Below are 72,089 nucleotides of genomic sequence, written 5' to 3' on the forward strand. Positions count from 1 at the left end.
GGGGTGACAGGTTACATCCCTTCAGCCTCCTTAGGAAATATAGGCGCTGCTGGGCCTTCTTCACCAGAGAGGAGGTATTGAGGGACCAGGAGAGGTCTTCCGTGATGTGGACTCCGAGGAACTTAAAGCTGTCCACCCTTTCCACCACAGCCCCATTGATGTGGATGGGGGTGTGACTAATTTATAAAGAACTATTAAATATTTACCTGTTTGTTGCTGAATGGCCTCATCACTCATTCCTGGAAACCCCCCACCCGCACCCAAACCCACGCGCTCCTGCAGATTAAAATTCAGCCCAACCTTTTGGACCGCTGACCTTTTGTCAAATGTGTATTTAAAAAAATATATAATTTATAACGTTGCTGTACAAGTGACAAGCACAATTCATGCCCAGGTTGGGAGATCAGCCTGCGGGAGGTACATTGGAGTAGGCCATTGACTTTCTCAGGTCTGAGTTATATGGAACCACACTATCATGGGGTAACTTCTTTGAGTAAGCTTCTTCAGTAATAGTCGGAGGACATCCTAGTTCAACTCATATTCATAATATAGCACGAGTCAAATTATGTTATGAGTCTGAAACATTGATCCTTGATTCTTTTGGGTTTTCTTTTTCTAAGTAAGGGCCTCTTTTTTCCCCTGAAGCAGTAGAATGTAACACTGCTGCAAAGACCACTTTGGCATTCTCCCATAACAGGATTGGCAAGATATCAGGTACCTGAGGCAATTCTGGGGAGGCTTGTAACTGGCATCCAATTTAGAGCAGGGAATTTGGGTCTTCAAGTAGAGAGACATTGTTGAGTTTCCAGGAATGAGTGATGAGGCCATTCAGCAACAAACAGGTAAACATTTAATAGTTCTTTATAAATTAGTTTGGCCTAACCCAGCCAACCTCAGGATTAGCTGCAGTGATAGTTGTATTTTGAATTGGAACTGGTTACTTTGTTTAAGTAAAGTACATTAAAAATAATAATTCCAATGGGATCCAATGGCAGAAATAAATTCCAAGCTGTATATTAGGGCTTTGGGCCAAGGCATAAACCTTTGCTATACACTAACCCTGCTGTTCCTGATGGCTAAACCCTTTCAGTCTGTACTGTAAATATATTTGCCTCTAGGATTGAACCAACAAAGGTGGCACAGAGTTTAATGGGGTGTTATCAGCTCGTTGGAAAGCTTTCAGGGAGGTCCAGTTCATTACAGTCAGGAAACAATCTGCTTCACAATTCATTTGCTGTGTCATTAAGCAGCCACGGGAGAAGGTTTGAGCTTGCTAGAGCTGTATTTTCTGCTGTGTAAACTTCTACAATGTGCCTTTCAGGTTTTATTTTGTTTTTAACATTAGGCCTAAGTTTGCCCCTTTTATTTTCTGGAAATCTGCAACTCTCTCCCTCAGAAAGCTGTTGAGGCTAAGTCAACTGAAAATTTTGAAACTGAGATTGATGATATTTTTGTTTGGCAAGGCTATTAAGGGTTATGGAACAAAGGCGGGTAGATGGAATTAAGATACAGATCAACCATAATCCAATTGAATGGCGGAACACGCTAAAGGGGCTGTTTATCAGTTACAAAAAATATTGGAGGTGGGAAGAAAGGCTGTTTGACTGGGCGGGATGGTTAGTCATGTGATGAAAACCTCCAGGAATACAGCCAAACAGAGTTGGCAATTCTAGGCTCTGAATCCTAGTAGGACTTTCATCCCATTAGTGGGATGCTGGATTTGAACCCAGAACCCAGATGTAAAAGGGTGGTGTCTAACACACTATGCCATCCAGTTCCCTCTTACTTTGCTTTATGTGGTTTGTAGACAGATCGTAAATATTCTTCCTGCTCAAAGCAGTCATTAAAATTTCTCTGTGCACTGTTTTAACATAGTCATTAGCAGGTTAATAATTGTGTTAATACAGCACACAGATATTACAACCATTAACCAATGAACTACCAAATCAAACCCCACTGTGCGTCGCATGTCAAAACGTTCTCCTGCAGTCGCGTGTAGGACATCCCCACAATGTACCTGCCCCCACACAGCCCGGACCACAGAACACAGCGAGTGGGAGCAGCGAAGAGAATACTGAAGCAGAAATGTTACAAGGATTTGGAACCTAGGGCTCCCAGCTCCAATTGACCGTATTCCTGGAATTTTCAGCATATGAGCTCCCGGCTCCAACCACCCCGTCCGCTCAGGCTGACTTTCTTCCCATCTCCAATATTGTGGCCAGATCGGGGTGGGAGAGGAGTGGTTAAGTTCCCCCCCCCCACCCCCCGCTCCCATTTAATTCCCCCCCACCAGCCTGGTTTCCGCCAGGCGGAGGGAGTTAAAATCGGGCGGCGGGGGGGAGGGGGGGTGGGCAGCATTGCCTGTCAGCACCCACTGTCAAAGCTCACTTATAAATAATGACCAGTTGGGGCATCAGAGGGCAACGTATCTGTGGGCTGGCATTCCAGCGCGGAGTCAACGCTTTGAGGAGAGGCAGAGAAACATTAACAATAGCAAGAAAAAAAACCACACACACTCTACTTAATAGAGGTGCTCAAAATTATGAAGGGTTTTAATAGAGTAGATAGGGAGAAACTGTTGCCACGGGCAGGAGGGTTGGTAACTAGAGGACACAGATTTAAGATAATTGCCAAAAGATCCAGAGGAGAGGTGAGAATTTTTTTTATGCAGCAAGTTTTTGTGATCTGGAATGCACTGGCTGAAAGGACACTGGAAGCAGATTCGATAGTAACTTTCAAAGGGGAGTGGATAAATAATTGAAGGGGGTAAATTTGCAGGGCTTTGGAGAAAGAGCGGGGAGTCGGACTAATTGGAAAATTCTTTCAAAGAGCCAGCACAGGCCCGATGGGCCGAATGGCCTCCCTCTGTGCTGTTTGATTCTATTATGAGTCATTGAATATATTCAAGGCAGAGATTGACAGACATTTGAACTACAAGGGAGTCAAGGGGTATGAGGAGAGCGCGGGAAAGTAGTTGAGGCCAAGATTGGATCAGCTATGATCTTATTGAATGGCAGAGCAGGCTCGAGAGGCTGATTGGCCTACTCCTGCTCCTGCTCCTGTTTCTTATGTCTTATGTTTCTTATGATTCACTCAGGATTGCAATAATTCAGCAGAATTCACCTCTCTCTGCTAAAGGAGGATTGCTGCAGTGTTCCGGATTGTCTGTAATGAGAAGCCTTTTGTGATCCGTCGTGTGACATCAGTGGAAGACTGTTTCAGCAGGAAACGGGTAGGCAGGTCAGAGCTGGTGTCCTTTGTTTCACTCACAGGAGAACAGCATAAGGGGCCGAGGGGCAGGATTTAAAGTGACAGGAGCTCATTTGTTGGCATCACTCGCGATGCTTTTAAATAAAAAAAACCTATGACGAAGCCTCGCAGCATTTCATATAACCTGTGCCAGAACATTCCACACAGTCTAGAAGCAACAAAGAGGTGTATTGTTTGATGCAAATGATGTTGCTGGGGTATTTTTGTTGTTGCAGGAGTTTAATATCTGAGCATTCCTGAGATCTTTTATCCTCTTTTTACAGATGTTTGGCTGTCAGATTCAGCTGAGCTTATTACTATGGGGCTGGGACTGAGATAGATAGGGTGGATTTTCTTTGAACCCTTACCTTTGATGAGGTGCGGGGCCCCCAATGGGTGCTGATCGGAAGATCCCAGGTGCGCTGCCCGTAATTTTCCGAGCTGTCCTTTTTGTTTTTATTCAGTCTCGGGATGTAGGCGTTGCTGGCAAGGCCGACATTTCCCCCCCCCACCCCCCAAGTGCAACTGAATGGCTCGCTCGGCCACAGCAGGGGGCATTTAAAAGTCAACCATGCTGGTGTGGACTGGATTCATATATAGGCCAGGCGGTATAGGGTAAGGACGGCAGCTTTCCTTCCCTGAAGGACATTAGTGAACCAGTTGGGTTTTTCTGACAATCCGACAGCTTCACGGCCACTTTTACTGATACCAGCTATTTATTTCCAGCTTTTTAAAATCTAATCCAAATTCTCAAACTGTCACGTTCTCTGGTTTATTAGCCTAGGCCTCTGGATTACTCATTCAGTAACATAACCACTACCCATACCCATACCTATCTTAAAGTGAGCAAGGAATACATAAATCGACCCTAGTAGCTAAGATTTCTTTGAGTTCTGATGAAGGGTTTACACCTCCGACACTAACCTGGTTTATATCTTTACAGATGGTGTACTTCCAGCATTTCTGTTTTTACTTCTAATGCATTTTATTTGCTCTCCTGAAAGTGCCAAAAGCCCTTCAGAATTTTAATCTTGGCAAGTGTATTAATGCCAAGTAATGTAATAGTAATAGGCCGAGTCCCAAAGACTATGTGAACTCTGAACCCACGAGGTTGGGCAATACTCCAAGTACCTCTTGTTAGGGGAGAAATTTACCTCCCACTTGGCTGACAGAACACGTGAACAGACCGTCTGGTGGGGGGGGGGGGAGGGGTTGGCGGGGGCGGGGGAGGGTGCAGGTGGGGGAGGAGCGGGAAGTTCTAGTCCATTTTAATGGCTGGGTCTCATTTACATGCAGCCACCTGGAGCGGGCTTCCGCGATGGCCGCTGTTCTTGCTAATTCGTTAAAGTGGCTCCCGGGTCCTCGCTGAGCGACCCGATTTGCATATATTCATGGGGCGTCTGCCCAAGCTCGGGTCGGGTGGACACCTCAGTTGCTAAGGGGGGACGGAAATAGAGAGGCAAGGACATGAACTTCCGTTCACTCTGGACAGAAGGTAAAATCCCCCGGCTCACGTGATTACACTTTTTTTCTTTAATGAGATGCCTGTATGATGTTATTTTATGCTCTTTTCACATTTCACAATCTTGCAACCTTTACGAGCCCAACAACCATTTCTGGGCCAGCATGGCTGAAATGAAGGAAACCGCATCGCTCTCAAAAACGCCCGTTATCAGGTTGATCAAGTTCGACGTATACCACCCCACCCCGTCACTACAGGAAGGCACAGTCAGTGCAAAAGTGAAGACCGTAAATATGTTTTTCTCGCAACACCTTTACGATTTACTGTCACAACCCACAATGCAATCGTGACATAAACAACCACAATTGATCGTATCTCATGAACATGAAAGCAAACTCAGGTTTGAATTTCACACGATTCAAAGTAAGACTTCAAAGTATGCCTTTTATTCCATTTATTACTTACAAATATAACAAAACATCAACAATTCAAAGGGAATGCTTACGGTAATTTAACTGAACAGTAGCGACTGACAGTCTTGCATCAGCAATTGGCCGATGTACTGTCAGTCCTTAAGAGAAAGGATGCGTTCTATTGGAGATGTGTAGTATTTGTTTTTTAACCTCCTCTTGCAGCCAATCTTCCCTCCCTTACTTCTCCTCCCCTCCTGAAGGCATTGATTCCTCGTTGGGATAAAGAAAGGAAGAACTTGCATTTATATAATGCCTTTTATGGCCTCAGGACATCCCAAAGCCCTTTACAACCAATGAAGCAATTTTGAAGTGTAGTCACTGGTGCAATGTAGGAAAGATTATGGAAGGTTTTTCTAGTGTAAATATCGAATGATTGTTTCCACTGGTTGGTGAATCAGTAGACTCAGAACTATTATTAGAAGTATGGCAGTGTGGTGGCAGAGGGGGGTGGGTGGTGAAGAGAGGTAAAAGAAATGTTTTCACACAGAAGGTTATTAGAACATGGCATGCTCTACCACAAGAGACTATGGGTGCAGAAGCTATAACATCAATCAAAAGGAATTTGAGAAGTATTTGTTACTTTTTTGATGAAGTAACAGGGAGGATCGATGAAGGGAATGCAATGGATGTTGTCTACATGAATTTTAGGAAGGCATTTGACAAAGTACCATATAGAGGGCTGGTTAACAAAATTGAGGCTCATGGAATAGGTGAGTCAGTGGCAGCTTGGATAACGAATTGGCTTAAAGACAGAAAACAGCGAGTTGTGGTAAATGGCTGTTTTTCAGACTGGAGGATGGTAGACAGTGTTGTTCCCCAAGGGTTAGTGCTGGGGCCACTGCTTTTTTGATATATATATATAAATGGCCTGGATATTGGAATACAAAGTAGAATTTCTAAATTTGCCGATGACGCCAAACTTGGGGGTGTGGCAAACAGTGAGGATGATACCAATCGACTGCAACAGGACATAGAAAGGCTAACAGAATGGGCAGACAAGTGGCAGATGGAATTTAATACAGCGAAGTGTGAGGTGATGCATTTTGGCAGAAGGAACAGGGAGGGGCACTATACACTTAATGGCACAGTTTTAAAGAGTGTGCAGGGACAGAGGGACCTGGGAGTTAATGTGCATAGGTCCCTGAAGGTGGCAGGACATATTGAGAGAGTGGTTAGCAAAGCATATGGGATCTTGGGTTTCATAAATAGAGGTATTGAGTACAAATGTAGAGAAGTTATGCTGAATCTTTATAAAGCGCTGGTTTACCACAACTGGAGTATCGCATCCAGTTCTGGTCACCACACTTTAGGAAGGATGTGAAGGCCCTTGAGAGGGTGCAGAGCAGATTTATCAGAATGGTTCCGGGGATGGGGGATCTTAACTAAAAGGACAGGCTGGCGAAACTGGATTTGTTTTCATTAGAGCAAAGGAGGTTGAGGGGTGCTTTGATAGAGGTGTACAAGATTATGATGGATTTGGATAGGTTAGAGGGGGAAAGGCTGTTCCCAATAGTTGATGGTATAAGGACTAGGGGACACAGATTTAAGGTTTGGGCAAGAGATTCAGGGGGGATGTGAGGAAAAGCTTTTGATGCAGTGAGTGGTGAGGACCTGGAATGTAGTGTATGTACCCGTCTACCCTTAAGGAAATTATTGTATGTAACCGTTCACCTTTAAGGGAACTACTTTAAGTGTGGCACTACTTGTTGGTTTCTGTATACTGTAATACCGACAGTGACCACACCAGTATATAAGTGTTGTGACAGGATAACTGGGGCAGATTCGCCCGGACCTTCGAATAGTAAAGACCTGTTTGTTGTTATTTCTGAAGTCTGTGTATTTATTAACTGCACAACCCACAGACTTTACAGTGGCGACGAGTCCGATCGTACCCTGCGGCAAGATTACCAAAGCAAGAAGAGCGTCGAAGAGAGGCAACCGCCCTCGTCGTGCTGCTGGAAGAAAACACGAGGCTGCAGCAGGAGAAAGGTGGAAGACTTTAGCAACAAAAGCTTCCGTCTGCAACAGGCACTGACTACCCTTCTACCACGGTACAGAGTGAGCCGATCAGCAGGGAACAAGGCGGCCGAAGAGACTGTGAGTAGGGGAAGGTGTAGAGAATATCCGGAGGATAAGGGCAGAGCACTCGACCTCGGTCGAGGGGGAGCTGAGCCGGTCAAAAGTCGGGTCCAACGGCGTCGGGTGACAGCCGGACCGCGATCGGCGGGAAAAATCCGGGCATCGACCGCAGCCATGAAGCGCTGAGCCTGTGAGTAGGTGCGGGAAGAGAAACCCAGCCGCAGCCGGGGAGGGAAACACCGGTCTGCGAGAGGGCTGGGGAGGCGAACGGGAACCGTGCGGGTGAGAGCCGGGTGCGGAGAGAGAGACTGCGAGGAGCCAGTCCAGCGGCTGAGCTGTTCTCCACCAACGGGGTACTCAGAGCCGGCAAAACCGAACGTGCGGGAGTGGGAGAGAGACACAGCCGAAAACAGGGTGAGAGACTGCGCGAGAGCCAGTCCAGCGGCTGAACTGTCCTCCGTTAACGGGGTGTACCCAGCGCCGGTAGAGCCGTGCGGGCGGGAGGAGAAGACAGAGCCGAGTAGGGGGAGCTGTGCGAGAGCCAGCCCAGCGGCTGAACCTGCCCGCTGCGGGGAAAGCGTACCCCTTCCACCAGGAAGAAACGCGGGAAGCCGCCATTAGGCGGAGGAGCCGACAGAAGCGGGAAACCGCCATTGAAGTGGGCGGGGAGAGAAAGGAAGAGCGGGAAACTGCCAAATTCGCGGGAAAAGCCGCCATCTTAGAAAAAAAAATACATAAGAATTTAAAGAAATATTTGTGTTGTACCCAAAGAAAGGAAGATGCCTAAGCGTGGGGACAGCAACGATTTTAACTCCGAAATAGAAGACTGGCCCACGTACGTGGAACGTATTGAGATACATTGTAAGGCTAACAAAATAGCTAAGGAGGAAAAAGCTGTAACCTTGCTTAACATGATGGGTGCGAAAACATTCGGGTTGTTGAAACATCTTCTCTCTCCAGCTAAACCGGCGGATCAGACTTTCGAGGATATAGTAGCGGTGCTGAAGGATCACTTGAACCCCACACCGTTGAAGCTGGCTGAACGATTCAGATTCTATGCGAGAACGCACAAGAAAGACGAAAGCAACGCGGAATACTTGGTCGAACTGCGGAGGCTAGCGAAACACTGCCAGTTCGGAGGGAATCTGACAGAGGCACTGCGAGACAAGTTCGTATGTGGATTGTCCAAAGAAGGGACGCAAAAGCGACTACTGGAAGAGAACAACCTCACACTTGACAGGGCTGTCCTTATAGCCGCATCATACGAAGCCGCAGCAAAAGGAATGGCGGTAATGCAGCGGAAGGCGGTGGCACTAGGGGTGGACCACATCACCTCGAGGACTACGAAATGCTATCGTTGTGGGAAGACAACACACGACCAGAAGCGTTGCTGGGGTAAAAACCAAGAATGCCGGAAATGTGGCAAGATCGGGCACATAGCTAAAGTGTGCCGGTCAGGAACGACGTACAACAATAACGAGTCCTCACAAAAATGGTACAGAAAGGTACAAGAGGCGACTAGGAAGAGTCTGAAGGAACAGAAGTCGGACTCACACTCCAAATGCAAAGGACTGGACAGTCTGAGAATCCACAACGTGAGCAATGAAGCTGACCGACAAACTATCTGGATAACGCTACAGATTGCAAAGGTCCAAGTAAAAATGGAAGTGGACACCGGATCGGCGTTGACGGTCATGAATAAGCATGACTATAAGAAATTTTTCAAGCATATTCCACTACGGGATACGGAACTAGTACTACAGACATACACGGGGCACAAAGTATTCCCCATCGGAATGATAGAAGTCAAGGTGAGATACAAGGATAAAGATCATCACCGGTTGGACCTGTATGTATTGCCTGAGGGAGGACCACCACTCCTGGGACGGGAGTGGATCCGAAAAATAAAATTGGACTGGCAGTCCCTAAACACCATGACGGTGGATTCCGAAAAAGAGGATGTCAAACCTGAACGGTTGTCCAGAATATTGGACGAAGCTAAGGAGGTATTCCAGCAAGGACTGGGAACGCTGCGAGGTATTAAAGCAAAGGTTAAGATTGCAGAAAATGCAAGCCCAAAGTTTTTAAGGCCAGATCAGTTCCTTACGCAATACGACCAGCTGTGGAGGCAGAACTGGAAGAACTTGAACGATCAGGGGTTCTGTCAAAAGTGGACTGGAGTGAGTGGGCCACGCCCATTGTTCCCGTCATGAAGTCCTCACCGAGTAATAAGCCTGGGGGACCGGGGAAGGTCCGTATCTGCGGAGATTTCAAGATTACTGTGAATCCGGTGCTTCACACGGTACAATACCCGCTTCCGCGGATTGAAGATATCTTTGCTTCGTTGGCTGGAGGGAAACATTTCACGAAAATAGATCTGGCTCAAGCATATCTACAGATGGAGGTCGAGGAAGAGTCACGCCAGTACCTCACCATCAACACTCACAGAGGCTTGTATCGCTACAATAGACTGGTCTTTGGGGTAGCTTCGGCGCCAGCAATTTGGCAGAGGGCCATGGAACAGGTGTTACAAGGAATTCCAAGCACGCAGTGCTACTTAGATGACATTTTAATCACGGGAAAAGATGAGGAAGAACACCTCACGAATTTGAAACTGGTACTCACCAGGTTGAAGGAGTATGGCCTTCGGGTTAATCGCAAGAAGTGTGAGTTCTTCCAAAAACGGATCTCATACTGCGGTCATGTCATTGACCGAGAGGGACTGCATAAGTCACCCGAAAAGATAGAAGCGGTTGTGAAGGCCCCCGCCCCAGGAAACGTATCACAGTTAAGATCATTCTTGGGGTTGATTAATTACTATCACAAGTTTCTGCCAAATTTATCCACGGTACTGCATCCGCTGAATGACCTGTTGCGGAAAGAAACACCATGGAAGTGGAGTGAGGAATGCAAAAAGGCTTTTCGCAGAAGCAAGGAGTTGATTACCTCTGAAGAAGTGTTGGCTCATTTCAACCCAGCATTACCCCTTCGTCTAGCTTGCGATGCTTCCCCGTACGGAATTGGGGCAGTACTCTCACATAGGCTACCAAATGGCTCGGAAAGGCCAGTGGCTTTCGCGTCCCGATCATTGACACCCGCGGAGCGAAATTACGCCCACATAGATAGGGAGGCCCTCAGTCTTGTGTGGGGCGTGAAGAAATTCAACCATTACCTACAATGTAAAAAGTTCACATTGCTGACAGACCACCAGCCGTTGGTGTCCATATTCAACCCAAATAAGGCCGTTTCCACCATGACAGCACAAAGGTTACAAAGGTGGTCCGTGTTACTTGGGGCACACCAATACGAAATTGAGTACAAAAGGTCTAAACAGCATGGAAATGCTGATGGGTTGTCACGCTTGCCATTGCCGATGGTAGAAGAAGTGAGTATAGTGGACCCAGTAGAGTTGTTCCACTCATCCATAGTGGAGTGTCTACCGATAACAAACTCAATGATTGAGAATGAGACAAGGAATGACCCGACTCTTTCACGAGTCTATGATGTAACGGTGGAGGGATGGCCAGCACAGAGCGAACCAACACTGCAAGCATTTGCACAGAGGAAAGAACAACTGTCAGTGTGTCGAGGAACCCTGATGTGTGGATCTAGAGTGGTGATTCCACCCAAACTCCAAAAGAAGGTGCTAAAGGAGCTGCACGAAGGACATCTGGGGGGAGTAAAGATGAAAAATCTAGCAAGAGCGTTTGTGTGGTGGCCAGGCATTGATAGAGACATAGAGGAGATCACGAAGAACTGCCTAGGATGTCAGAGGGTTCAGAATGCGCCACCACAGGCTCCTCTGCACCCATGGGAGTGGCCCTCATCTCCCTGGCAAAGAGTACACATCGACTTTGCTGGTCCATTTATGGACTCGATGTTCCTAATAGCGGTAGATGCCCACTCCAAGTGGCCTGAAGTAATTAAGATGACCACCACCACGACGGAAAAAACCATCACGGTGTTAAGGACTATGTTTGCTCGGAATGGCCTGCCAGAACAGATCTGTTCTGACAATGGACCGCAATTTGTATCTGAGGAATTTAAGAAATTCTTAAAGAGCAATGGGGTTAAACATTACACGTCAGCCCCATACCATCCCGCCTCCAATGGATTGGCTGAAAGGTTTGTCCAGACCTTCAAGAAGGCCGTAAAGGCCATGAGTAATGAAGACATAAGTTTACAGCATAAGGTGGATAGTTTTTTGTTGGCATACCGAAATGCAACCCATGCGGTCACAAATCAAACTCCCGCGATGATGTTTTGTAATAGACGCCTACGATGTCGGCTGGATTTACTCAAACCAAACGTCAGAAGGGACGTAGAGAACCGGCAATTCCAGGGCATGAACGAAAGGGCCACTAGATCCTTCCAGACCGGTCAACGAGTTTTGGCCCGGGACTATCGTACTGAGAAATGGCAGCCTGGAACGATTGGAAAAAGGCTAGGCCCGTTGATGTACACTGTGGACATTGGAGACGATATAATAAGGCGCCATGTTGACCAGATCATAGGGTCCGCCACAAATGGGCCCCCGACTTCACCACCTTACCCAGATAAGGTTGAGACTGAGTTACCCAGAACACCTACGTCCGATCTGGTAGTTCTGGAGTCAGAGGAACCTGACACTGTGCTTCGAGCCGATTCAACTTTACCAGAAACACCTACTAGCCCGCTTGGAATGACGACACCACTGCGGCGTTACCTGGACAGAATCCGGAAACCTCCCGAAAGACTGAATCTATGAACTGTCTTAAATAAATCTGTATATATATATGTGATAATGTATGTCCACTATGGACTCAGTATGTTGAAAGCTAAAAAGGGAGGATTGTAGTGTATGTACCCGTCTACCCTTAAGGAAATTATTGTATGTAACCGTTCACCTTTAAGGGAACTACTTTAAGTGTGGCACTACTTGTTGGCTTCTGTATACTGTAATACCGACAGTGACCACACCAGTATATAAGTGTTGTGACAGGATAACTGGGGCAGATTCGCCCGGACCTTCGAATAGTAAAGACCTGTTTGTTGTTATTTCTGAAGTCTGTGTATTTATTGACTGCACAACCCACAGACTTTACATGGAACTCGCTGCCGACGGAAGTGATGGAAGTGGAGGCACTCAATGTTTTCAAGGGGAGACTGGATAGGCACTTGAGGGAAATAAACTTGCAGGGCTACGGGGATAGAGCGGGGGAATGGGACTGACTGGATTGCTCTGCAGAGAGCCGGCACAGACTCGATGGGCCGAATGGCCTCCTTCTGTGCCGTTATGACTCTATGGGGGATAATTTGGTTGTTTGCGCCACCCGTTAGCGCCTAAAGAGGCTGACAAGTGGGGCGCTAACCAACTAGCGCTCGGGCGCAGCGAACCCTGTGCCTCTCCCCATATTGAGTGGACATTTAGCGCCGGCGCTAAACCGTAGCGCCCGCTCACCAGCACATGCAGATCATGATGCCATTTCAGTGTGCAATGCCTTTGGGGCGCCCCGGACTGGAAATTCAGTGGCGCCCCCCTCCGTTCCGCCTGGCACTAATAAGGACAGCTTACCTGGAACGTTTCCCAGTCGCTGTTGGGCTGGGGGGGCGTTCTTTAAAGGGGACTGTTATTATGGTATAAAAGCGGTAGCCATTTTTGGACCACAACTTCTTAGAGAGATACAGAGAGTTGCTCAGCTGCACACAGAGAGCCCTTTCTACACTGAGCCAGCGCTGGCAGAAGAACTTCAGCCTTCTGACCATCACCTTGCTGCTGGTGAGCATCTCAAATGGGATAACTTTCTGTGCGCACTTAATATGGGGGCTGCATTGGATGGGAACGTCCTGCTGCTGAATCATCTTGACAGGGCACAGAGACGCAGGGATAGAGGGCAGGCATGGCCAGACGGAGGAGGGCCAACAGATGTCGCCACACGAGACCTTACGCTGCCAGGGTTTTCCGACAGCAATTTTTATATATGAACATGTCGGAGGAGCAGTGTATCAGAAGGCTGCGCTTTAGTAGGGAGGTGGTGACTGAGCTGTGCCACCTGCTTCAGCCAGATCTGCAGCCTCAGCTAAGGTGCAGGACATCTCTGTCGGTGGCTGTGAAGATCACTGTTGCCCTTAACTTCTATGCAAGCGGCTCCTTTCAGGCCGCAATTGGGGACATAGCCAACATCTCGCAGTTCGCGGTGCATTGCTGCATCCGTCAAGTGACTGATGCCCTCTTTAGAAGGAGGTGGCAGTACATCTCCTTCCCAATGACCCCGGACAAGCAGCGGGAGCGCGCAGAGGGCTTCGCAAGAATAGCGGACTTCCCCATGGTGCAGGGCACCATTGATTGCACGCATGTGGCTTTGCGGGCGCCTGTAGAAAATGCGGAGGAGTTCTGCAACCGCAAGGGGTTCCATTCCTTGAATGTACAGCTGGTCTGTGACCACCGACAGCTGATCCTCGCTATGAATGCCCAGTTTCCAGGCAGCAGCCACGACGCCTTCATCCTGTGCCAGACTTCTGTGGCAGACGATTTTGAGGCCCCGGCTCACCCAGGAGGCTGGCTTCTCGGGGACAAGGGCTATCCTCTGTGCCCGTAGCTGATGACCCCGCTCCGTTCGCCCAGCACCCCTGCTGAAGAACGCTACAATGCGAGCCATCAAGCGACCAGGAACATTATTGAGCACACAATCGGCGTGCTGAAGCAACGGTTCCACTGTCTGGACCATTCCGGAGGAGCCCTTCAGTACTCACCTGAGCGAGTCTCCCACTTCGTGGTTGTGTGTTGCATGCTGCATAACCTCGCAATCCTGAGGACCCAGCCAATGCCACCAGACATTGAAGCACCAGCAGAGGAGGAGGAGGAGGAGGAGGAGGAGGACCAAGATGGGAGGGAGGCACAAACTGGAAGGGCCGTCCATCAGAGGCTTATCAGAAGTCGCTTCTAGGCCCCTCTCAGGGAATGCTTGCTGCCATTCCAAGAACAGGAATGGAACCGTTCTGATACCCCAAAGCCTGTGAAGGGCAAAATGTATGTAAAGAGCAGACATGGCCATTGTAAATAAAGAAAGTTGTTTATTTTACAAAATGTGCTTCCTTCCCGCATGACAAAGCAATGGCAACAAAAAGCAAAACAAACAGACTGCCACATAAGTGGCTCGCACACCCAGGAGACTGTCCAAAACATAACTAACATTCAGACCAGCATCCTCGGCCTTGAATTCTACAAATAACAGGTATCAGCAGCACCTTTTACTTTTTCCCCCTCGATGGTGATCTGCTTCGCTTGCGAGATTGGCCCCTTCCCTCCCTGCAGCTCCTCTGTAATGGGACCCCAGTGGCTGCAGCAAGGCTGGGGGAGGCCTGCTGACTGTCCGAAGACAGCCTGGACGAGCTCTGGGCCTGGAGGGCCCAGCTGCTGACTGCTCCAACTCTGCATGGGTGGAAGCAGTCTGTCCTACAGGTGGTGGCAGCTGCAGTGGAGACGTGCCAGTGGTGGCATCAGGAATGCTGTCATCCTGAGAGCGGACAGCAGCTCCCTGGTTGGCCGACACACTGGCACTCTGACGGGGCAGCACCGCAGCATGCGCACCAATCGGCTGGTCCACAGATTGCTGGCCTGCTGTGGTGCTGCAAGGGCCCCGGGTAATCCTGCACGATCCAGCGAGGGTGGCAGCAGTCAGTGCTCGCGTGGCCTCAATCTGCGTCTGCATGAGACCAGCGAGTGATTGCGTGGCAGCACTCAGCACTTGCGTGGCAGGTGCCAGTGCTTCGGTGAAGCCCTGGACAGTCCTTTCCAGTGCTGTCCTGAAGTCCTGCGCACTCATTGCCAGTGCTGTCCCGAAGTCCTGCGCACTCCTTGCCTGTGTTGCGCCGAAGTCTTGGACACTCCTTGCCAGTGTCTCAATGGATTCAGGCATCCTTGCCACTGCAGCCATGAGCTCAGTGTGCCTCAGCCCAGCCTGGGCGCTCATTTCTGTGAGGGCACACACCTCTTCTGCGCTCTGTGCAGCAGCACTCGCGGCCCGACTCGCCCTCCGGGAGATGGCCCCCGAGCTTCCCTACCCCCCTCGCATTGCTGCAGGCCGCTGGTTCCTGGAGCTGGATCCTCCTCAGAGCATTCCCCCCCACTCCCCTCCAGGGAAGTAGTCTCCCCAGTCTGCAGATGGGCTGGCTCGCCTGAGGGTGGTACGGATGGTCCGGCTTCCTACTGCTCGTCGCCTCCCAAGTCAGTCGCAGTGGCAGCTTGAGGGCCCGGCTCCCGAGCTGATGATGCAGCATCTGAAAGCAGGGAGGTTGAGGAGTGGCTTTAGCGAAAGGACAGGGTGGCAGCAAGGGATGCATGAGTGCTGCAAAGCTCTGACTTGGGTCCAGAGTGAAAAAGCATGCTGGTGGGGGGAACAAGTGGAAGGAGAGAGTTCAAAAAGGTGATGACCTTACCATCGCTGTGCACAATGGGGTCGGCAGCGCCAGAGGCGACGGGACCACTCATTCGGCTTGCAACGATCTGGTGGACTCGCTCCTCCAGGTCTGTAAGGGTCTGCAGGTGAGGCGGGCCTCCTCCGGTGCGAAGCTGCTGCCTGCGGTTCCTCGCCAGCTTGGCCTGCAAGAGAAAGGGCGGGGTGTGATGAAACATGCTGCCCTGAGCTGACATCACATGCCTCCCATGGTAGAATAGCCCTTACATTATGCTGCCCTGAGCTGACATCACATGCCTCCCATGGTAGAATAGCCCTTACTTTATGCACTGAGCTGAATGTGCATGTGTGTTTCCAGAAAGGGCCATGGGTGCTGGATGACAGCTGGCCATTGGGGCTCTGCGCACCCTCTGGCCATAAAGTAAGGTGCAAATGGAGGGATGAAGATAAATCTGAAAAAGGCACTCACCCTAACGACCCGAGTGAGGTCGTTGAACTTCTTCCTGCATTGCACAGGAGTCCTGGGCACCATGCTGCTGGAGGTGACTCTTTGGGAAACCTCCCTCCAAGCTCTGCGGTATTCGGTCTGATTAGGCCTCCTGCCATTCTCCGGGTACAGCACAGATCGCCGGCGCGCCACCGCGCCAACCAGAGCATCCAATGCCCCCTCGCTGAAGCGCTGCGCTCTCTCCCTGACCCTCTCCATGTCCTTGAAGTTTTGGCCGCCACAGGTAGGTCACTGTCGATTTTGAGGCCTACAAGGTGCAGAGTGTGGCTGCAGATGAGAATCGATCCGCCCCTTTAAAAGCTGACCGGCACCAGCGTGTCTAGGTCAAATCGATTATTGACAGCACCTGCGCTGCGCCCGCCCGCGGAGAAATTGCGTTGCGCCGCCGGGTTAGCACCTTAAGACTACCGTGCAGCGCCTGATTTAGCGCCGCGATCACCTTCAGGGGCGCTGCAACCCAATATCGCTCGAGGTGGCGAGAACCTGCGCCTGGCGCTAAACTTTGCGCCCTGCCAATACTAACGCCCCAAGCGGGGCGATACCAAATTTTTCCCCCTATGACTCTAAGAATATAAAAGGATACAGGGAAAGGAGATTAGAGTAAACGGCTCCATTTGAAGAGTTAGGCATGATCGGCCAAATGGCCTCCTTCTTTCATGCAATTGTTATGATTCTATGTGGGCCATTACAACCAAGCTCGACCTTGCCATTATCTAATTCCCACACACTTTCCAGAGCCTTGAGCACAAAATCTAGGCTGACACTCCAGTGCAGTACTGAGGGAGTGCAGCACTGTCGGAGGTGCTGTCTTTTGGATGAGACATTAAACTGAGGCCTTTTTTGCCCTCTCAGGTGGACGTAAAAGATCCCAAGGCACTATTCGAAGAAGAGCAGGTGAGTTCACCCCGGTGTACGGACCAATATTTATCCCTCAACCACATCACTAAAAAAAAATTATCTGGTCATTATCTCATTGCTGTTTATGAGACCTTGCTGTGCGCAAATTGACAATTTAAGTACTTAATTGGCTGTAAAGTGCTTTGGGACGTCCTGAGCTCATGAAAGGCGTGATATAAACACAAGTTCTTTCTTTGTTTATACTGGCTTAGTGAAGGCTTGTAATAGTTCCCTGGTTTTTGGGTCAAAGGAAATAAGCAAAATCTTAAACAGTGCATGTTCAGAAGCAAAGAGAAACAGGGCAAATGGTACATGTGATGAAATATATGTCTTCATCAGCCCCTGTGTTTTACCTGCATTGTATTGTGTGTACCGCCCCCTTTTCCCCAATTGTGTGTATTGGCTCCGCCCCTGTCTTTTGTCATATAAAGGTCTCAAGAGTTGTATGAGTCATTCTGCCAGACGAATCCGGTGTGGAATGACGTGCAATGTTCTTAGCGATTAAAAGCCTTCAGTTGAATCCTTTAACTTCTTGTCCTTGAGTTATTGATGGCACATCAATTTTAATCGCTAAAACACCAAGATGGATCGACTCCTAAAACCAGAGCGCTTGGATCTGGACCCCCATGCAACAGACGCAGCCACACAGTTCGGACACTGGTTCCAATGCTTCGAATTTTTCATTGAAACCTCAGCCACCGCCATAGCAGCCGCGACCGCCACCGGAGACGTGAAACTGGGAATCCTGCGAAACCGGGTGAGTCATCGGGTCTCCCCTCTCATCCGAGATGCCACCAGCTACGAGGATGCCTGCACCATTCTGAAGGACCACTACGTGCGGCCAATAAACGAGGTGTATGCCAGGCATCTTCTGACTACTCGCACGCAGCGGCATGGTGAGTCACTAGAGGACTTCATGCTAAGCCTAAAAGTACTGGGCAGAGACTGTAACTGTAAGGCCGTGTCTGCCACCGTGTACACGGAGGAGCTGATCCGAGACTCCTTTATTGCGGGCCTCAGTTCAAATTACATTCGGCAGAAACTGTTTGAAAAGGAGGGACTGGACTTAAAACAGGCTATGGGCATAGCGCGATCGCTGGATATGGCCCAGAGGAACTCTGAATCCTGTTCCTCAGGCCACGCGGCCCACTCCGCCTCGTGCACGCCGTGGGGGCCGCCATCTTGGAAGCCATCGTCACCTCCCAGGTCTCAGGCCAGCCCAGCACCGTCGGAGCCCCAGCCTCCACCAAGGAGCCCACTACTGCCGCGATGCATCGGGGCCTGAAATGCTACTTCTGCGGCCAGGACAAACACTCCAGGCATTTGTGCCCAGCGAAGGGCACCACTTGTTTTAAATGCGGGAAGAAAGGACATTTCAGTAAAGTCTGCAGAGGGAACCCCGCCTCCAACTCCGCCACCGCCGCGTGCGCACCGTGGGGGCGGCCATCTTGGACGCCATCTTGTCCACCCTCATGGAGTCCACCATCTTGTCCCGACTACACGGACCCCCAGGACCCACTGGTGGCCTCAATCACAGTGGATCAATCCAGGCCGCATCCGTTGTCTAGTTCGATGATGGACATAGAGGTAAACGGGAACAAGGTTAAATGCTTGATTGACTGCGGGAGCACCGAAAGCTTTATTCATCCTAGCCTGGTAAAACGACTTTCACTAACGATAGTCCCTACACAGGGCAAAATCGCCATGGCTGATAAGACTCATACCTCAAAAATTACAGGTTTCTGCGCGGTTATGTTGTCGGTAAAAGGCACTGATTACAGAGATTTTAAACTGTTGATAATGCCAGATCTCTGTGTGAGCGTGATCTTGGGTCTGGACTTCCAGTGCCACCACCAAAGTATCACGCTTACCTACGGTGGGTCCCAGCCGCCCCTCACAGTGTGCGGTCTGGCTACCCTGAAGGTCAAGCCGCCCTCTCTGTTCGCCAACCTCGCACCCAACTGTCGACCCATAGCGACCAAGAGTAGGCGGTACAGCTGGGAGGACAGACAGTTCATTGCATCTGAAGTAGAAAGACTCAAGCGGGAGGGTATCATCGAATGCAGTACCAGCCCGTGGCGTGCCCAGGTAGTAGTAGTTAAGGGTAGCGAAAAGAAGCGGATGGTGATAGATTATAGCCAGACGGTTAATCTATACACCCAACTAGACGCCTACCCTCTGCCCCGCATAGCGGATATGGTTAACCAAATTGCGCAATACTGGGTGTTTTTCACCATCGACCTAAAATCGGCATACCACCAGCTCCCCATTAGGCCGGAGGACCGTCCATACACCGCCTTCGAGGCGAACGGACGCCTCTACCACTTCCTCAGAGTCCCCTTTGGGGTAACGAATGGGGTCTCGGTCTTCCAGCGGGAGATGGACCGCATGGTCGATGAGAACCAGTTAACAGCCACCTATCCATACCTAGACAACGTCACCATCTGTGGCCACGACCAGCAAGACCACGACACGAACCTCGCGAGATTTCTGAAAACCGCCCTCAGACTCAATCTCACCTACAACGAGGATAAGTGTTTCTTTAGCACCACGCGCCTCTGTATCCTGGGCTGCGTGGTGGAAAACGGGGAAATCGGTCCGGACCCCGACCGATTGTGCCCCCTACGGGAGCTACCCCTACCAAACACTCCCAAGGCCCCGAAAAGGTGCCTGGGGTTTTTCTCCTATTACGCCCAATGGGTCCCCAATTATTCCGACAAGGCCCGTCCCCTCCTGAAATCAACGTCCTTCCCGCTCACGGCCGAGGTCCACGCCGCCTTCAACAGCATTAAACACGACATTGAGAAGGCCGCGCTGCGGGCAGTGGACGAAAACATCCCTTTCCAGGTCGAAAGCGATGCGTCCGACTTCGCTTTAGCAGCCACCCTCAACCAGGATGGGCGGCTCATAGCCTTTTTCTCAAGAACCCTCCAAGGGCCCGAGATCAGGCACTCCTCGGTAGAGAAGGAGGCCCAGGCCATAGTGGAGGCAGTGCGGCACTGGAGGCACTACCTAGCCGGCAAACGCTTCACCCTGCTTACCGACCAGCGGTCGGTAGCCTTCATGTTTAACAACAAACAGAGGGGGAAGATCAAGAACGACAAAATTCTCAGGTGGCGGATCGAACTCTCCACGTTTGAGTACGACATAATATATAGGCCGGGGGCCCTCAACGAATCCCCCGACGCCCTATCACGAGGGATGTGTGCCAGCATCCAGGGGGACAGGCTACAGGGCCTCCACAATGGCCTCTGCCACCCGGGGGTCACCTGGCTATTTCACTTTATAAAATCCCGTAACCTGCCCTATTCCATCGAGGAGGTCCGGTCTATGACCAGGGACTGCCGCACCTGTGTGGAATGCAAGCCCCATTTTTACAGGCCTGACCGAGCCCACCTGATCAAAGCTACACGGCCATTCGAGCGCCTGAGCTTAGATTTCAAGGGACCACTCCCCTCCACCGACCGCAATGTGTACTTTCTCAACATTGTGGACGAGTACTCCCGCTTCCCATTCGCCTACCCCTGCCCAGACATGACCAGTGCCACGGTCATCAAGTGCCTCGGCAGCCTGTTTTGCACGTTCGGCATGCCGAACTACATCCACACTGACAGGGGGGCGTCGTTCATGAGCGACGAACTGCGCCAATACCTGCTGTCGAAGGGGATAGCCACGAGTCGGACCACTAGTTATAACCCCCGGGGTAATGGGCAAGTGGAGAGGGAGAACGCGATGGTGTGGAAGGCGGTCACCTTAGCACCAAGGTCTAAAGGCCTCCCTACCGCCCGCTGGCAAGAGGTCCTCCCAGACGTACTCCACTCGATAAGGTCGCTACTGTGTACTGCTACTAACGCCACTCCTCACGAGAAGATGTTTGTTTTTCCCCGCAAATCAACCTCGGGAGTGTCCCTACCTTCGTGGCTCTCCACCCCAGGGACAGTCCTATTACGGAAGCATGTGAGGGGCCACAAAACGGATCCCCTCATGGAGGCAGTACACCTACTCTACGCAAACCTACAGTACGCGTACGTCAAGCACGCCGACAGGCGTGAGGACACCGTGTCCATAAAGGACCTCGCCTCGGCAGGAAGCGACGACGACCCATCCTCACCACCCCCAGAAGAACCTCCACCATCCCCAGAGGTATCCTCACCACCCCCAGAAGTACCTGCAACACCCCCAGCACATGGGTATGCCCAGGAGGGCACCACGGACTCCCGATCGGAACCCGAGGTACTGTTGCGACGTTCAGGAAGGACTTTCACACCCCCGGACAGACTAAATCTGTAGAAGGGGTGAATGTGATGAAATATATGTCTTCATCAACCCCTGTGTTTTACCTGCATTGTATTGTGTGTACCGCCCCCTTTCCCCTATTGTGTGTATTGGCTCCGCCCCTGTCTTTTGTCATATAAAGGTCTCAAGAGCTGTATGAGTCATTCTGCCAGACGAATCCGATGTGGAATGACGTGCAATGTTCTTAGCGATTAAAAGCCTTCAGTTGAATCCTTTAACTTCTTGTCCTTGAGTTATTGATGGCACATCAGTACAAACAGAACATGTCGGTATTTTCCTTTTCCTCCTTGTTCTCCCACTTGAGTCCAACTTTGCTCTGCTTCTTATCTGTAAGTGCTTACAACAACTTCTTGCTGTCTCCTCAGTAAGATCTGACTACTTTGGCTGAGCAGCTCTGTACTGTTGCTCAAAGTCCAAACACAGGCTGAAGGAATGCAGTCAGGTGGCAAGGAGGTCGCATTCCTTCAATTACATAGGATTACATAGGATATACGGCACAGAAACAGGCCATTCGGCCCAACCAGTCCATGCCGGCATTTATGCTCCACATGAGCCTCCTCCCGTCTTTCCTCATCTAAATCGATCAGTATAACCCTCTATTCCATTTTCCCTCATATGTTTGTCTTGCCTCCCCTTAAATGCATCTATACTATTCACTTCAACCACTCCCTGTGGTAGTGAGTTCCACATTCTCACCACTCTTTGGGTAAAGAAGTTTCTTCTGAATTCCCTATTGGATTTCTTGGTGACTATCTTATATTGATGGCCTCTAGTTATGCTCTTCCCCACAAGTGGAAACATTCTCTCTGTATCTACAGTATCAAAACCTTTCATAATTTTAACGACCTCTATTAGGTCACCCCTCAGCCTTCTTTTTTCAAGAGAAAAGAGACCCAGCCTGTTCATCCTATGTATACCCTCGCATTTCTGGTATCATCCTTGTAAATCTTCTCTGCACCCTCTCCAGTGCCTCTATATCCATTTTATAATATGGCGACCAGAACTGCACGCAGTACTCCAAGTGTGGTCTAACCAAGGTTCGATACAGGCTTAGCATAACTTCCCAACTTTTCAATTAGATCAAAGGCCTTTACTTGCATGCCAATGTTACCACTTGAGGTCATTTGCTTTGTTCTATTCTGTTTGAACCAATGTGTAGCATTTTCCTAAAATTATAACTTCCACTGGGAGAGCTGGTTGTCAATATCATCACCCAAACAACTTCACTTATGAAATATGAAAGATATTTCTCTGAGGAACACTGTCCTTTTTAGGGTAGAGATCCTTCCTCCGTTCCCAAAGAGTAACTATTTCAATAGCCCCTAGAGTGCAACAGCGGTGGGGAATTTTCTGCGCTGCTTGTTAAGTTGGTCAGGAAATGTCTTCAGTTAATACACCGGGTGGGACTGTGGTATTTTCTTTTAATACGCAAGTCAAAACTCCCAAAACTCCCAACCAGACAATTCAGTTACGATAATCATAGTTTTGCAATGTAGAAAATGCTTCTATAAGACTCTAGATGTGATGGTCAGAAAATGTCAACCTAATGTCATGTTGCTTTCATATCTTCTTGGAGAACAGTGTGAAGTAGTGGACAGATTCACAGGCTGATTAACAGTCTGACAGGTTGCAACATGATTGCTCCTTCCATGACCATAACCATCTTTATACCAGCCGATAGGGCGGTTGGTCCTTTTTGGTGGGACCCCACCCATACCCACACCTACAGGATGTGAGTATCCCAGAATTCAGAGCTGGAGCTCCAGTCTCCACTCTCCGGGACTGTCTGAAGCAGGGTTCCAACTCTGCACCTTCTGACTCAGTGGCAGGGACACTAACCACTCAGCCAAGGGCTCACTCCTACCTAATGCCAAGGATGGCTTGGTTTAGTGAGGCGGCGATGGCCCTTATCCCTAGGAGGTACTGTTGAGATGCTCAGTGATCTCCAGCATTGGAGTATGACTCCTCCCCCTCCCTAATTCACACTCCAGTAAACAGGCCTGGGATGAAATAGTATGGAGGTCTTGACCCACAGTAGCCACTAAACAATTTGAGGATGTAAAGAAGATAAAGTAAAGATAGCGATCATTTGCCAGGCCAGGAAGACAATTGAGGGAGGTCACCTTAACTAAAAGTTCTCACAGATCCTGCAAAAGGGCTCCCCCAGTAAGTACAAGTGTTTTCTATATGAAATTTTCCACTATACTTTAGCGAATATTAATTTTATCCTACAATAATAGTTGAAAACACAGGGGAATGTAAAAGATCACATGGTACTTTACGAAGAAGAGCAGGGGAGTTCTTCCCAGTGTCCTTGGCCAATATTTAACCCTCACCCAACACCACTAAAACTGTTTAATTAGTCATTTATCTCATTTGCTGTTTGTGGGACCTCATTGTGTTCCCCTACATTACAACAGTGACTACACTTCAAAAGTAATTCATTGCCTGTGAAGTGCTTTGGGACGCCCTGAGGTCATGAATGGCTCTATGTAAATGCAAATTCACTCTTTCTTCTTCTCACAGGTGCTAGTAACACTCGTGTACACACACATAGACTGAAGCACGTAGAGCCACATATACAATGCCATAGACAGTGATGGTGTTAGCTGACTCCGCTGTAAGAATTACTTCAACAGTCTATGCAGTACAGTAGATAAGTGAATAGACGCATTGGTTTCAAAAGTGAGGAAAAAGCCATTGTGAGAAGGCAGGAAGGGTCACAGCATTAAATCAAGAGGTGAAGAGCTACAAAGTGACTGCAGGGCGCTTGTTACTATGGTTACGCTTAAATTAATCCGTTCTCAGTTGCCATCAGTGACCCAAATGAGCCATGCCAGGCCTTTGCCGTAGGATCTCACATCCTCAGCGATAGGCAAGATCTGCTGCCTCAGCGGTTTTTAGTTTTTATTTGGCAGCACTGTCGGAAAGTTCAACATTACTAAGAAGAAAAGACTGTTCCTTCGACAGCTCAGCCAGCTTATTGAGCGAGCAACTAAGCCACACATACCAGGAAGACCCTAGTTTTTGTTCTTGGTGTGTGCTTAGTAAGCTGATTACAAAGGGAGAGCTACAATTGGCCTCAGTGCCCTTGGCCAGCAAAGGGAGGGAAAAAAATGAACCCCGGTCCCTTCTCCTAATTGCTAACCAGTGACCTCTGCTCGAAATATGTCTGTGAGCTCTGGGTGAGGAGGAGATCTGGCTTGGCTGAGATGCTTCCATGGTCGAATAGATTATGGACATTCACTGTAAAGGCTCACCCAAGGGAAAGCTGGTCACTTGGGCAAAGTACCGGAAGGTGCCTGTGGATTGTATTCCAGCAAGGAATCAATACCTTCAGGAGTGGAGGTGCCTGGGCTTTAAAATGGTTGGGCTATCACACTAGTGAGTCAGAGTGAGCCTGCAGCTTGCCCCACACTCACCACTCGCCCCGTGTTAGCATCAGGCCTGAATTATTTATTCATATAATATGCTATATACCTGACTCCTCGATATATTGGCCTGGATTTTGTGGTAGAAATAATAGTGAGTCTACCAGTGCTCACCGTTATTAAGGAGTAAATCGGAAGGCAGCTTCCGGCGTCCGCAGTTAAATGTGGAAATCAGGAAGTTGCTGTCCGAAAAGCCCTGCTTCTCCAGAAGCTTCACTACAACAGTATCTCGCCGAGAGACTCGCCATTCATATATGTGGAAGGGTGAGATTTTACGGTACTTAGGTGATAGATACCCATTAAACATGCCAGAAAAAGTTAGGGCTTGTCCATTCAAGTATAAATTAATTTTTAGCGGTGTGAAATGTATTAATTACTGCCAAATAATCTCGCTGGCATTGCAAATTTACTCAAGAGAAGTGCCGGGCTCATGGAGTGCAGCCGGCACTTCGCGGGGGGGGGGGGCTGCAGAGGAGGCCGGGGACGGCAATGGGGACAGGTGCTGGTAGGCGGCCAGCAACAAAAATGGCCGCCCGGCACCTCGCCTTTAATTAGCGCCCCGCTGGCCGCAGGTAGGCCCCCCTGGCCCCGTCGGACATAGCGACCAGCGATAAGTCAGGGGGCGCTACCGAAGATCGCAGATGGGGTGCGAGCGGGGCGCTGTGCATGGTGATGATGTCATTGCTGGCGGCGCAGCGCTGCGGGGCGATAACGGTTACCGCCACCGCTAACCTCCCGCTGAGGCATTGGCGGCTCTCGCCCGGGCGCTAGTTGCTTTGCGCCCCATTAGCGCCCTCTTAGGGCGCTCACGGAAGGCACAAAGCAACCAAATTTTTCTCCCTTTCTCTCTCCACAGATGCTGCCTGACCTACTGGGTATTTCCAGAATTTTCTGTTTTTATTTCAGATTTCCAGCATCCGCAGTATTTTGCTTTTGAATTTATTTTTTAAGTTTATCTGTCTCTTTTATCTCCCTCCCTTAATTCTTTCCATTTCTTTATTTTGCTTTCTGTACATGAGTTGGCAGTGAATTAAATATTCTTCCTGGTTTAGACTGCATGGGGGAAAAATTCAGTTGATTAGCGCCTCCTGTTAGTGCCATAAGAGGGAGCTAATGGGGCACAAAGCAACTGGCGATGTTTGCGCCGCTCGTGAAATTGACCAGACATTTTGCAGCGCCGCTAAACACTACCGCCACGATCTCCTGCGCCCGCAGATCATGACATCAGTCGAGCGTGCAACGCCCCGGTAGCGCCCTGGACCGGATATTGAGTGGCACCCCTGCCTTTCCGCCAGCCCTAGCAACGACAGGTTGAGGGGAACGTTTTGCAGTTGGGAAGGGCCGAGATTGAAGGCTGCAATGAGCAGGGTGTGGCTGGAGAGCAAGATCGACCCTCCCCTTTAAGAACTGGCTGGTGCCAGTGTGTCTGTGTTTCATTGCTAACTGACATCAGCTGAGCTTCGCCAGCGCTCTGAGTTAGTGCCTCGCTCCTCGGCGTTAGCGCCTTAAGAGAGGTGTGTAGTGCCTGATTTAGCGCTCAAATCAACTCCAGGGGCGATAAAAGTCAAGTTTGCAGTCAGAGACGATAATTAGCTCCAGGTGCTAAACTTTGTGCCCGGCTGATAATTGCACCCCAAATGGGGCGATACCAAATTTCTACCCCATGTCTCAGTCAGGTTTCTCCTGTTGATTAAGGAGACACACTGTTGCTTGCCCTGTTCACACAGGTTCCAGATCCCCTGTAAAAGACGCTGTGCTGTTTTGACTCTCTAATAACCACAAGTTCCAGTGCAAAAGCCCACAGAAAGTCTGTGGGCAAGTATAAGTGTGTAGGAATTCAGGTTGACCTCAGCAGGTATTGAACGAATACCTACTAAATAATCGAGTTCGACTTCAGGAGAACAATAAATAAGTTCTTTAATGCAGGAAGCAGATGAAATACAGCAGGTAAGTGTGATGGTTGCAGGAGAGCCGTACAGTAGGTCTTTCCCCAGCGGGGACGCCACGAGGACTGAGTCCGCAGTCCTCTGGATAACGTGGTGACATCATCACGCTCGGCTGTGTTTTCCCGCGCTTCGGGCATCACGTGACCGCGTCGTGACATCAGCGCGTTCGCCCGCGCTTGGGGCGGTCACGTGACCCGCGCCGATACGTTGACGCGTCTACCTGGCACTGAGGCTGGCCGTTGCGGCCGAAGTCGCGAGCGCGAGAGGCACCCGGCACTGAGGCTGGCCGTTGCAGCCGAAGTCGCGGGAGCGGGAGAGGCACCCGGCACTGTGGCTGGCCATTGCGACCATCAAGGGAGCGGACGGCCGAACTAGGCCGGCGGCCAACGCGTTTAGGTGCGTCACGTGATATGTGACGTGACATCAGCACGCTAGGGTGCGTCTTAAAGGGGCAACAGCCCAAACAGGTAAGTTAAAGGGGCAACAGCCCAAACAGGTAAGTAATATACATACAGTTAGGTTAAAGTGAATTATGTACATTATATATGTAAGGGACACCCGGTGGAACCGCCACAAGTGCAGTGAATGGCTAGCGCTGTTTGTTCGCTGTTGACTGCAAAATCCAGGCCATTGAATTCTATAAATTCCTTAATCTTTCTTTAATTAGTTGAACAATGTGGTTACAAAATAGAATTGCAGTAAGTGGTTGCAAAGTACACAACCTACAATTCACATCACATCTTCACTCGTTCACGTGTGTTGACATCATCCAAAGCCCAAGAGCATATCGCAGTTATGTAAAATCCAACCCAGACCAGCTATTGCAGCTGATGGAGTTTATTTCTCAGTATTTCTGCATGTTTAACCATTTGGAATATAACTGCAGCAGGACAGCCTTTATGTGACAGGAAGTAGAAGAGAAGCAGAATTTTGCAGTATGTTGCTGTGGATCAGTGGTAGCACTCTCACCTCAGAAGAAGGTGGGTTCAAGCCCCACTCCAGAGACTTGAGCACAATATCTCGGCTGGCAAAATCTTGGCACTGTCGGAGGTATTGACTTTTGGATGTGATGTTAAACCAAGACCCCATCTGAACTCTCAGGTGGACATGAAATATCCCATGACACTTGTTGAATCCGTGAATCTTTAGGTAGTGTGTCCTTCAAATAATCGACAGAGACTGCAGAGGAACAATCAACAGGTGTTTACTGGATGAGGGTTGCTCTAAAACTAAACAGTACAGATCCCTACTCAGGGTTATATACAGGTGTGGTCACTGCCGGTACTACAGTATACAGGAGCTGTAAAAAGTAGTTCTCCCCTTAAAGGCACATACACTACAATTTCTCCCCTTTTAGATTAACAGTACCATAACATTCATTTAACAATTAACACTTTTAACATGCAACATTAACTGGAAATAGTCCATGTTTAAATTCAGTCTTGGGGCGGCTTCCTGATCCTTTCTGGATAGTGCCTTTCCTGAGTGTCTTGCTCTTGGTGCGGAGGCGATTCTGGCCCCCTGTCGTCGGTTGGTTCATCAGCTTCCGATACTACTGTTTCTGGGGTAGATGCTACCTGTATGTCGGGTTCATTACCAGGTACGCGAGACATGGGGTTGACTCGTTCCTGTGATGCTAGGATCTGGTCGACATGGCGTCTCACAATGTTCTCCCCAACATTCACTGTGTACATTAGTGCCCCTGCCGTGTGCATATCGTTCCTGGTTGCCATTTCTCTGTTCGGTAGTCGCGGGCCAAGACTGGTTGCCCTACATTGAAGCTCCTTGTCGGCTTCTCATTGATGTGCTGGAATTGCTTATTCTCAGCATTTCTTCGTACATTTGGTCTGAGCAAATCCAGACGAGATCTCAACCTTCGGTTAAAGAACATCATGGCCGGGGTCTGGTTGGTAACTGCATGTGTCGCATTTCTGTAGGCTAACAGGAAATTGTCCACCTTATGCTGCAGTGGAATGTCGTCATCGCACATGGCCCATACGGCCTTTTTAAAGGTTTGTACGAACCTCTCAGCCAATCCATTTGTGGCTGGATGATACGGGGCGGATGTGTAATGCCTTACCCCATTCTTTTTCATAAATTTCCGAAACTCTTCGGGCACAAACTGTGGTCCGTTATCAGAGCAAATCTGCTCTGGCAAACCGTTCCTGGCAAATATGGTCCGTAAGACTGCAATAGTTTTCTCCGTGGTGGTGGAGGACATTTTGATCACCTCAGGCCATTTCGAGTGCGCATCCACGGCTATTAAAAACATTGAGTCCATGAATGGACCAGCAAAATCAATATGCACCCGTTGCCATGGAGAGGAGGGCCACTCCCATGGGTGTAGAGGGGCATGTGGTGGTGCATTTTGGACCTTCTGGCATCCTGAGCAGCTCTTTGTCAGGTCCTCGATTTGCTGATCGATCCCCGGCCACCACACATAAGCCCTAGCAAGGCTTTTCATTTTCACCCCTCCCAGATGGCCTTCGTGAAGCTCATTGAGCACTCTCTCCCTTAACTTGGGTGGAATTACCACTCGGGATCCACACATCAAGGTCCCCTGGCCTACTGACAGCTGTTCTCTTCTGGATGAGAATGCTGGCAACAGTGAGTCGCCATGTGTTGGCCATCCCTTCACCGTCAAATCATATACCCGAGACAGTGTCGGGTCATTTCGGGTCTCCTTCTCTATATCCGTGTTAGTTACTGGCAAGCGTTCAATTATAGTCGAATAAAATATTTCGACAGGGTCCACTGCTGGTGCTTCCTCCGCAGTAGGCAGTGGCAGGTGTGATAGCCCATCAGCGTTTCCATGCTGTTTCGTGCCCTTATACTCTATTTCATATTGGTTCGCCCCTAGAAAAAGGGACCATCTTTGTAGCCGTTGTGCAGTCATCACTGGAACGCCCTTCTTTGGATTAAAGATGGAGACAAGTGGTTGGTGGTCAGTTAACAAGGTGAACTTCTGCCCGTGCAGATAGTGGTTGAACTTTTTCACTCCCCACACTAGGCTGAGGGCCTCCCTGTCAATCTGGGCGTAGTTACGCTCGGCTGAGGTTAGTGACCGAGACGCAAAGGCTACTGGCCTCTCCGAGCCGTCCGGGAATTTGTGCGACAGCACCGCTCCAATACCATAGGGTGAAGCATCACACGCCAACCGAATTGGTAGTGCTGGGTTGAAATGAGCCAACACCTCTTTTGATGTGATCAATTCTTTGCACTTCTGGAAAGCTCGTTTACATTCGTCATTCCACTTCCAAGGTACCCCCGTTTGCAGTAGGGTGTTCAGTGTGTGTAGTAACGTAGACAAATTCGGCAAGAACTTATGGTAGTAGTTCACCAGCCCGAGTAACGACCTCAGTTGTGACACATTTTCCAGTCCTGGAGCCTTGACTACTGCCTCAATCTTTTCAGGGGACTTATGTAACCCCGCTTCATCAATAACGTGGCCACAATATGAGATCTTCTTCTGGAAAAACTCGCATTTGTGGCGATTAGCTCGGAGCCCATATTCCTTCAATCTAGTGAGCACCTGCTCCAGGTTGGCGAGGTGATCACTGTCATTTTCGCCCGTGACCAGGATGTCGTCCAAATAACACTGGGTCCCTGGAATCCCTTGCAGGACTTGATCCATTGCCCTTTGCCAAATAGCCGGAGCTGATGCTACCCCAAACACCAGCCGGTTGTATTGGTAGAGACCTTTGTGAGTGTTGATCGTGAGGTACTGTTTCGAGGCTTCTTCTACCTCCATTTGCAGGTACGCCTGGGCCAGATCAATCTTAGTGAAGCGTTTTCTTCCAGATAGCGAGGCGAAAATATCTTCAACCCTCGGAAGCGGATATTGTACCGTGTGAAGGACTGGGTTCACTGTCACCTTAAAGTCCCCACAGATGCGAATCTTCTTTGGTTCCCCAGGCGTATTACTCAACGACCTCTTCATTACAGGAACGATGGGTGTAGCCCACTCGCTCCAGTCCACTTTGGACAGTATTCCAGAACGTTCCAAACCTTCCAGCTCTGCTTTGACGGCTGGGCGGATCGCATAAGGCACCGGTCTGGCCTTAAAAAACTTTGGGCTTGCATTTTCCTCTATTTTGATCATCGCTGTTATGCCTTTTAGTGTTCCGAGTCCCTCCTGGAACACTTCTTGTGTGTCAGTTAGCATTTTTGACAGTCGTCCAGGTGTGACGTCGTCATCCTTTTTGGCATCTACCGTCAGTGCTTTTATGGCATGCCAATCTAACTGTATCTTCCGGATCCATTTACGTCCTAGTAGTGGTGGTCCTCCATCTGGCAATACATATAAGTCCATTTTTGGTGTTTCCTTGCCGTTGTATATCACGTTCACCCTTATTTTTCCTTTGGGGTAGACTTTTTGCCCCATGTACGTCTTCAAGATAATCTCTGTATCTCTCAAGGGTATATGTGAGAATAGCCGCTTGTAGTCCCTTTGCTTTATGACTGTTAGGGCTGATCCTGTGTCCAATTCCATTTTCACTTGGACTCCGTCTATCTTGAGCGTGACCCAGATAGTTTGGTGATCCTCCATTTTGGTTACATGATGTAGTTTCAGACAACCCAGCTCCTTGCTTCTGGAGTCTGTATCACTTTTCTGTTCGTCTGAACCACTCTCCGTCACCTTATGTACCTTTTTGTACTTCTCCTGTGGAGGTTTCTTGCTGCTGGTTTTCTTTCCCGACCTGCAGACTCTTATTATGTGTCCTACTTTTCCACACTGTCTGCACACTTGGCCCTTGAACCAACAATCCTTATGGTCGTGTGTTGTTCTGCCGCAGCGATAACACTTCACTGCTCCATATGACATTTCATTTGTGCCATAGTCTTGCAGTGTCCGTTGTATCTCTGCAGCGCCCCGTGCGGCTGCTTCGTGTGATACTGCCATGTTGAAAGCCTTGTCCAGCGTAAGATCCTTTTCTGATAGAAGCCGTTTCTGAGTTCCTTCACTTTGAAGCCCACACACAAACTTGTCCCTTAAAGTATCTGCTAGTCCCGTTCCAAACTGGCAGTGTTTCGATAGCTTGTGCAGTTCCGTTAAATACTCAGCATTACTTTCGTCTTTATGCTGGTTCCTTTTGTGAAACTTAAATCTTTCTGCTATCAGCAGCGGTGTGGGGTTTAAGTGGTCCTGTAGGATTGCCACTATGCTTTCAAAATCCTTTTCCACTGGCTTCTCTGGGGTGACTAGGTTTCGCAGTAAGCTGTACATTTTTGCAGCCATGGAATTCAACAATACCAGTGCTTTCCTGGCATCTGGCACTTCATTCGCTTTGCAGTACACCTCTATGCGTTCTACATATGTCGCCCAATCTTCGACTTCATTGTCGAACGCTGTGACCCTGCCACTCTTCTGCATCCCTGGGTGTGGTTAGACTGGCTAAAAATGGCATCTCCCGTGCTCTCCCTTCTTCTCCGCTGGCTAAAAATGGCGTCTCCCTCGCTTCCCTTTCTTCTCCGCTGCGGCCTAAATGGCGTCTCCCGCGCTTTCTTTTCTTCCCCCGCGGACGCTGCTCAGCCGTTGAACACCGGCCGCGCTCTGTGCATTTTCCTGCGCGCTTCTCTCGTTGACGCCGCTCGGTCTTCAACCCCGGCTGCGCCCTGCGCGCTTCACCCTCTCTCGTTGATGCCGCTCGGTCTTCAACCCTGGCTGCGCCCTGTGCGCTTTACCCTCTCTCTTACCCGTCGACGCTGCTCGGCCTTTTTCTGTGCCGTCGGTCGGCTCCCGCCACCGCTGTCCGGGAAGGGTCTGTGCCGTACCTGCTGCCAGCCCGCTGCGCTGGATCGTCATGGCTGGAGAACCAAGCCCAGCTCTCCACAGCCTCCTCTGCCTGCTCAAGTCCTCTCAGGATGGTCGACGCCCACACTGATGGAATCGGCCTTCTTCTGCAGAGTTGCAGGTAGGTTCGAATCACCTCGTCGCCAATGTTGAATCCGTGAATCTTTAGGTAGTGTGTCCTTCAAATAATCGACAGAAACTGCAGAGGAACAATCAACAGGTGTTTACTGGATGAGGGTTGCTCTAAAACTAAACAGTACAGATCCCTACTCAGGGTTATATACAGGTGTGGTCACTGCCGGTACTACAGTATACAGGAGCTGTAAAAAGTAGTTCTCCCCTTAAAGGCACATACACTACAACACTATTTCGAAGAAGAGGAGGGGAGTTCTCATAGAAACATAGAAACATGGAAGATAGGAGCAGAGGTAGGCCATTCAGCCCCTCGAGCCTGCTCCGCCATTCAATGAGATCATGGCTGATCATCCAAATTCAGTACCCTGTCCCTGCCTTCTCCCCATATCCCTTGATCCCTTTAGCCTTAAGAAATATATCTAACTCCTTCTTGAATATATTTAATGCATTGGCCTCAACTGCCTTCTGTGGTAAAGAATTCCACAGATTCACCACTCTCTGGGTGAAGAAATTCCTCCTCACCTCTGTCCTAAATGGCTTACCCCTTATCCTTGGACTGTAATCCCTGGTTCTGGACTCCCCGGCCATCGGGAACATCCTTCCTGCATTTAGTCTGTCTAGTCCTGTTAGAATTTTATAAGTTTCAATGAGATCCCCTCTCATTCTTCTAAACTCCAGCGAGTATAAGCCCAATCGACCCAATCTCTCCCCAGTGTCCTGACTAATATTTATCCCTCAACCAACTTCACTGAAACACATTATCTGGTCATTTATCTCATTGGTGTTTGTGGCACCTTGCTGTGTGGAAATTGGCTGCCGCATTTGGTACATTACAACAGTCATCACACTTCAAAAGGACTTCAGTGGTTGTAAAGCACTTTGGGACGTCCTGAGGTCGTGAAAGGTGCCATATAAATGCAAGTTCTTTCTTTCTTTCCTCGGATAGACATTGTCCAGTATTACAGTGCAATAAACAGATGCTAATTACTTTTTATACTCCAATGTTATCCCTTTGCTAAATGACACACATTAAAATAAAGCAGAAATGTAAACTAAAGCATCACCCACATAATTTCTTGGCAAATTATTTGTGTGTTTATCAGGGTTCCAGTACCTTGAATGATTGGATCAGTGTGACAGTCCTTTCCCTGCCCTACCTTCCCTCTCTACTCCCATTATTGCTGCTCCCTCATTCACTCTTGATGCAGGCTGATCTGTATCATATTTCAACCTTTGTCTTCCTTATCTCATCTTTTCGCCTGGCGCCAGCATGCCTCTTCCATCAAGCAAGAAAAAAACACTTTATATGGCGTTTAAAACAAAAATATTTAGTGGCAGGTTTAATGGGTGTCCTCATCATTAAACTGTTTCCAGGCAGGCTCAGTTTCTCAATTTTAAAATTCTCATTCTTTTGTTAAAATCCCTCCAGGGCCTCACCCCTCCCTTTCTCTGTTTTTCTTCTTCTTCTTAGGCAGTCCCTCGGAACCGAGGATGACTTGCTTCCACATTAAAAATGAGCTCGCAGGTGACTGATGAGCCCAATGTGGGACCTACAGTCTCTGTCAAAGGTGGGGCAGACGGTGGTTGAAGGGGCGGGTGGGTGGGGTGCTTGGGTTGACGTGCACTCCTTGCGCTGCCTGCGCTTGGCTTCCGCTTGCTCCCGGCGAAGAGACTCTCGGTGTTCGGCGCCTTCCCGGATGCTTGTCCTCCACTTTGTGCGGTCTTGGGCCAGGGATTCCCAGGTGTCGGTGGGGATGTTACACTTTTTCAAGGAGGCTTTGAAGGTGTCCTTGAAGCGTTTCCTCTGCCCACCTGGGGCTCTCTTGCCGTGCCGGAGCTCCGAGTAGAGCCCTTGTTTTGGGAGTCTCGTATCGGGCATGCGGACAATGTGACCCGTCCATCGGAGCTGATTGAGCGTTGTCAGAGCTTCGATGCTGGGGATGTTGGCCTGAGCAAGAACACTGACGTTGGTGCACCTATCCTGCCAATGGATTTGCAGGATCTTGCGGAGGCAGTGTTGGTGGTACCTCTCCTGTGCTTTGAGGTGCCTGCTGTACATGGTCCATGTCTCAGAGGCATACAGCAGGGCAGGTATCACTGCTGCCCTGTAGACCATGAGCTTAGTGCCGGGTTTGAGGTCCTGGTCTTCAAACACTCTCTTCCTCAGGTGACCGAAGGCTGCACTGGCACACTGAAGGCGGTGTTGGACTTCGTCGTCAACGTCTGACATTGTTGACAGTAGGCTCCCGAGGTATGGAAAGTGGTCCACGTTGTCCAAGGCCTTGTCGTGGATTTTGATAATCGGGGGGCAGCACTGTGTGGCGGAGGCAGGTTGGTAGAGGACCTTTGTCTTACGGATGTTTAGTGTAAGGCCCATGCTCTTGTATGCTTCGGTGAAGGTGTTTACGATGGTTTGGAGTTCGACCTCCGAGTGAGCGCAGACGCAAGCATCGTCTGCATACTGTAATTCGACGACAGAGGATGGGACGACCTTGGATCTGGACTGGAGGCGACGGAGGTTGAACAGTTTCCCGTTTGTTCTGTAAATTAGCTCCACTCCAGTGGGGAGCTTACTGAGGGTGAGATGTAGCATTGCAGCAAGGAAGATTGAGAAGAGCGTTGGTGCGATGACACAGCCTTGCTTGACCCCGGTTCATACGTGAATTGGGTCTGTGATGGAACCATTGGTCAGGATCACGGCTTGCATGTCGTCGTGAAGCAGGCGGAGGATAGTGACAAACTTTTGAGGGCAGCTGCATTTGAGGAGGACACTCCATAATCCCTCACGGTTGACAGTGTCGAAGGCCTTTGTGAGATCAAAGAAGGTCATGTACAGTGGTTGGTGCTGTTCCCTGCATTTCTCTTGTAATTGACATGCGGTGAAGATCATGTCCATTGTGCCCCTTAGTGGGCTGAATCCGCATTGCGACTCTGAGAGGAGCTCTTCGGCCACTGGGAGAAGGCGATTGAGGAGGATTCTTGCGATGACTTTCCCTGTGGCAGACAGCAGGGACACTCCTCTGTAATTACCGCAATCGGACTTGTCACCTTTCTTGAAGATGGTCACAATTACGGCGTCTCTGAGATCCCCTGGCGTGCTCTCCTCCTTCCAGATAAGAGAAATGAGTTAATGAATTCGCGCCAGTAGTGCTTCTCCGCCATGCTTTAGTGCCTCGGCGGGGATTCCATCTGCTCCTGAGGCCTTGTTGTTCTTCAGTTGTCGGATGGCCTTTTCAACCTCATGCCGGGCTGGGGTTGTGCTGAGATGGTGGCGGGTAGCATGCTGTGGGATGGAGTTGAGGACACTCATGTTGAAGACAGAGTCGTGGTTAAGGAGATCTTCGAAGTGCTCCTTCCAGCGGGCACTGACTGCTTCCCTGTCTTTGATGAGTACCTCTCCGTTCTTGGCCCGCAGTGGGGAAGGTCCTTGGGTGCTTGGGCCGTAGATGGTCTTGACTGCGCTAAAGAATCCACGCACGTCGTGGTTGTTGGCTAGCTGCTGGATCTCCTGCGCTTTCTCCACCCACCACCTGTTCTTTAGGCCGCGAGTTTTTTGTTGGACCTCGGCCTTCAGGCTTCTGTAGAGCTGCTTTCTTGCCCTCGAGTTCTATTGCAGTTTCCAGATCAGAAATGCCTTGCGCTTGCAGCTTATTAGCTCCTGGATCTCCTGGTCATTCTTGTCGAACCAGTCTTGGTGTTTCCTGGTTGAGTGACCGAGCGTCTCTTCACAGGTGCTGATTATGGAGGCCTTGAGTGCAGACCAGACGCTGTGGGCACTCTGTGTTTCTGCATCACTGGGAGTCGTCAGGTTGGTTGTGAGGCGCAGGCTGAATGGGGCTTTCTTAACGAGGTCTTTGAGTGCTCCAGCGTTAATTTTCCTGTGGCATTGTTTCTGTTGCCACCGCTGTTTTTGGACTACATTGATGGAGATGACAGAGTGGATTAGGCGGTGGTCTGTCCAGCAGTCATCAGCTCCTGTCATGGTGCGGGTGATGCGGACATCCTTGCGGTCCCTCACTCGAACGATAACGTAGTCCAGCAGATGCCAGTGCTTGGAACGAGGGTGTTGCCATGAAGCCTTGTACTTGTCTCTCTGACGGAACAAGGTGTTGGTTATGATGAGGCCATGTTCTAAGCATTTCGACAGGAGGAGGGTACCATTGGAGTTGGCTTTCCCTACCACCTCTCTGCCGATTACACCTCTCCCGAGGTCTGTGTCCTTTCCAACTCTGGCGTTGAAGTCACCAAGGAGGATCAGCTTGTCGCCCGTTGGGACTCGGGACAGGGATTGTTCGAGGCTGGAGTAGAATTCCTCTTTGGTCTCGTCTGTGGCTCCCAGTGTTGGGGCATACGCACTGATGACCGTAGTGCACTGGTTTCGGGCTAGGGTGAGTCGAAGAGTCATGAGGCGCTCGTTTATACCACTAGGGGAGTCTCTGAGACGCCCGACCAGTTCATTTTTTATGGCGAAGCCTACCCCATGGAGGCGGCGTTCTTCTTCGGGTTTGCCTTTCCAGAAGAAGGTGTAACCACCGCCTTGCTCCTTGAGCTGGCCTTCCCCTGCCCGCCGGGTCTCACTTAGGGCGGCGATGTCAATATCGAAGCGTCTGAGCTCCCGGGCAACGATAGCAGTACGGCGTTCTGGTCTGTCACTGTTGGGGTTGTCCTTGAGGGTCCTGACATTCCTGGTCCCGAACTTCATTTTAAAGGGTGGAAGATGCCTGTGCGTGAATTCTTTTAACGTGGGGTGGCCGTTGCACACCAGCTACCACACGGGCTTGACAGAGTAAGGTGTTGGTCCAATGGCAAGGGGATCCAAGATGATTGGAGACCAGGCTCTGCTACAACGGCCTAGCACACACACACAAACATACTGCTACTGTCCTCCTCCCTCCTTCCCGCAGGTCCTCTCTGCCTGGGTTTCGTAGGATGCATTGTGGTCCTCCCGACCTCGCTGTTGGCCCGTGCCGCGCCTTCCCTGGGCCCCGACCCCGCTGTTGGTCCACGCTGCACCACTCCTGGGCCTTGACCTCGCTGCTGGGGTCGTCCTCGTTCCTGGGTCCCGGCCTCAGACATGAATGATGTTGTCTATCACAGGATCAAATTAGCATTGATATTCTCGCTTTGGGAGCTAAGTTTGGGAGCTAACTTTCTCTGTAACATCCTCCAGATCTACAACTCTCTGAGATCTCTGCATTCCTCCATTTCTGGCCACTTGAGCATCCCTGATTTCCTTCGCCCCACCATTGGTGGCTGTGCCTTCAGCTGTGTAGGCTCAAAGCTCTGGAATTCCTGCCCTAAACCTCTCCGCCTCTCCGGCTCTCTCTCTCCTCCTTTAAGATGCTTCTTAAAACCTATCTCTTTGACCAAGCTTATGTGGCTCGGTGTCAAATTTTGTCTGAGAACGCTACTGTGAAGCGCCTTTGGGATGTTTAACTACATAAAGGCACTAGATAAATGCAATTTGTTGTTTCTACAAAAACCTGCTCCCAAATCTATCCCCTCACATTGGCATCTTGGCTTCCCTTGGCCGATGTTCTTGTCTGTTGCCACTGCTTAAACCATTTCAGTTTTCACTAACATTTAATGAAAGCAAAGACACTAAAGAATCATTAAGGGAAGGCGTGATCCACTGACCACTGGCATCATGATGTTGCCACAGGGACATTGCTCTTTCCTTGATAAGCTTTTCCTTTGTGACCCTGCTCCATTAAGACCTATATGGTTGTTTCTTCAGATGTAAATTTATCTATTGATCCTTAATCAAGGACATTTTCTGTCATTATGGACCAGGGTCATAGCCATGGTCAATCTTTTATTGAAGCAAACATGGCTGTCTTCCTCACAACAAACAGTTTTTAGTACTTTACAATGACACTGCGACATTTTGTGGATATTGTGGCAGGTTTTATGATTCTTATCTTCATTGCCCACATGTACGAAGGATTTAGCAATCAAGTTCTCTTTTATCCAGTTCCCTACAAATTGGGACAAAAGAAAGTTACAGAGGCAGCTGCTTGAATTCGTCTGATTGGTGACTTTTACAATTCGGGCTAATTCCCGATACATTTTATTCATGCTCTCTGCAAAAATTCAGCCTCCCTTGGTAAGCCCACACTTTCCATGTATCAGAACTTGACTGAATGCTCGAGATATCTGGGATATCTACAGGGTGAGCAATGAATCCTTCTACACTGGGATGTGCACTTTTAATAATACGGCCAACACAACATGTGCTCTATATTTGTTCGTAACAGCAGAAAACGCGACCAGACTATATACTTCATGCTATACTTTTTTTTGTCTCCTGTGCAGCGCCTTGGGATGTTTTACTACATTAAAAGTGCTATATAAATACAAGTTGTTGTTATTGTTGTAAAAACTAGCAAATCACATTTATCTAGGAATAAATTGCACAGAAGCAAAGAATAATAATAGACAATCATACATTACCTAACTTTCACTAATACTTCAAAACTGTTTTCTCAATCCAAAACAACAAAGATTTTTTAAGGTCAATTTACTGGGTCAATTGAAAATTTCAAAACTGAGAATGACAGATCTTTGTTAGAAAATGTATTTTTTTATTTATTCATGGGATGTGAGCATCGCTGGTAAGGCCAGCATTTACTGCCCATCCCTAATTGCCCTTGAGAAGGTGGTGGTGAGTCACCTTCTTGAACCGCTGCAGTCCGTGTGGCGAAGGTACTCCCACAGTGCTGTTAGGTAGGGAGTTGCAGGATTTTGACCCAGCAACGATGAAGGAACGGTGATATATTTCCAAGTCAGGATGGTGTGTGACTTGGAGGGGAACTTGGAGTTGGTGGTGTTCCCACGTGCCTGCTGCCCTTGTCTTTCTAGGTGGAAGATGTCGCGGGTTTGGGAGGTGCTGTCAAAGAAGCCTTTGCAAGTTGCTGCAGTGCATTTTGTAGATGATACACACTGCAGCCACAGTACGCCGGTGGTGACGGGAGTCAATGTTTAAGGTGATGGATGGTGTTTCGATCAATCGGGCTGCTTTGTTCTGGATGGTGTCGAGCTTCTTGAGTGTTGTTGGAGCTGCACTCATCCAGGCAAGTGGAGAGTATTCCATGACACTCCTTACATGTGCCTTGTAGATGGTGGAAAGTGTTATGTATTGTGTGTTCTCCTCCCACCTGTGGTGGCGCTGTCACAGCAGATAAATGGTTGGGTGTTCTCTTGGTTAAGTTTAGCTCTCTTTGTTCGGAACTTTCCAGAACTTCCTTTCCTTCCTGAATAAAGCACTTCATGTTTGAATCTCTGAGTTCTGAGTCCTAAATTGTGTCTAGGTAGAAAGGTACCGACACAACAAGTGGCAACAAGGATCGGATGAATCTGCGTTGTGGGAACTTTTTTGTTTTCGACTACAAAACACTCGGAACAGAGATTGCAGCATCACATTAATGTTACGGCAGTGAGTAAACAGAAATTTTAATTTGAAACGTGAGATGGCTACTATATTAGGAAACATCGGTGATTTTGATGAAAATGTGGAGCAATGGAGCGCATATACGGAACGTTTTGACTATTTTGTATTGGCGAATGCGGTGGCAAACGAAAAGGTTGTGCCTACCTTTTTGAGTGTAATGGGGCCGAAGACATTCAATGTACTTCGCAGCCTCGTGCAGCCAGATAAGCCAGGAACTAAAACATATAAGCAACTAGTGGAAATTCTTGGAGCGCATTTTTCACCAAAACCTCTGGTTATTGCTGAGAGATTTAGATTTCACAAATGGAATCAAGAGGAGGGGGAATCAGTGACGATGTTTATTGCTGCTTTAAAAAGGTTGTCAGAACACTGCGAGTTCAAGGAGGTGCTGAAGGACACCATTAAAGACAAATTCGTGTGTGGTCTGCAAAATGCAGCCACACAGAAGCGCCTTCTTATTGAGGACAACCTTACTCTTGAAAAGGCCATTGAAGTTAGTGTCCCCATGGAGATGGCGGAAAAGGAGGCTCACCAGTTGAGTTCAACAGGGAGAGTTCACAAGGTGTCGTCTGAGCCTAAAGGTGAGCGGAACGGCACATGTTACCGTTGTGGGAAAATGGGCCATCACGCTAATGACTGCTGGTGTACGGAGCTGGAATGCCGAAATTGTGGCAAAAAGGGTCACATTGAACGCGCCTGTAGAGGTAAAAACAGAACAGACAGAGCTGGGAAGCATGAAAGCAAAATGTCTGTATTTAGACAAGAGAGGAAAAGGAGTGTTCATTCAGTGCAGTATGATGGAACAAGCAAAACAGAGGGGAGCGACACCTCTGAGGAGGAAGAGGTGCACATACTGATGGTTGCAGGTGGTTCAAATGGCTACTGGGTATCACCACTGGTGGAGGGACAATCAGTGCGGATGGAGGTGGACACAGGCGCGGCTGTGTCCCTTGTTTCAGACACTGTCTACAACAAAATGCTAAAGCATCTTACCTTTCAGCCAACAAACATTGTGCTAAAGATGTATACCGGCGAACCTGTGGCCATGAGAGGCGCCATTGAGGTGACAGTTAAATTGAACGGACAGACTGTGAAACTGCCACTATATGTGTTAAAGGGAAATTACCCATTGCTACTGGGACATGCGTGGCTAGAGAAAATCACGCTGGACTGGCCTGCAGTCCGCATGATGTCAAAGGGGGAGTCAGGTCTGACTGCAGTGTTAAACAAACATGCAGAACTCTTCAATGGGGAACTTGGGAGCATGAAAAAGATCAGCGTAAGACTGGACATTAAACCTGACAGCAAGCCGAAGTTTCACAAAGCCCGACCTGTACCCTATGCAATTAGGCCAAAAGTTGAGGCTAACTTGGAGGCCTTAGTCGAGAATGGAGTCCTGGAGCCTGTGAGCGTGAACAAATGGGCCACACCCATTGTTCCTGTCCTGAAAAAGGATGGATCTGTTCGAATCTGCGGGGATTTAAAAGTGGCTATTAACCCGGTGCTGTCTGCGGAACAGTACCCTCTTCCCCTCATTGATGATCTTTTTACGGGCCTGGCCGAAGGGCAAAAGTTCAGCAAAATAGACTTATGCCAGGCTTATCTACAAATGCATGTCGATGACAAATCAAAGGAGCTGCTGACAATTGTGACACACAAGGGGCTATACAGGTACTGCCGCCTTCCATTTGGAATTACGTCGGCCCCTGCTCTATTCCAAAGGGCAATGGATCAGATTTTGAGTGGACTGCCAGGAGTCCAGTGCTACCTGGATGACATCCTTGTCACTGGGACAAATGAGGAGGATCATCTTCTGAACTTGGATGCGACACTACAATGACTGAAAGAGTACGGACTCAGAGTTCGTAAGGACAAATGTGAATTCTTTCAGTCTTCAGTTGAGTACCTGGGGCATGTGATTGACGCTACTGGCCTGCATAAGGCGCCGTCAAAGGTCAATGCGATCGTGGAGGCCTCAGCACCCCAGAATGTGAGCCAGTTACGTTCATTTCTGGGGCTACTTAACTATTCCAGACTTAGCAACATTGCTGAAGCCGTTACATCAGTTGCTATGTCAAGGCAAAACATGGAAATGGACTGAACTGTGCAACGGAGCTTTCGCCCAAGCAAAGAAAGCATTGCTGAAATCGGAGGTCCTGACACACTTCGACCCAAAGCTGCCCATGCAGCTAGCATGTGATGCGTCACCATATGGTGTGGGAGCAGTCATATCCCACATCATGCCTTCTGGTGAAGAGAAACCTATCGTCTTCGCATCACGCACCTTGAACAAGGCCGAGAGTAACTATGCACAGATTGAGGCCTTGGGAATCATTTTAGAATTTGAAAATTTCATCAGTACCTGTTTGGGAGAAGGTTCACACTCCTGACGTCCATTGACTTCAATCTTCGGGCCCCACACCGGAATTCCGTCTCTTGCTGCAAGCAGGATGCAAAGGTGGGCTTTACTGTTGTCAGGACACACATATGACATAAAATATCGCAAATCAGACTTGCACGGCAACGCAGACGGTCTCTCGAGGCTACCCTTGCCTGTTACTCCCCCAGAGCCTCGTCAGATAGACATTTTCTACTTTAGACAAGTGGAGGGAGCACCTGTCACGGCAGTTCAGATGCGAAGGTACACCCGCAATTATCCAGTCCTGTCTGAGGTAATGGACAATGTCATTCGAGGGAGAGCTATAGGAGATTCTCCTAGTTTGAAACCTTACGTTTCAAAAAGAAATGAGCTCTCCATCCAGGCAGGTTGTCTCCTTTGGGGACGCCGTGTCATCATTCCGCCACCTCTGAGGGAACCTATACTGCAACAACTTCATACAGGCCACAGTGGGATGGTTCGGATGAAGGAAATGGCAAGAAGCTACTTCTGGTGGCCAGGTCTTGATGGAAGTATTGAGGAGAAAGCCAAAACATGTTCCCCATGTCAAAGGGTCCGGAATGTTCCACAGCTGGCAACCCTACACCCCTGGGATTGGCCTGCAGAAGTGTGGCAGCGAGTACATGTGGACTTCGCCGGTCCTTTCGAAGAGAAGATGTTTATGGTGGTTGTGGACGCTCGTAGCGGAGGTCGCTGTGATGAGGTCTACCATGGCAGAGAAAACAATTGAGAAACTTGCTGAGATGTTCAGCCGTTATGGCTCACCGGAACAACTCGTAAGTGACAACAGTCCACAATTTGCATCACAGGAGTTTGCAACCTTCCTGCATGTGAATGGTGTCCAACACATCAAGTCTGCACCCTATCATCCCTCTACTAATGGCCTGGCAGAAAGGTTCGTGCAAACTTTGAAGCACGCCTTGAAGGCATCGCAAGGTCAGGGCTCCATCCACCAACGTCTGAACAGCTTCCTGTTGTCCTACAGGAACGAGCCGCATGCCACAACCAAAACTTCCCCCGCTTCGCTCATGATGAAGAGGCAGTTGCGGACAAGTTTTGACTTACTCCAACCTCCAAGGGCAGAACAGGTTGTCCATTGTCAACAACAAGCTCAAGTTGAAAAGAGAGAGGAAAGAGCCAAGGAGAGACGGTTTCACCCTGGAGAGCACGTCCTAGCTCGAAACTACAACACTGGACCGAAATGGGTTCCTGCTACGGTGATCGCGCAGACAGGCCCTGTGTCTTACACGGTTGAGACTGCCGAGGACATCGTCTGGAGAAGACACACAGATCAACTGTTGCTAGGAGCAGAGACAGCCACAGAGGCTCCAACGGCTGGTTGGCCTGAACTGTTTACGGATGATACCACAAACCAGCATCCTTTGCCACAGTGCTCTTCTCCACCACAGGAAGTCATAGAGACTGTTCCACCTGTGCAAACTCCTGACTTTCGACTGACACAGGCACCTTCTCCATCCAGGCCTGTGTCAATGCCTACTGCTGTGGAAGCCAGCGATGACCGCCGGTATCCTGTCAGGGAGCGGCGACCTCCAAGACGCTTGGATCTGTAGGCTTAATGACTTACCCACAAGACTGGGGCAGAATAAACCCCAGGGTAAAGTCAGGGTTTGAGGCAGTCTACCTCTACCCTTGGTTAGTGAGTGCATTGAAAGTAACTTACCTGTTGAGGAATAATGTGGACCTTTCATTTAAGAGGGGAGGAATATGTTATGTATTGTGTGTTCTCCTCCCACCTGTGGTGGTGCTGTCACAGCAGATAAATGGTTGGGTGTTCTCTTGGTTAAGTTTAGCTCTCTTTGTTCGGAACTTTCCAGAACTTCCTTTCCTTCCTGAATAAAGCACTTCATGTTTGAACCTCTGAGTTCTGAGTCCTAAATTGTGTCTAGGTAGAAAGGTACCAACACAACAGAAAGGCTTTGAGGAGTAAAGAGGTGAGACACTCACCACAGAATACCCAGCCTCTGACTTGCTCAAGTAGCCACAGTATTTTTGTGGCTAGTCCAGTTAAGTTTCTGGTCAATGGTGACCAAAGGATGTTGATGGTGGGGGATTCGGCAATGGAAATACTGTTGAATGTCAAGAGGAGGTGGTTAGACTCTCTCGTGATGGAGATTACCATTATCTGGCACTTGTGTGGTGCGAATTTTATTTGCCACTTATCAGCCCAAACCTGGATGTTGTCCAGGTCTTGCTGCATGTGGGCATGGACTGCTTCATTATTTGAGTAATTACGAGTGGAACTGAACACTGTGCAATCATCAGCAAACATCCCCACTTCTGACCTTATGATGGAGGGAAGGTCATTGATGAAGCAGCTGAAGATGGTTGGGCCTAGGACACTGCCCTGAGGAACTCTTGCAGCGATGTCCTGGGGTTGAGATGATTGGCCTGCAACAACCACAACCATCTTCCTTTGTGCTAGGTATGACTCCAGCCAGTGGAGAGTTTTCCCCCTGATCCCCATTGACTTCAATTTTATTAGAGCTCCCTGGTGTCACACTCAGTCAAATTTTGCCTTGATTTCAAGGGCAGTCACTCTCACCTCACCTCTGGAATTCAGCTCTTTTGTCCATGTTTGGATGATGGCTGTAATGTGGTCTGGAGCCAAGTTATCCTGGCGGAACCCAACCTGGGCATTAGTTAGCAGGTTATTAGTGAGTAAGTGCCGTTTGATAGCACTGTCGATGACACCTTCCATCACTTTGCTGATGATTGAGAGTAGGCTGATGGGATGGTAATCAGCGGCATTGGATTTGTCCTGCCTTTTGTGGACAGGACATACCTGGGCAATTTTCCACTTTGTCGGGTAGATGCAAGTGTTGAAGGTGTACTGGAACAGCTTAGCCAGAGGCGCAGCTAGTTCTGGAGCACAAGTTTTCAGCACGACAGCCGGGATGTTGTCGGGGCCCATAGCCTTTACCGTATCCAGTATGCTCAGCCGTTTCTTGATATCTCATGGAGTGAATCGAATTGGCTGAAGACTGGCATCTGTGATGATGGGGAATTCAATGTTAAGGGATATGAAACCAAATCAGGTAGATGGAGTTGAGATGCAGATCATCCATGATCCAATTGAATGGTGGAACAGTTTGAGGGGCTTAATGGCCTCCTCCTGTTCCTATGTGTTCTTCATGGCAAAGCATAATCCACAATCTGGAAGCAGGCAGGACTAGCACAGTATTAGAATGTTAGAAAAGCAGTTAATAGTGTGGGGGAAGAATGTGCATGAGCCTGCACCCCACTACACCAAGGGACTGCATGTTGTTACTCCAATGCACGGCAGTGTCCCTCCATTGCAGTGAGCCCATTTATAATAACCAATGTGCATTGGATGATTGTAAGTGTAAAACTGACCCACCGAGCTCCATCAAGCTAGTAGGAGGTTGTGCAAGATGTGGTCAAACAGCCACACTGTATACAAGGAATCTAATCAGCAATCTTTTTAAGGATTTTTGGAAAATGCCACACAAATTAAACACTTACTATTGCATTGGTTTAATGTACTAATACAGTAATACATCGATCTTAGTGCTAGGCCAAATAAATCCATTCAATCTATCCTGCAGAAAGCTGAATGGAGTTCTGTAGCCCACTCACCCCACTATTTAACTAGTACCGTCTTTTCGGTACGTGGGTGGACTTTAAAACAGGTTAGTCAACATTTCCAAATGATTGATCTACTTAGTCAGCCTGCCTACCCACTTTCATCTGAAAGGTTGCTATGTTGAGATTTTGTTTGGACTTCAAAAGCAGCAACCCCCAAATTCAAACACGCTGTAAACCTACAGGGCTTTGTCTTTTCCATTTGAAAATATTGGGGAATGAGTAGTTTGTCTCTTGAGCAATTGGCCCCATTAACAGCTTGCCCATTAACTGGCATCAGCTAATAAACTGTTTCATATGGGCAGCCCCCACTGGTTCAGCTCTTTGTGGTGCTTCTTAAAAGCTCCAAATAATCTGAAAAATCTATGATCAACTTGTAATGACGGGCTTGTCCGTCATACTGACCCGCCTATTCTTAAAGTCCTCAGTGTAGTGCAGGCTATCAACTACTATTACTTAAATGTCAAGGTTATCATTTTCAGCAAACCCTACAGATGCTAAAAAGATAAATAAAAACAGTGAATGTAGGAAATTTGAAATAAAAATAGAAAATGCCTGAAATACACAGCATTTGAAAAGGCAGAAAATAGATTATAATTCAGATTGAAGCTTTTCGCTAGAGCTCTGAAACAAAGGAATATCACACTATTCCACACCTAGCAGGACAAAAGCAGCAGGTGCATGGGAACACCATCTCCTCCAGATTCCCCTCCAAGTCACGCACCATCTCAACTTGGGCATACATCATCGTTACCTCATCGTCACTGGGTCAAAATCGTGGAACTCCCTACTTAACAGCACTGTGGGAGTACCTTCACCACACGGACTGCAGCGATTCAAGAAGAAGGCCCACCACCACCTTCTCATGGACAACCTGGGTTGGGCAATAAATGCCAACCTTGCCAATGGCGTCCAAATCCCGAGAATGAATTTTTAAAAATCCGGTTTCCTATTTTTTAATATGCTGAACATTCACGTTTTCTGAAGGGTCTTTTTTTTCCAGATGTTAGCTGGTGGAACACACATCTGTAACAATCAGCTCTTAGGTGATTAATCAAACTGATGGGGTTATGTGCTATCTGAATCCTCAATATATAAACCACCAAATAAATAACATAATATCATAGTCCTGTCCGATCTGTGGCAGCTCATTGTTAATGGGCCACATCTAAAGTCTTCTGCTGCACTGCGACACATTTTTTGAATTCTGTATTTACATGCTGGCCATTCATGCAAAACTGGGAATAACGTGCAATTTCGAATCTCTAATGATCTGTAATTGAATGGTATAGTGATCTTCCAATTGTATTTGATTTGTGGGCACATCAGCGTTTCAAACACAGTGGGGTAGATTTTCAACATGTCGCACGGATAGATGTTTCCTCTGCTTTTAGGTGTCAACCGCGGCTCAAAGGTAACACTCTCGCCTCCAGTCTGCCCAGCACTGGGAACCGGGGGAAGGGCCCAGAAAATTGGCCCTCACATATTTATTTGATCCTGAGGGTTGTTATACGTTCAGTTTTGATTGTTACTTAGTATTTTTTTTAAATATTTGTTTACGTACAATTTCTCTCTTTCCTGTTTTCTATTTTCTCTCTCGGCCATATCCTACATTGCTGGTTTTAAAATTAAAAAGGAATCTCTTGGCCTTGGCAAGCAACAACCATTTGGAAAAAGCCAGAAGTTAGGAAAAGTTAGCAGGAGGTTCCATATGGGTGATCACGTACTCTCCTGTAAATGAGAAGGGTTCTTAAGTGGTTCCTGCAGATTAGGCCCGAAAAGGGAAGTGGCCATTATCCTGTGTCATAATCAGATCCAGTAGTTAGCAGGAAATGCCTTCACTGAGCTTTCAGCTACAGATGATGAGATAAAGGATAAACTGCTCCTGGAACTGTGAGAGATGTCTTGCAAGGATTTCGCATCATTCTCTCAATAGGAAATTGGTCATTGGAGCCCCATCAAGAGTCTATTTTGCTACTGAGTCAAGTGAAGTTCCTGTTTGCAGTTTTATCAATGACTTCACGTGGATGTAAAATGTTTAAGTGGTATGAGATTCTATATAATTTACTTGTCGCTTCAACGCTTTCCCTTAATTGTTGCTTGTACCTGGGGGCGCAGCAGATTGCCACTTACCATCCTTATGCTTGCATGGACTCTAAGCAGTGAGCAATTCATTGGCAGCGTTGACAATGGAGCAAATGGGGTGGCTCACACTAGGCTATGGTCCTAAGATGTTTGCAGCCCTCCCTCCCCCATGCCCCCATGACCACCCCACCACCACCACCCCCCTCCCCACCCCCCACCCCCAAGGCTCCCCCTGTTTACAGGAATTACTGCAGGTACTGCATACCGTATTGAACCTGGTCACCACTCTTGCCAGGCATTCTTCGCTGGGGAGGGTGCCCAGTGGTGCCAAAGAGGGCAATCTTCCTCACGCTCAACTCCACTTTACCAGCCATCAAGTGGTGCCGCTCCATCACTTGGACTTGCCCACAGACTCGGATTCATGCGCTCTCATTTAGTTTGTTTTCCCTTCATTTTTAACCTGCTGCTTCTTTCACCCCCATACAGCAATAAAAATATTCAAAAATATTTTTCAGTCTCTATAAAGATCGAACAATCCTCTCCCCCTCACCCTCATTTACTGCTAAGGGCTGCAGCCTCATTTAAGTTGTTGCATTCCACTTTCCAAAGGGATAACAATGAGTTCAACGCCCCTATTGGTCAGGTGACTGTACTACAGAGCCATGTTTGGCCAGGATAGCCTCCAATAGTAGCCCTCCGAAGACCTCAGTCAGCGATGGAGTGGGGGAGGAATAAGAGCTGGAGAAACAAATTGGGCCAAGAGCAGAAGGGGCAGGGGAGAGGGAAACGGTGATACTCTAGGAGATGGTAATGAATTAAATACCCAGGCCCCCGGGATCCCACTTTGCCAGCAGAAGTGCGCCAGAGCAGACCCCCGTCTGCCCCAAGCCCAAAGATGCAGACCGCTCTTTCCAAAGTGCAAGGGGTGGGTACACCATGTCTGCAAGGGCACTTCATCATAGCCCGCACCCGAACTGCTGATTGGATTGTCAAAGGGTTGCCATGCCAACAGACTGAAGAAAGAAAATCTCTTTCTGCTCACAATGGAACAAGCGGGCCTCTTCGAGAAGATAATCAATTCCTTCTGGAATTGCTTACCTCTCTGTAGTAAAGATTTGGGGTCTTCGTAAGACACTCAGGGGATCTGACATCAGCTTTCAGCTGGCGTGAGGTCATCTGAGGCTATATAAGGGCTGAATTTCCTGACGTCTGAAACTCCCCCAGACATGCCCTGTCAATGCGTGGTGGTGGTGGTGGTGGTGGTGGGGGGGGTAGAAGGTGGCAGATGGAATAGCTGCCAACACCATTCCAGCGGAATTTACAGGGGCATTTCAGTCAGCGCAGAATCCTGGCAGAAGCGGGTTCCGGCCCAAATTCTCTGCCCCCGGTGGAAATTTTCCTTTCTGCCCTCACCGAACTCAGGACGTGTGGGACCATAGAGTGAATGGTTTTGTATTTTCTTGTTGAATAACATTGCAGAGAGAAGTTATTTGTGGGCAAGAAGATTTACAGGCTTGTGTGGTTACAGTTATTTTCAATATAATGCATTGGTTGGCTATGTAGTAATCTAGAAAAAAAAATTGCAGGCACAGCTAGCTTTTCTTGGAACTAAACAGTCAAGCTTTAAGAAAGTTGCCGGGTTTATAAGGACAGATATTATAGCTTGTGGCTCTCCAGTGCAGTAACTGAGGGAATCTTAGGCAGTCTTCTTAGGCAGTCCCTTGGAACCGAGGATGACTTGCTTCCACATTAAAAATGAGTTCTCAGGTGACTAATGAGTCCAATGCGGCACCTACAGGGCTCCATTTTGCCTGGCCCGAGGAGGCAGGAATGGAGGCATGTGGGGTGTTAAAATTGCAAAAAGTGGCGGGCGGGCCCGACCCCGCCTCCATCCTGCTTCCAAGCAATTTTCCCAAATGCGTGGTTTCTGATCCTGTCTCCATCCCGCCCCTTGGAGGCGGGATAGGCCCTTAAGGCCCTTAACAGCCACTGAATTGCCTCTATAATCCCATTTTGAGAGGCCTTTCCGATTTTAACCCTTTTCCCACGTGATGCACGCCTCCTCTGAAACACGACGGTGAAACCTGGTGGTAGTACAATTGGATTGCTGACTATCAGCTGCAGCTCCACCATTAAATAGGAGATTTGATCAGTCATCATTTGCAGGTGGCAGGACTTTGTTGTCTCAGGTCTGGGGGATCTTTTAGCAGGCATAACCATAGTTGTGGAAGTTTGGAGCCTACACCCATCTCCAGTGTGACCTCCTGGGAAACCCCTCTTGCCACCTTGACTGAGCACTTCCTCAACTGAGGCATCTACCAGAAGCATGGGAACCATTTATTTCCTTTCCTCCTGGACATCAGATTCGGATGAAGACCAGCCGTGGCAGCAGCAGAACCATGAACAACAGCAGCACCAACAGCAGCAGCAACAACAGGAGTGCCAAGCTGCCGCTCACCCACCTGAAGCTGCACAGGCCAGAAGGCACCAGCTCATGGAAGCCCGTCGGCGCAGGAGATACCCCCCAAACAGGGTCTACAGACAGAGGATCAGCTACTTCAACATGACTGAGCAGCAGTGCCAAAGGCAGCTCTGACTTTCGCGAGAGGTAGTGGGTGACATCTGCTCAATGGTGCAGCAAGACCTGGAGCCCAGAGGAGCAGGTGGACACCCCTTACCAGTGGCCATCAAAGTCACCACCGCACTCAACTTTTTTGCCTCAGGCTCATTCCAGGAATCAGCAGTAGACATCAGCGGCATCTCCCAGTCGGCCGCACACACTTGCATCATGCAGGTAACCGATGCCCTCTTTGCCATCGCGCACAATCACATCCATTTCTCCAAGGATCAAGCAAGTGTCATGGCGCGTGCGGTTGGATTCGCTAATCTGGCAGGCTTTCCAAAGGTGCAGGGCGTCGTTGACTGCACACATGTGGCCCTTAAGGCACCCCATCGCAATCCAGGTATTTTTGTCAACCGCAAGGGCTTTCACTCCCTCAACGTGCAGCTGGTGTGTGACCACAAGAAGGAAATTTTGCATGTTTGTGCCAAGTACCCTGGCAGTTGCCATGACTCCTTCATACTGCGCCAGTCTAGTGTGCCTCCGCTCTTCAGTCCGCCAGACCAACTTAATGGATGGCTACTTGGAGACAAGGGCTATCCCCTGAGGACGTGGCTAATGACGCCGTTGAGGAGCCCATCCAACGAAGCTGAGGAGAGCTACAACTACAGCCACATTTCCACCAGATCCATAATCGAGCAAACCATCGGCTTGCTGAAGATGCTCTTCAGATGCCTGGATAGATCAGATGGAGCCCTGCAGTACTCAGCAGCCAGGGTCTCCAGAATCGTCATGGTTTGCTGTGCACTTCACAACATGGCACAGCGTCGTGGCTTGCAGATTCCTGAAGACCAAGTGGCTCCTCACATATCCTCCTCAGATGAGGAGGAGGAGGAGGAGAGCGAAAACGAACATCTTGCAGAGGCCCATCAACCAGCGGCAGCAATACGCGAGAAAATTGTTGCCCGGGATGCAAGGAACGCACTCATCTTGGCCAGATTTGCTTAGCCTAGCCAATCAAGCACTTTTGCCTCACAGCTTCTTACCAGAGCATCGACAATGTCCAAGAACCAGCGGATTCCTAGCACTTTGACCACCATACTGACAATTGCAAGTATTCCTAAACCCTCAATGTGAAAGTCCCATTAGCGAAATGACACACACCACAACTGCAACAGTTGCCACAAGAATTTTTATTTACAATAACCAACTGATGGCATTTAAAAAATAAACACATTTCACCCAAGTGACTACCCTTGTGACTATTTGTGCAGTATCTTTCTCTTACGCGTGCTCCTACATGGTGCTTCCCCTGTGGCTTCAGCAGATGTGGAGGCCCCTTGCTCACTTTCTTGCTGCTCCTGTCTCGACACCTTTGGCGGGCGTTCTCTGGGGTTGCGCACGTGTGAGGGCTCAGCAACAGTCTGCTGCTCCTGCGGCTGTGCAGGGGTTGAGATGCCCATCTCAGTTGGGTGGGGACTCTGGTGGGACTCTAACCGAGGACTTGGCAGTGGCATGGAAGTGTGAGCGCTTGGAGAGGAGCCCCCACTTCCTTGTTCTCTGCCACCAACTTCCCTCTCATGGGTCAGGTCCCCATCAGCGCTTGCAAGTGGCTTGAGAGCAGCTTGCTGCACATCAGGGGGGACATGGGGACCCGTATCTGCACTGGCAGTCCTACTCAGAAGGACTTCCATGAAGGTCTGGTTTCTCTGTTCAATAGATGACCATCGCTTCTCCAGTGATGTCAGTCTATTCTGAACACTCACCATGTTTTCTACACTCTGGTGACTTAGCTCCTCCATGGCCGTAGCCATCCGCTCGTCTACTGTAGCCATCCTTTCCACGGAGGTTGCCATCGTTTCCGTGGTGCTGCGTTCATGCGCCAATGACTCCATAAAGGCTCTGCTCATGTTTGCGATGGACTCCTCCATTCGCTCCACACTCGCAGCGACCCTGGAGACAAAACCTGCCAGAGACTCCTGCTCCTGTTCCTGGAGTTCCAGCACCGTTGTTCTTCTGGATGGACCCAGAGGCAGAGGGTTGGCATGCAGCTGAGCCGAGCTGGCAGAGTCTTACGCCCTCCGACTAGGACTCTCCACTGCTATCCCTGTCTCCACAATCTGCTGATGCTCACTTGTGAGCTGTGATACACAAGGTGATAACACTACTCTATCTTGCGATGGTCCCACCGAGGTGTGAGTGTCTGCGCTGGTGCTGGGTTGGCTGAATTCTGCTGACGCTGCGCCCTCAGAGGTTGCAGCTTCCTCTGAGGAGTCTGGAGGCTCAGGCTGTTCCTCCTAGATAGTGGGGACGGGTGCTTGCGATGGTCCTGTGGGGGAGTAAATGAAAGAGTCAGAGATGTGATGCCAAGGTTACATGCACATTGCATATTGTAGATATCATAAGTCCATCTGTTAGAGCTTCAGAATCATTATCAGCGACTCATGCAATGTCAATGAGAGAGATGAAAAACTATTCTGTCACCAGCTTTCTCTGATGCACCCATCTGTCCGTCCCCCACTTGCGCATCGTCTTCGAGTCCCACGATCTCCAGGACCGCCTTCTCCCAAGGGGTGAGGTGGGCTACTGAGGGTGGACCTCCTCCTGTCCTCGCTCTTTCCCTCATATTGTGAGCTCTCTTTTCCTGCAATGAGGGAGACAAGTGGAGTTTGAGTGAGAATGAAGGAGTGAGTGTAGAGAATCCATAGTATAGATGTTTAGAAGGGGACAAAGATGGAGTGAGGTGGCAAGACCAAGTTGTTTTTGTAAGTTGTTTTCATAGCATCACAGTGATAGGGAGTGTGAGGGCTGCATAGTTGAATAGTTAGGTGAATGTGACCATAGAGAGAGAGGGAATGGGTAAGGGTGCAGGGATGTCAGTGTCACGTGGGATGTGGAGGAAGAGGTTGCTAAAGCTGAGTGCTGGTGAGGAGAGTCAATGGGGATTAGATTGAGGGTGATGGGAAAGTCATACTCACTTTTCCAGTGTGCAGAAGGTCATGAAACCTCTTCCTGCACTGAAGCCAGGTTCTGCGGATCAGCAACAACGAGTTGACCTCCTGGGCCACCTGGATCCACACAGCCTTGGTTTGCTGGGGAGGCTTCTTCCTCCCTGAAGAAGGGAAGAGCACCTCCTTACTAGCTCTTGCTCCCTCCACCAAAGCTTGCAGGGTGACGTCATCAAATCTGGGAGCAGACTTAGGTCTCCCGCTGCTCATTCTGCCTCCAGGTCCCTCTCACTGCAAAGGCCAAAAGGTTGGCAGTCTGCAGAAGAAGCAAGGCTTCTTGCAGACCTTAAATGCAGCAGCAATGATGACATCATCGGAGGCGAGTTTCAGACTGAAAAAACTAATTGGGCTATGGGTTCCCACACGCTGGAACTCAATTGCCCAATTAGGTGAAAATCGCATCAATCTCCCACATCGATTTGGAATCAGGTGGATAACACGAAAAGCGGATGACATGACCCCAGCCCGCCCCATGACAAAATCCAGTCCACAGTCTCTGTCACAGGTGGGGCAGGCGGTGGTTGAAGGGGCGGGTGGGTGGGGTGCTTGGGTTGGCGGGCGCTCCTTCCGCTGTTTGCACTTGGCTTCCGCTTGCTCCTGGCAAAGAGACTCGAGGTGTTCGGCGCCTTCCCGGATGCTTCTCCTCCACTTTGTGCAGTCTTGGACCAGGGATTCCCAGGTGTCAGTGGGGATGTTGCCCTTTTTCAAGGAGGCTTTGAGGGTGTCCTTGAAGCGTTTCCTCTGCCCACCTGGGGCTCTCTTGCCGTGCCGGAGCTCTGAGTAGAGCGCTTGTTGTGAGAGTCTCGTATCGGGCATGCGGACGATGTGACCCATCCATCGGAGCTGATCGAGCGTGGTCAAAGCTTTGGTGCTAGGGATGTTGGCCTGAGCGAGAACACTGATGTTGGTGCGCCTATCCTGCCAATGGATTTGCAGGATCTTGCGGAGGCAGCATTGGTGGTACCTCTCCAGTGCTTTGAGGTGCCTGCTGTACAGGGTCCATGTCTCTGAGGCATACAGCAGGGCGGGTATCACTGCTGCTCTGTAGACCATGAGCTTAGTGCCTTAGTGAATGCTGCACTGTTGAAGGTGCTGTCTTACAGATGAGACTTTAAACTGAGGCCCCACCTGCTCTCTCAGGTGGATGTCAAAGATCCCATGGCACTATTCGAAGAAGAGCAGGGGAGTTCTCCAGGTGTCCAGGCCAGTATTTATCCCTGAGCCAGCATCACTAAAACAGATTATCTGGTCATTATCACATTGCTGTTGGTGGGACCTTGCTGTGCGTATGTTGGCTAATGTGTTTCCTACATTACAACAGCGACAACACTTCAAAAGTACTTCATTGGCTGTAAAGCGCTTTGGGACGTCCTGAGGTCATGAAATACAAGTCTTTCTTTCTTTCTAGCCCGATACAGAGGTGTGGGTCCTAATAGTGTTTTTCCACTGGAGAACTGAAGTATAGTTAATGGCTCATAGTTCTTATCTGAATTAACATATGGATTATTCCTACAGTTATCCATTTGTGTCCTTCAGTTTAAGATGGTTGGCCAGAGCTTGTAGAGGAAGCTGAAGTTAAACCTCCCAAAGAAAACATGCGGGTTATGCAGTTATCTGAATCTGAGGGAAATGGAAACTGTCTTCAGTCAACATTCGACCGATGACTAAAAGGATAGCAAATCAAGTAAAAAAAAAGTTGTGGGCACAAAAAATATTCTTAATTATAAATGTAAAAAAACGAACTGCCTACATTTTCCAATTATTTATACAAAATTAATCCATGATGTCCATTTTCTGTGCACCTTAATGTTCCATTATATGCCTGAACTATTCTAGTTAGTTTCTACTACAAGTATTTGACTTTCCTTCGCCCACAGTTTTCCTTTTCATGAAGACTGCCATTATTTTCATTTTAAAGTAACCCATTTTTCCTCACAGCTCTCGGGCGATCCCTCTACGACACTTATCAGACGGTTGAGGTTGATCCAGCCAGCTGAGGCAGCAGATTGTTGGCTTTCCAGCTGGCTCATAAAGGACCGTACTATTTCACAAATAACAAGGTCGGTGGTAAGACTGTCTGCAGTTTTCTTAGTGTTTATCGAGACGTCTTGAAATACAGGGCATATTTTTGTCACCCACTCCTCTCAAATAACCGTTTCACTCCTTTTGGGGCCCCACAAACTTTTCTGCTTGGTTTTCCTGCCTTCATCTCTGGTTCTCTGAGGACATACAGTCTGAGTGGTATGCTCTGACTGGTATGAGACGCTAAACCAAGGCCCCGTCTGCTCTCTCAGGTGGACGTAAAAGATCCCATGGCACTATTTCGAAGAAGAGCAGGGGAGCTATTCCCGGTGTCCTGGCCAATATTTATCCCTCAACCAGCATAACAAAAACAGATTATCTGGTCATTATCACATTGCTGTTTGTGGGACCTTGCTGTGCGCAAATTGGCTGCTGCGTTTCCTACATTACAACAGTGACTCCACTTCAAAAAGTACTTCATTGGCTGTAAAGTGCTTTGAGACGTCCGGTGGTCGTGAAAGGCGCTGTATAAATGCAAGTCTTTTCTTTCTCAGGAAGCTCTCCATTGCATACAGAGATGTTGCTGGGTTTTGACTGGTGGGTGCTTGATTTCCTGTTGCTCAGGGACAACTTGCAGGCTAAGCAGAATCCACGTATAAGTGGTCGATTTGGCCAATAGTTCACTGCACCTGACTGATCGCCGTGGACAACTCCTGAAGTCTACTGGACCACTGATTAGTGAGGTCCTAAATAATGGTCTACTTAAGAGTGCCAACTTTGGGCTGAAAATAAATGAAGCAAAAAAGAAAGATGACTAACAGTCTGAGCATCACATTGGGGAAGAGACTGACCAGCTGATTAATCAGCTGTTTACTGCTCCTTGTTTAAAGTAGCAGACTCCAGTGACGAGTGCTGCTCATCTGTTCAGCGGCACTGAGGATTCTAGCACAGAACCAATCGGTGCGACAACCGATGGAAAATCGGCAGAGTTAATAACATTCCGTTTGAGGACCACATGATCACTACAAGCAGCGATTGCTATAAGTGAGCCCCAGTGTAGCGAGTGTGGTAACGATCCAGGCTGGAGAATCTAGGGTAGACTTGACACTGTCTCAGTTGAAACTAGTTGTTAAAGTTGCATCTGAACATTGTTACAAATATTCCAAGATCATTAAAATTCCAAATAAAACTGATTTGCTTCCCTTTATGTTTGCAGATTTTGTGGAAGTGCTTCTGAAATATTAACGTTCCATCAATGAGAATTTATTGACATAATTAAGTTTTTAAGCACCAACCTCTACAACCCTATTACTTGAAATGTCTTAAGTTGCTGTGTGGGGTCAATAGAGGTGAGCTGGACCCATATACCCCACCCTGATACCATGAATCTCCATAGGGCAGTGACTTTTGATGGACCCTTTGCACAGCAGTTAGTTGTTGCCCCTTCATTTGTCCATTTGGAAGGCTTTTATAATCTGACCCACCATACTTTATGTCCTGAGGTCAACCCTGCCTTATTGTATTTAAGGTCATTTGTTTACAGTATGCGCTTGGTCTATTTGTCCATGGGAACAGAATATTTTTGGCAAATAACATTGTGGTGTGTTTATAGTTCTCTACAATAAGGAGGCCCACTTCTTCTTCAGAGAATGTGTGCTTTTTACTGTTTCTGGTTCTTGCCCTCAACTGTAGTCATTTCACTCGCGTGTTTCGGTGTGTGTGAAACTCCTCACCCAATTCCACTTGCATCATTACTGTGACATGTATGTAAATGATACAAATGGCCTAGTTGGGACATACATACACACACATACACACGTGCACACGCACACGAAGTGCAAATGGTTTGAAAATGGCAGCACCAAGTGTACGCTGTACTCATTCAATTGATGCTCAATTTGTTCCAATAACCTCGACCAATGAATCCTCATTCTTCAAAGCGGTCGCCGTTTTCCCCCCACGCTCCACCTCATTGCTATCAACTGCCGTTCTGCACTTGTTTGGAACTTACAAAAAATGAGGAGGATCTGACGGCAGAGCAACGTGGATAGAATCTGCCTTCGATTCATAATGCCTGGCCGGAGGGTGGGGGTTGGGGGAGGAAGAATGCTGCAACCCAGGTGTGTCAGGATCACTGGTGTACAGAACACTGTTGATCAATAATATTGAACAAAACGATTCCGAATAATCAGACCTTTTTCGGTCTCATTAGTAAAGAGCCACTGAACCCGGAATCTTTGCGGAATAATTGTAGAACCACATGAAGTAATGACAGGTTGAGGCTGGCAGCTCTCCCAGTTACTAGTCTATTTATGTTAGACATGTATTAGAACAAAAATTACTCAGCCACAAAAATGCCCAGAACACATTACAGATATTTATCAAAGATATCCCCATTGTTAGATTTAACCTTGGAGGACTTATTTGTATGAAAATCTTTTTTAATGCCACAAAAGTGCGTGTAAAGACTGTGGGATCAATATTTTATCATCTAACTTGTAGATTGAAATAAAATAACGCACCATGTTTCTGAATTTTATAACTATTATCTTACCTCCTCCCCTCTCCTAAATACAGTAGCTTCTCAGCCTCACTGGTGAAAGCACTGGGCTATCAGAGGCTCAAACACAATGTACCGCAGCACCAAGTCACAATGTCCGATGATGATTGTGGTCCTGTAAATCAGGTATTAGGTCGAAGTCCCTAGTTTTGACACTAATTCAATTAAAAGGACCCCCTGACTTTTACTTCAATTATGAATGGGAGGAGCAAGTAGAGCGATTCTGTAACTTTAAGTCAGAATACATATATTCCTCGTTATCCAGACAACTCACAGAGGAATTAAGGGCTCATCTTCCTGGAAACCAGACAGCTGGCTATGATGGGCTAACATACCTGAACCCTTGGACACAGGGGCAAATTTTTATACTGCAGTGTGGCACAAAGCGTCAGCTGTGGCTCAGGGGCAACCACTCTTGTCTGTGAGTCAGAAGGTGGTGGGTTCAAGCCCCACTCCAGAGACTTGAGCACAAAATCCAGGCTGATACTCCAGTTCAGTACTGAGGGGTTGCTGCATTGTCAGAGGTGTTGTCTTTTGGATGAGACATTAAATTGAGGTGCCCTTCTGCCCTCTCAGGCGGACATAAAAGATCCTATGGCACTATTTTGAAGAAGAGCAGGGGAGTTCTCCCCGGTGCCCTGGCCAAATATTTATCCCTCAACCAATACCAATAAAACAGATGATCTGGTCATTCTCACATTGCTGTTTGTGGGACCTTACTCTGCACAAATTGGCTGCCGTGTTTGCCTATATTACAACAGTGACTACACTTCAAAGGTACTTAATTGGTTGTAAGGCGGTTTGGGATGTCCTGAGGTCTTGTCAGGCGTTATATAAATACAAGTCCTTTCTTTCTATCTGCTCTGTGGGGATGTTACATCCTGTTACTAGCAAGCAAAGGAAGGGCAAAAATCTGGCTGATGCTTGTTGCTACGGACAAAGGGAGCGAATAACGTCTGAATCACCTCTGTATTCAGAACCCCACCTGAAGAAGTGAACCAGGAAGATTCAGGAGCAGGTGAAGTTCAGCTATCACAAAACATACAAGAGGAGTCCAAGTAACGAGTGAAAATTTTTTTTCCTCTTAGAAATATGTCTCTGCATGCACTGACCTGCCGTGCACACCTGCAACACACACACGCAGAGAGAGAATGTGTGTGTCAGTGCCTGTATGTGCATGCATGTCTTCTTGACACTTCATTTCAAGTTTAAATTTACAGTGGCAGGAGCAGCAACCCTTGAAATTGCTGTCAAAACATCACATTGGGAGGGCAAGCCAATTCTGGGTTAGTAGGAGACAACTGCAGCAAGCAGTAGCTTTGTTGCTTCATTGTGGAGGTCTTACGTTGTCCTCTCTTGGTTTATGAAATTGCCTTCAGTTTAAACAAAGCGGTTTCAGGATCTGTGCCGGGGCTCATACAAATTTTTAAAAATTCATCCTGGGTATGTGGATGTTGCTGGCAAGGCTGGCATTTATTGCCCATCCCTAGTTGCCCTTGAGGAGGTGGTGGTGGATCTTTTTTCTGAACCACTGCAGTCCATGTGGTGAAGGTGCTCCCACAGTACTGTTAGGTAGGGAGACCCAGGTTAGACCCAGCGACGATGAAGGAGCAACGATAAATGTCCAAGACGGGACGGTGCATGACTTGAAGGGGATCTTGGAGGTGATGGTGTTCCCATGCAAATGCTGCCCATGTTGTTCTAGTTGGTGGAGGTGGCGGGTTTGGGAGGTGCTGCCGAAGAAGCCTTGATGAGTGGGCCATGGATTAAATCTAGAATGACTTGGCCGGCATAGATGGCCAGAAATTCTTTGTCATAAGTCAGGAAGGAGTGCGATGGGAGGGCCGGAATGAGGCCAGGAAGTGGATATGCTGGGCCGCAGTCTTCGCTGCCAGTTTCCAGAGGATCTTGCTTGTGGTGGAAAGAAAAATCAACAGGTTCCACAACGAGCAGACGATTCGCTCCCCAGTTTACCGCCAAGCGGTGAAGGTGAAAGTTACCCCCAGGGAGTCAAAATCAAGCGTCATGTTCAGGTGAAGTGACGTTGGAGGGCAGGGGATAATTGGATCAGGGTGTGAAGATGTAAATCAGTCCCCCTTCAGTCATACCTTCTGTCCTTCTTTGTATATATTTTGACTTTGTTATTATTTCTAGTTATGTAGCCAAATTTGGGAAGCTAAAAGTTGGAGCAAAGGAGTTTCTCAGTAGAAGTTAAGAGCTGGGAGTAAACTAAGGCACTACAGCACCGCCACTGGTGGGAGAGTGTAATTACAGCATGACAAGTTTATAGACAGTTTCCATTATAAATGTGGACATAGGAATTAATAATGGAAAAAACATGACAAAAAGACAGGAAGTCCACACAGACTTAGGATTTTTTAATATATTGTATATGCCTTGTGATAGAATATTAATACATCCAAAGCAACTATTAGTAGATTCTCTACTTTCCCATTCCTTTGATTGCTGTCGAGAGCTCAAGTTTTTAAGTAACCTTGAGAGCAACTGTATAACAGTCTGATATCTGAGGCTCTTACCAACACAAATTATTGCACCCAAATTATTTAAGGGATTTTCAGTACACTCACTAAACTAGTGTCTCTCCAGATTATTTATCTCTGTAACCTCCTCCAACCTGGCAACCCTCCGAGAACTCTGTGTGCCTCCAATTCTGGACTCTTGTGTATCCCCCACTTCCTTCGCTCTACCATTGGCAGCCATGCCTTCAGCTGTCTAGGCCCTAAACCTCTGGAATTCCCTCACTAATCCTCTCCACCTCCTCCTTTAAGACGCTCCTTAAAACCGACCTCTAACCAAGCTTTTGGTCACCTGTCCAATATCTCCTTATGTGGCTCAGTGATCAAGTTTTGTCTGATTATGCTCTTGTGAAGCACCTTGGGAAGTTTTACTATGTTAAAGGTGCTATATAAATGCAAGTTGTTATTTTTTTTTTACCTCCACTGGTGTTTTCCTTTATCTTCTCCTTGGTTTTCATGTTTGTCCATAAAAGTAAAACGTTCAAAATAAAAGGAAAAGGAAGCACTGAAACTGTGATGCCATTTTGTTTATTAGTAAAGAAGTACCTCAGTTACACCTGATTAGGACTCGGGCATCTCTTTAACCCACAAGTTCCACTTCCATGGCGAGTCCCATGGTTTACATACAAACAATGGTGGACAGGAAAAGACCCATTGGCCCATCCCGCCTGCCCCACACAACTGCGATACCTTGTGCATCGCAATACACCCGAAAGCCATGTGATCGTCTGGGAGAGGCAAAGAAACAGATAAAAATCTATGCCAATTAGGGGGGGGGAAATCTGGAAAATTTCTCTCCGACCCCATTAGGCGATAGAAACTAGTCTAGGAGTCTCACTCTGACCCCAAGTAATGCCGTACAGTACCTAGCTTTTACACAAGGTGATCTGCACCCCCCCAGCCATGGTCTGCATCCTAAGTCAGAATACACATGTCCTGTTAGGCTTCACATACCCCTACAAAATCCCAATTTTAAAAATCACTTCAACCCATGAATGGAGGATTCATGAAAACCAAGATATTCTCTCTCCCTCATTTCCTAATGGATTGCAGACTTGCCTTCCCTTTTTGTCCAAATGCAGTTAAATTTCAGCAGAGACTAAGAAAGTTCCTGCAGAATAGGAGTTGTGCCAACCAACACTGAAGAGAGCTGAAAGTTGGCCCACATGACTATTGGGAGAGTAAAGTGCCGAGCATACCTATAATAATCACAATCAACATTAAATCAAAAGTATTTTTGAATCCGCAAATAACTATTAAGAGTGGTAACTGGCAATAACAGAATATTTATCCTCTAATTATGGAATAGCATTTTATCCCACGTGGGCACCTGTCCTAACATGTCTTTATGTGGCTCGATGTCGAATTTTGTTTGATAGCGCTCTTGTGAAGCGCTTTGGGACATTTTTACTATGTTAAAGACGTTAACTAAATGCAAGTTGTCGTTGTAACTGGCAACAACGGAATATTTATCGTGTAATTATGTAAAGCATTTTATCCCAAGTGTGAATCAGATCTTCATAACTAACTTAAGAATCATGCAGTCTTTCTCATTGCAGAGAATAGTTATGTATTCCAAGACAGCATTTTCTCATCTTAATATGCAATGAATAAGTGCCCAGTTAGGGAAATGTTGTGCAGTTTGTTTGTTTTTATAAAACACAGTGATTTAAATGCTCGGTTGTGAAGGAGTTATTGAATCTCCTTTTCCCTCAAGTGTTTGTTCCATTAAGAATCACAACTGACGGCAAAGCAAGACGTCTTGATGACTCACAGACTGAGTGCAGACAAAAACATGTGACAATGGAGCCAAGAAGTTAGAGGAGCATCTGTTTCTCTGTTAGTTGTCAGCAAGAATCGACATTAAACCATGGATAAAGATGTTATCAACATCAGCTGTTCGCATAGCTCAATTACAAAACCAGAACTGTCAGTGAGTTCCTTCCTTCAGGTCAGAAGTAGACTTTAGACTATTTTTTTATTTTGGATTCGCATAAGAAATAGCTACGTCAAGAGGGAAGTGGAAATGGGCTTTAACTTGCTTGCGGCATGGCCAGTTTTAACATTAATCCTCTTAAGCCTGTGTTACACTGTAAATGACAGTTACTAAAGTCTGGAACATTACGTGACCGATCGCTTGCGTCCGTCTGCTGCCTCGTTCATTGCGCCCTATGTAAACCCCCTCATTGATCACACTGGGCTTCCCTCCCCTCCCGAAACAAATGGGCTTTTGGTGACGGTGCAAGTAGGCCGCCACAAGCAGCCTCTCCGAGTGGCACAGCAAGGGCGCCTCCGGAGCACCAGCGGATCGAGACTATTCCAATGGACAGCACGCTCTTCAAAAAGTTATACCGATGCACAATGATACCGTGTTATTTTTACAGTGGGGTCCCTAGAGAGTCCACTTCACACAAAATAACAATGACTTAACATCTGGCCAGTAATTGGGGTGATTGTGAAAAGCCTTCACGGCCCATTGAAGTGAAGAGGAACTGGAGCACTTCTGAGCATCGAGAGTGTGTCATTGATGTTGTTGAGATTGCACATCTACATGCAGTGCATATTCCAGCCAGTCTCAATTGCTGCCAGTGCTCTCAATCCCAGTTCAGGCTTCTAAAGGACTTTTTTAAAGAGTTCTGGCCACGGAGGTGAAGTTTGAATGATAGAGAGAAACTATTTCCTCTGGTGGGGGAGTCCAGAACAAGGGGGCATAACTATAAAATTAGAGCTAGGCCCTTCAGGGGTGAAGTCAGGAAGCACTTCTTCACACAAAGGGTGGTGGAAATTTGGAACTCACTCAATCAAAAAGCTATTGAAGCTACGTCAATTGAAAACTTCAAAACTGAGATTGACAGATTTTTGTTAGGCAAAAGTATGAAGGGTTACGGAACCAAGGCGGGTAGATAGAGTTGAGATGCAGATCAGCCATGATCCAACTGAATGGCGGAACAGGTTCGAGGGACTGAATGGCCTACTCCTGTTCCTCTGTTCCTCCTTTAACACGTTCCTTAAAACTTACCCCTTAGACTAGGCTTTTGTGCACCCATCCTAATAGCTCCTTATGTGACTCAGTGTCAAATTTTGTCTGATTAGGCTTCTTGGGACATTTGACTACATTAAAGGCTCTAAATAAATGCAAGCTGCAGTTATACTTCAGCAGGAAACAGCCTGCAATTTAATTCATTGGGAAGGATTAAAAATAGACAATGATCCATAATTAGTTCAAGCAAGTATAAGAAGCATTTAGGCAGGCATTCGAACAGTTAATGTTAAGCCCTTTGGGACACTGAATACAATCTTCTGGAACACAATGGAGGCAAGTTGTAAAACGAGAACACGCTCTGTGGTCTCTAACTGAATGATACATCTGTGTAAATCTGTGACACAATGATAAATCCAATATTTTAGAGCAGAACAATCTATAAAGGGGGGGGACTATGATACAAATAATGGACCTGGTGGTGGGTCACAGAGGCAGGAGGAGCTGGGGGGAGAAAGGGCCATGATATCCATGTTTATTGTAAGCACTGAAAATGATTGAAAATTCTGGGGGGTGGGTGGAGGGGTGCAATTTTCATCTCTGTTTAACCTGGGCTACGAAAATTGCAGGTGTCAAACACTTTCCCTCTTCCCACCACCTCACCACCAGCATTCCCACACCTGATCTGTTCGGTGGCATTTCTACTGAGGCTTTCACATGCGCTTCCCAGGTGCCTGCCAGCTTCAGGTGGGAGCCCATTATTGAGACTATGCCAGTCGGGATGTCCTACGCCGGTTGCACGACCCCCATGCAATTCCCAGGTACCAAATGGGCAAAGCATGCACCGCAAATGCCCCGCTCACTGGCACTGGCCGTCAAGCAACCTAACCAGCGGTCTTTAAAGGGGCCGTCCCAGAAAACCAGGTAAGTTACTGTGATTTTTTTTTCATTTGAGATTTTTGCGCGTGAATGCAACGCCTGGCCTCGATATGAATCCTTTGGGCTGCTACTGGCCCATCTGCGCGCACTCCCCCGCTCTCCCCTTTAAACATTGAACTTCCATTGACAATCAAGCCCCCTTCCGATTTATCTTTTAAGATAGATTCCTTTGGACGGTCCGCGATGGGTTAAGATGTCCCAGTGAGTTAAACGAGGACCAGAGAAGCAAATGCCGTAAGATTTATCTCTCTTTAAAAGCCTGAAAGGAAGTAGCTAGTAAGAAAGTGACAAGCATTCAACAACCAGTTCCTGTTTTTTTTTGTACGAGCTAAACGAGAGGTGAAACGGGAAATGCAAAAAGCGAGGCTGCATCTGATAAGAAATATCTGACGAGCAAATCTCAACAAGTAATGCAGGACTGAGAACTTGGCTTGTGTCAAGGATCAGTACGAAACCAAACTGCATATGGCCGCAAGGTTCGTCTCTGTGAGTGTGCATTGATCCACAAGGAATTTCAGTAGATGGAGCCATCAGGAGCAGAATGGTCACCACTGGTCATTACTCACTGTCTCTTCCTTATAGCCTAAATAAAAATCCATGGCAATTTAGCAAATTAGCGCTTTCAAAGAGCCAGCACAGGCATGATGGGCCAAATGGCCTCCTTCTGTGCTGTATTATTCTATGATTCTATAATTATTACATAATAGTTATGTCTCACTACTTGGAGAGATGGCAAAGGCTGAATGCAAAGGGTGGCTGGAATATCCATTGCATAAATAATAGTAATTTGAATCTTGTGAGTTTACTCCTTACTGATTTTCAATATGATCAGCTAATTGCGATGCCCACAGTCAGTTTTGAATATAAGGATTAAAAAAATATATACAATAGAATCGGAGAACACTTCAGCAGTCAAGGACATTCAGCCTCCGATCTTCGGATAAGCATTCTCCAAGACGGCCTTCGAGACACACGACAACGCAAAATCATCGAGCAGAAACTGATAGCCAAGTTCCGCACCCATGAGGACGGCCTCAACCGGGATCTTGGGTTCATGTCGCGCTACATGTAACCCCACCTGACGTAGAGTCATCCAGACTCGAGTCATCGTTGGCTTGTTCTCTCTACACAGATGTGGCCGGACCTGCTATGATTTCCAGCAAAAAAATGTTTTTTTTTAAATTGTTTTTTGTTTTTCATACAGGCACATCTCCAACATTTGACCCCTTGTGACCCCACCTCATTGTTCTTTGATGTAATGTTTTCCTGACTGACCTGTTTGGACACCATTCACACCTTTGATTGCTGTGATTATCTCTCTGCCGAGGTGTGATAAAGGGCAGTTAGAAAGATTACCTGTAATCATCTGGCAGTGTTCTCTGACTATATATGCTGTGCCTATATGCATCTCTTCGCTTCACCTGACGAAGGAGCAGCACTCCGAAAGCTTCTGATTTCAAATAAAGCTGTTGGACTATAACCTGGTGTTGTGCGGCTTCTCACATTTGTCCCTCCATAGAGTCACCTAATGGCCAGAGCCTACAACTACATTGTGAGAGTTGACATAGCAAAATTTGGATGGGAAATGTTGATCTAGCAAATTACAATGTTGATGCAAAGATGCAACCAAAAATCTTGACAATAGGAAGTAAGGTTTGTGGACATGAAATGTGCACTCTGCACAAGATTAATATATAGATTGTGTACATATTGGACCAAAATGCACGCTGGTATTAATGCGCAAATCAGACAGCAAGTTCAGGGGATGAAGAGATACACCATGAGCTGAGAATCTCCGGAACTTGCTGGTCGATTTACACCGCTTCGCCATTTGCCTCGCACAAACGGCATCTCGCCCTTAGCCTCCCTGTTATTTTTAAAAGCTCGCTGGATTTGTACATTAGTTGCCCATTAAACTCACCGCAGAAAGTTAGGGCTGGTAATTAACAGTGCAAGTACCCTTTTAATGACGTGATAACTGTTATTGCAATGCCAATCAATCTCTCTGGCCTAGAAAGGGAACTATTTAAACTGTTGAGTCTCATTCCTGCAAGTAGTAAATTCCTGGAGGGTGATATTCATTCTCGCCCCGTTTGGAGGCAGTAACCTTTGAAAGCTGGGAAATTTAGCGCCAGGCGCTAATGATTCCCAGCTTTCACGAAATTGGGTTTAGCGCTCCAGGAAGAAAGTGGAGTGCTAAATCAAGCACTTCCTTCCTGAAGCACTAAAGGACGCAGGTGGGGCGTTGGTCGTGCAGCGGGAAGGGCCATCGCTGCAAACTCTGCATTGGGGCCAATTAGCTGGTCCCCGACAGCGGCCGCGATCTGGCTTGGTCAGCCCCATGCACTCCAGCAAAGTGCCGGGCTGATCGATCGCGGCCCAGTAGATGCAAGAAAAAATGACCCACAGCATTAAAAAAATGTAGGCACTTACCTCGGCAACCTCCCCTTTAACTTTCCCCCCCCCACCCCCGAAGCGCCCGGCCTCCCGATCAACGCCTCCTACAGCTGTTGGTGTCATCGCCCAGTGATGCTGCAGGGGGCGGAACCGAAGTTCGGGTCCAGGGTGCTACTGGGGCGATGCGCACGGCGATGATGTCACGATCTCCGGGCGAAGGAGATCGCGGCGTGAAGTCTTACAGCCGCCGCAAACCTCCCGCTGGATTTAACAGGAGGCGATATTCTCTCCACGCCCGGGCGGTAAGTGGTTAGCACCCTGTTATTACCCCCAGGAGGCGATAACAGGAGGTGCAAAGGTACCCAATTTCTCCCCCCGAGATTTAAAAAATTTCAAATTTTACATTTTAAACCTTTTTTTCTTACTTTTCCTTTCTGTCTTTTTCTTCCCTTTCGTAATTCAATCTTTCTTTTCCTCTCTTTATGTCCCTTTCTGTACCTGATTTGACTCTAATTCACCCGATTTCCTTCTCTGTCATTCCTCTGTTTCTTTCTCTGCTACACTGTTGGTCCCATCGCTCACCAAGGTCCCAGATGCCTCAAAATTTTACATCTCCGGATTTTGACGTCAATGGAAATAAAAACCATGACGGGCTGTCGATTCGCTACCACCCGTTTTACACCATCGCACAAAGTGAAGATCCACCTCACTGTGTTTTATTTTGCGATGCAGCTTCATTGATATGTTGGCCCTGAAATTGCGGTCTCCCTGAGGGCGTACTCTCGGAGTGCGCCGTCGTAATCCAGTTGACAGGCCCCGCAACTTCCGGACTTCCACATGCACTTGCACATGCGCGAAATCCGGAATTTGCAATCTGTCAAGGTATGCCCTGACAGATCATCCTAACCACCTGAAAAATGAGTATTGCTGGTGCAGAGTTGGGCTATTTGCCCAACAACTGCCCAGCAATTACCCACGCAACTCTTATGGCTGGTAAAAGCAGGCATAGGGCCGGCTTTCATCAGCGTAAGGGTATATAAAAGACTTAAATAAAACATTTAAAAATCCAAAATTATGCACATACACTTTAAATGAGTTTATGCAAATATTGGCCCGGATTAAGATGTTTAAAATTATTTATCAAAAAATAAATTTTTTATTGAAGTTGGTGCAATGAAGAAACTTATGAATAAAATTGCAATTCAGTACATTTACATTTATTAGAATTCCATAAATTGTATAATTATTTGGGGATTCCATTGCATATCATTGGGGGATTCCCTTCGTAAATGATTGCAGTTGAATCCTCCTTTGTCATTGGAGGACCGGGCCCACGAGACCCCAGGCATGCCTCTGAGCCGTCCGCCTGGAGGCTCGAGACCTGAACACTTTGCAGCCTGGACGCCAGGAGGTGCTTTTGGAATTGTTTCTTGGGTTGGAGGCGTACTCTGGAGGTACATTTATTAACAGGGCCACTGAACAAAAATATACTGTCGGTGAAGACCTTCTGAAATCAGACCTTTTAGAACCGATATTTGTAGCAATGATGATTTTATTTTTTTTGTGAAATGCTGATGATGAATCAGATGTTCTGGTTTTTGAAAATAGCACCTGACAGAGGTGGACGTGGTTCCTATCTGGTGGACTGATGTCTCTTGTGCTGCTTGAGGTTGATAATTGCTCTTCTGCAACCAGTACTTAAAGTGGAATTTTTCAAGGGGCATTCCACTCTTTCCACCCAGGCTTGAGTGTCTTCTTCTTCTTTTGTATGGTAGTAGCAAATCCATTGTCAATATCTAAGTCAGATATCCAGGCCAAAGCTTCCGGTGTAACAGCGTGGATATCTTGTCGGCTGCCTGTGAATTTCCTCTGAGGGTCGTGCTCAATTATGTGCTCCAGGGTCTGATTAGGAGCTCCACAGTCGCATGATTGGGATGCTTTAATCTTCCATCTATGGAGAAGGTGGCAGCATCTACCCTAACCAATTCAGAGGCGGTTGATGGTTGTCCAGTTTGCGAGGAAGGTTTGATCCTTCAGGTTGTACTGTGGGGTCCTCTATAAGGAATCCATTCCGTATGTCACAGTTCGTCCAAGCATTTCGCCATCGGTCCTCAAGGCTGAGGGGAGATCGTTGAAGGGCTTTGGCGACGGTCCAAAATGGCCTCCTGGATTTGAGACGGGTTGGTAGTAGGTTGTTCAAGTCGGCCTGGATCGGCTTGTCTTTGCTGGTGTAGCGGTTGTATTCTCTGGAGACTGCATATTCGTGGCATGGGTGTGGTGGTGCGGTGTTTGCAAGCATGGGCAGCCAAGGTGTTAGTGTCGATAAAGGCTTGTGTATCGATGGGCCTTGCCCTTGAGGTGTTTGACCCTGCCTTCTGCAACCTTTGGTATTAGGTAAGTACTTGGTCAAATATAATAAAGTCAAAGACCGATTTATTCATTTTACAGAAAATATTGGTTTGGGTAGGTACAGTTTTCACAGATCTCTGAATACTCCCACAATACACCACAACTGTCAGACAGAGAAACCACAACTGTAACAGGGACGCAAAAGGCAGGAGCGTGTTCCAAAGGCATGTTTTGGTCTTCTGTTAATCTCAGGAGATCACCAGCAGCAATTGAGAAAAAAACAGCTGAGGTCAAGAAGTGGCACTATAAGGACTGTTCCGGCTCACTTTAACCCCTGCCTGTCACCTATTGTAATGAAGGAAGGGAGCACAAAGGACTTGCAAATTTTTAACATAAATAGAGAGCAATGAATGCCAGGAAACAATAAGGAAGATGACATTATCTGACCCCTTGAATTGAGATTACAGCATTGAAATCACTCTGGCGTTTATACTATTTCATATTTTTTCTTCAATTCTCTTTTTTCCCCCTCCCTCTTCTGAATGGGGTGACTCACACTGGGGCTGTGGTTCCAAGATGCTTGCAGCCCCCCACAAGTAGTTATCTTTTGCGTGTGGACTGGGTGTGTTTTACACCAACTCGAGAAGAGGCCGTCAGCATTTGGAAGCAGGAAAAACTGCACTGGGCTGTGGGAGAGTCAGTGGGGGTGAAATTCGACGGCCCGTTTTAGACCCCGCCTGAATTTCCTTTCCATTGATGACGATGGAAACGAGTATCGGGTGGAGCGTACAATGAGCCCCCGATTCGCTATCACCCGTTTTGGGCCATTGCCCAAGATGAATTTCACCCCCATTTAGTTTCTAGCTCAGGTCAATATAACGGTCATATGCTCTCCTGTACAAGCAATGTCTGCAAATGGCTGCCATATAATACACGTGTCTGTGCCACTTTACACAAGGCGTGCGCTGCACTTCACTTTTGATTAAAGTGAATGATTGAAGTGACCTTCATCTGGATTTCACACTGGTCTCCTGATCATTTTGATTTTATAGAAGGCCAATGAATAAAGAAAGAAAGAACTTGCAATTATATATGAGTTCCGACGGAAGGTCATTGAGCTGAAACGTTAACTCTGCTTTTCTCTCCACAGATGCTGCCTGACCTGCTGAGTATTTCCAGCATTTTTGGGGTTTTTTCAGATTTCCAGCATCCGCAGTATTTTGCTTTTGCATTTATATAGCAGCTTTTACAGCCTCCAGATGTCCCAAAGCTCTTTACAGCCAATGGAGTACTTTTTTGGAGTGTAGTCACTGTTGTAATGTAGGAAACTCGGCAGCCAATTTGCGCACAGCAAGCTCCCACAAACAGCAATGTGATAATGACCAGATAATCTGTTTTTAGTGATGTTGGTTGAGGGATAGATATTGGCCAGGACACCAGGGAGAACGCCCCTGCTCTTCTTCAAAAGTGGGATCTTTTACATCCACCTGAGGGGGCAGATGGGGCTTTGGTTTAATGGCCCAGAAATTCCAGAACGGGGCTTGCAGCGCGTGCAAGCCCCGTATTTGCACTTACCCCGCGCTCGTGCCGATCAGCTTCTGGGACGCCTGAACTTGCAGAAATAGAAAGCACATTCCCGGGCAGCGTATGACGTCACGCCGCCCAGGAGTGCAGCCAGCGTGAAGCCAGGAGCGTGCAGTGTAAGTGAGACACGCCCCTTGAGGTCTCAGTTTCACTGGACATGCCCCCAATGTTTCTGTCAAGCTGCTAAGGATTTTTACATGCAAAGCAGCAGTTTAAATAGGTTTTTGGAAGTTTTTTGAAGATTTTGGTAACTTTTATAAACTTTTTAAAATGTTTACATTATTTTGAGTAATCTGAAGTAGTTTTAAAGAGAATTAAAGCAATTTAAAGACTTTTAAAAGCCCTAAAAGAATTTTTAAATTCCATTTATTTATTTAGCAATGTCGTCGTCATACATGTCTTCACACTGTTCCCTTTGGGGAACTGTATGAAGTGGTGGAAGGATTTATGGCCATGATTAACGCTCATTCCGTGACCGTAACCATCTTTGAACCAGCCATTAGGGCGGTTAGTCCTATGGCGGGAGGGTTTTACGGGCTCCCACAAGCTATACAAGGAGGGGGGGCCACCCACACCCACGGATGCAAATATCCCACTGGATGTCAACCCAGAATTTAGAGCCGGAGCTCCGACTCCACTTGCCGGGACTGTCTGGAGCGGGGTTCGAAACCCTACCCTGATCTGGCCCAGCGGCGGGGATCCTACCGCTATGACAAAGGCCCAATCCAATTAGCAACGTGAAGTGGCAGCATAGGGCTCCAGTCACGGGGAGGGAAAAGGCGCAGGAAACGTATGGGTGTCACCTTTTGTGCAGAGTGGGCCTTTTGCGTAGCAGTAAGCATCCCCGCCGCTGGGCCAGAAGGAGTAGGGTTTTGAACCCCACTCCAGACAGTCCCGGCAAGTGGAGTCGGAGCTCCAACTTTAAATTCT

This window comes from Somniosus microcephalus, chromosome 5 (genome assembly GCF_052327205.1).
Source record: "Somniosus microcephalus isolate GS21.2 chromosome 5, FLI_Smic_1.0, whole genome shotgun sequence".
Classification (NCBI taxonomy): Eukaryota; Metazoa; Chordata; class Chondrichthyes; order Squaliformes; family Somniosidae; genus Somniosus; species Somniosus microcephalus.